The sequence below is a fragment of the Vicugna pacos genome, chromosome 21 (assembly GCF_048564905.1).
Source record: "Vicugna pacos chromosome 21, VicPac4, whole genome shotgun sequence".
NCBI classification, from domain to species: domain Eukaryota; kingdom Metazoa; phylum Chordata; class Mammalia; order Artiodactyla; family Camelidae; genus Vicugna; species Vicugna pacos.
In genome coordinates this window covers 19588715-19660803 of record NC_133007.1, presented here as the reverse complement: position 1 = coordinate 19660803, position 72089 = coordinate 19588715, and the positions used below count along the sequence as shown (strand labels likewise).

General features: G+C 39.2%; 1 protein-coding gene and 1 non-coding gene across 3 annotated transcripts; one reads left to right on the top strand and one right to left on the bottom strand.

The window, feature by feature from the left end:
* Window positions 1-26279: 26279 nt before the first annotated feature.
* LOC116284851 (U6atac minor spliceosomal RNA) lies at window positions 26280-26407 on the bottom strand. The gene has a single exon (XR_004194511.1). It is a non-coding gene; the product is annotated as a U6atac minor spliceosomal RNA (small nuclear RNA).
* A 1075-nt stretch (window positions 26408-27482) lies between these two features.
* On the top strand, window positions 27483-55368 carry NUF2 (NUF2 component of NDC80 kinetochore complex). 2 transcript variants are annotated; one of them, XM_006209034.4, is made up of 14 exons: window positions 27483-27613; window positions 30924-31066; window positions 32261-32335; window positions 33244-33320; window positions 33823-33884; window positions 39900-39997; window positions 41150-41223; window positions 42556-42652; window positions 43551-43613; window positions 46020-46157; window positions 48141-48281; window positions 49290-49465; window positions 50399-50534; window positions 55011-55368. In XM_006209034.4, the coding sequence occupies exons 2-14, from the start codon at window positions 30944-30946 to the stop codon at window positions 55143-55145; spliced, it is 1395 nt and encodes a 464-aa protein (XP_006209096.1). In that variant the 5' UTR covers window positions 27483-27613; window positions 30924-30943; the 3' UTR covers window positions 55146-55368. The 2 variants fall into 2 exon arrangements, with proteins under 2 accessions (XP_006209096.1, XP_015098859.1); XM_015243373.3 differs by having other exon boundaries at window positions 27490-27609.
* The last annotated feature ends 16721 nt before the right edge of the window (window positions 55369-72089 follow it).

Sequence of the window (72089 nt, the reverse complement as noted above, 5' to 3'; positions counted from 1 at the left end):
TACAGAATAATTTGATGTATGTGTGTTTCGTTTTGTTTTGTTTTTGAGATATTTACTGGAGACTATTGAAAGCAAACAGGAAGAATGCTTATTTCTGCCTGGGTAAGTGGGAAACACACAGGAAGGGGATTTGCGGTTTGGGAGGGTAAGATTAGAAAGGGCTTCGTTGGGATTATTTAGATCTAGAATTCCCCCTGGGGAATCTAAGAGCACCAGTTTTGTCCTCTCTGAGGTTTAGAACTGGTGAGTGTGGGGGTGGGGAATCTTCAAACTCCCAACCTCCCATCTATTGGCAAAAAGTTACCCTCTTTCTATTCTAATGTTATTGCTTTCCACACATTCAAAAGTAATACCATTCTACATTCTCTTTTGTATCTATTTTGCTTTCCAGCCAGGAGATTTACTTGAAAGCAGCAGCATAGATCTTAGGCTCTAGAAGGGATCTCACAGAATGTAACCGGAAGTGACATGTACAGTGAGGAAACTGAGGCCCAAAGAGAGACAGTGACACACACCCTGGGGTTTTCTAACCGTGTTGGGACTAAACTCTTAATCCAGCTTTATTTCTCCCCAACCCCTGCTATTTTCTCTCTTAGGCTATACTTACAACCTCCCTAGGGTGCTAGATAATACTTGTATATCCTGGCTGTGTTCATTTTCGCACAAGTTTCCCATGAAGATTTTGCTGTTTCCTCTTTCAGACATGACCCAAGACCTCAGGCTGGCCTCATTAACTGATCCCTGTGGCACCTTAAAAACAGCCCTCCCTAGGGAGACGCCTGGATCAGGATGGCTAGTCCCCAGTGACTGCATTCCCACCAGCCCTGGCCCTCTCCGCAGAACTCAGTGCAAGCAACATGCAGTCTATGTTGAAGAAAATATTTATGCGTGTAGCCCTTTTGGCTTCTTCCAAAGCCATTAAAAACCTTTGTGGTTTGAATCTGTTCACAGAAGAATTAATTGATGGTTTTGAATGTTATTAGAGAAGAAACTCAGTTAGTTTCTCAGGATATTCATCTGGGAATTTTCAGCTTGAGGAATAATATATTTCAGATGTTCCCTAAAAAAAAAAAAAAGTAAAAAAAAAAAAAAAGACTAATTAATGCCCTCTACAGAAGTTAGCTGTGGGTGGTTGGAAGATGGATATAAATCTGGTGTAAATAAAGATGGCTTAATCATGGCAAAACCCTTTCCCCTTCTGCATCTTTGTCTTTTGACAGTGACATTCAGAATCCTACAGCCAAAGCCTGCCTTACACAGAGGCAGAAAATTGCAGCTATGTTTAAAAGCGATGTGGGAAAGCTAAAAGCCCCCATCTATTAAACGGTTCTCTCTGCTGGCACTCCGTCTGGTTTGGCCTGACACGCTTCTCTTTTAGATGCACACACCTTGAATTATTTAACCCAAACTCACAGCCTCACCTTCAGAAAGAGAATACTAAAATGCACATTTTACTACATGTAAAATCGCTAGCATCAGGCGAGGCACGGAGCCAAAGTGGTCTGTGCATATTATATAGTGATGTTGGCTTATCCCTTCACATGCTGAATTAAATATCTGAACTCCCAGTTTACATCCAGCACTTAAAGAGCTTGCAGCCTCTGAGAAGAGAGAGATCTATAAACAGATGATTGCAATACAGTGCAGCAAGAAATTATAATGGAGGGAGCCTCAGGTACCTCAAGTATAACGGAAGAACGTTAGTCTAGCTGGAGACAGAGCAGGGCATGTGACACCTGACTCCTAAATGCCAGTGGGAGTTACTGTGGGATTCCTGGGAGCTGCAGAAGTTCTTCATCACTCTAGAAGTATAGGCTGGAAAGGGTGACAGAACATGGCATCAGCAAACCCAGAGTGGCCAGCAGGTGGGCAGAGGCTTGTTTCGGAAGTGTGCATGTGGGGCAGGAGCCCCGAGCACCGGGTACCTGGGTAACAGACTGACCAAATCCCCTGCCAGGAAGGGAAAACACCTAGATAAATGCTAGGCAATGGAGGTCAAGCGCAAGTTCCAAGAAAAGAACACCGAAGGCACCCTCTGGTTGCTTCAAAATATCCTTGTGTTCCATCCTGCTCATAAAGCAGTGATACGTTACCAGTACACATTATTTCCCTCCCCACTTCTGTGTGTCAACGTACATGTCTGTGAGGAGGCACCACATGGAAGGGAGCTAATATTTTTTTAAATAATTATCACTTGCTGGGTGATTACATTATCATAATATTTTTATCATAAAATTACATAATATTTAAAATTACAATTTATTAAATAGAATCTTCCCAACGGCAAATCAGTGAGTTTGGAATTACTAATCTCGTTTTATGTTATAAGAAGACTGAAGCTCAGGAAAGCTAAGAAAGGTTACGGAACTTGCTTGAAGGAATCTAACTGAAACAGGAATTCAGACCCAAAGTCTACTTTTTTGTTTCATGATGTTGTAACACTTCACAAGTTTTGGAATCAGGCGTATTTGGATTTAAGTTAATAAAAATGTATTTGTTCTTGTCTGTGTGATTTTTAAATTTTTATTTCCCTTTCCTTAATTTTATTAATAAGGTCTTTGGCTGGTTTGTTTTGTTTGTGAATCTTATGTAAGTATTTGCTCCTCTCATTTGCTTATTTTGGCTTTCTTGAGAAAATGAAATCATTGCCAGTGCTCCAAAAAGCATGAGTTCCAGTCAATTCAGTTTAACAGTTTCACTGAGTAAATACCATGTATTCAAAACCAGTGAATACTCAAGATACTCCTCTTGCCCTGATTTATAATTTTCCCTTCACTTATCACCACCTAAAATATATAGTTGTTCATTTGAATACTGTCCAACTCTCTCTTTTTTTTTCAGGTTGTGCAAACTGTTTTATATTCTACTTTAAAAATATTCCTACATTTTAATATGTGGTATTTAATACCTGGTTCAATTCCTTTATGTAATACGTGGAACACTGTCACATATTGACAGACCACATAGTGGCTGTTTTTAATGTTCGTGTGCTTCATTAGTTTCCATGTCATCAGAAGCAGAACATCCTAGGACAGAGGAGATAAAGCAGTCTAGTTCTGAGCCCTGACCCGGAGACCTTCTGTGACCTTGAGCCCCTAAATGAGGTGGATCTTAGTCTTCTGGGGGCCATCAGAATACTGTCCATCTCTTGTAATAGACTGTGAACTCCATGAAACCAGGAACATCCCCAGTTTTGCTCGAAGATGTACCCTCAGGAACTAAACAGTCCTGGAAACCCATGCATGATTTACAAGTATGTTAAATGACTGAAAAACCATTACATTCTGAAGGAAATATAAGGATGCATAAGACAGCTTTCGGTCTCGATATGTGCACCTGGGTGGAGACTCAAGACACAAATGCATGAAGCTGCCCAGCAGCATAAGTGGCTGTTCAGCTATTGTGAATCGGAGGCCTCAAATCCAGATGTGAAATAAATTTAACTTTCCTGTTTTATAACTCAGCCTAAACTGGATTTCAAGCTTCTATTCTGCTAGTCTAGCAGAAACTTTATGTGTTTCCTCTCCTTTCTTCAGTTTGTGTCTCAGATTTGATGAGAACTTACGCAGGTCAAACCCCAGCGGTGGGCGTGCTGCCTGGACTTTTCATCTATCCACACCAGCCATCACTGTGATGCCCTCTGGTCCTCCTTCTGCAGCTCCTCCAGGACTGGTAGCTCTCTCGGCCCCTTCTTCCCTATGCATAAAGGCTTAGGAATCTTTGTGCTGCTTTTCAGCCATCTCTTACAGACTGTCTTTGGACATCTCTGCATAAACACCCTCTCTGAGGTCTTGTCACCTTTCCTAGGTTCTGTCTACAACACGGGGTCACTTCTCTGCTCTTGAGGGTACCACAGACCTCAAATCACTTCCTGGACTATTTCAGAGAAGAAAGGTACGGAGCCTTTCTCCATCTCAGACCCACAGAATTCTGTTCTCATCCCCTGCATTGCTCCTTCCCTTCACAAGCCTGGAAGAGTATTTTACTAATTTAGGAAGAGGGAGGCTTCTCAGTTCATGTGTTTTCCAAACCCTTTGGCTCTCCTCTAATTCTTTCCTGCAAGTCTTTTGGAAAACAAAGCCAAGATCAAAGACTCACAAGATGTGTGCCCTTCCCTGGAATGATGAACACAGTTAACTAGTATCTTGAATAGAAAGACAGGAAATGGGGAAAGAGATTACTATTTCAAAGACATGATTTTACTACATTCTTCTCCTAGTAAACTTTTACATTCCTATGGGTGAAAAGGGGGGTATTTTCTTCCTGTTGTTTGTTTCTTTCCTTCCTCCCCAAAAGTTAGGGTCTGGGACTGTCCTAAATTGGGCTCTCCAGGGCAATAATATCATAATCAAAGCAATCCACATGAAAGCAAATAGCCTCGTCTGTATAATGGAGCTAACGATCCATAGTTCATGAGTCAGTAGCCAAACTGGCTGACATGTTTAACTCTGGAACTGAGAAACCAGTTCATGTCTGGGGCAAGAGCTGAGCACTCTGTGGGGCAAGAAGGAGGCCCCCTGCAAATAGGTAAGAGAGCTCTCAGCAGGAACTGAATCAGCCAGCATCTTGATCTGGGGCTTCCCAGACTCCAGAACAGTGGGAAATAAATGTGTGCTGTCTAAGCCACCCAGGGTCTATTTGTTACAGCATCCTGACTGGCTAAGACATGCCGCTATGGTTGACTTAGTCTGTAGGGGCTTCAGAAAGTGAAAAGATCTGTTGAAAAGAGAGATAAACAGAATTACTGGCAACCTGTCTTAAATTTTTTTTTAATTCTACAGTTTTCATCATTAATGAATTTTTTGCATCTGTTATTTGGATGTTTCTTCTTTGAGGATGACAGGAAAGTCAAAATTCCTCTAGGGAACTAAGCATTTAAATTTCCCATAAACTTTCTACTATTGAAAGCAGAGTTAATCAAGTCAGACAAGAAGGAAAAATAATCATTGTGCAATTCAGTCTTTTGCTAAATACACAAAGGCAGACTTGATCAGAGACTTTGGTCTTCACCATTCCTCATTGTTTTTTTTTTAACTTTTTTGAAATAGCTCTACTGAGGTATAATTTAAATGCTATGAAACTCGCTGACTTAGGTATACAATTCAATGATTTCTAGTAAATTTATAGAGATTTTCAACCATCACCACTCACCAGTATTAAAACTTCTTTTAAATCATCCCCATATTTTCCTGTAAGCTCATTTGCAGTCTGTTCTCTCATTACCATTCTCACTAGCCCCAGACCACCACTGCTTTCTGTCTTTTTGTTTTCTTTTCTGATCATTTTATATAAATGGGACCATAGAATATATGGTCTTTGTACATGGCTCCTTTCACATGTCATATTTTTAAGGTTAATCCATGTTGTATCACGTACTTTCCAATCCCAAATGGAAATGGTTTTGATGTTATACAACATTTAGGATTGGACACATTTCCATCTCCTCCTTTCTCATTATTCTGAAAAAATCTGGGATTGTCTATAGGCCCAATGCAGAATAACCATCTTATTTGTAGAACTGATAAACGGAGTCTTTGTGATGTGGACTAAATGGTATTAAGGAAAGAGAAAATACCATGTGTTCAGGTCCTGTCGGCCAGGTTACTCTGACAGAACAACATTTGAAATATATTGGTATCATCTATTTTTACCATTTAATCCTAGACTGGCAGTAAAATCACTGGCAGTATTAATCTGAGGGATATGCTCCAAGGGAAACCAGGCCCTTCTTTTTAGTTTTACTTCTCCGTTTATAATTTAGTCTGGATAACTTTCATTTTGGAGGGAACACAAACATTTAAACAATGCTTTAATTGCTTGTCAAAGTAATTCAAGGATATTACGGTAATTTAGAAAATATTCAAGAGTATAAAAAGGCAGTCAAAAGTTGTCCATAATCTTACTCTGGAGGCAACTATAATAAACAGTCAGAGTTAACCTGTACATATGGTATTATGTCCTGTGTTTTAAAAATTTGATAGTATATTGTAAGCATTTGCTTTACCGGCACTTTGAGTAAAAAAGAAAGCACAAGATTTTATGTAAAAAATATGTCTGAAAACTAAAAATAGAAAACTTGTTCCATTAGTGAACTTAGTTCAAGAAATAAATAATGTAGTTTTGAAAAATGGGGGGAGCTTGAACTAGTTCTTCAAAAAGATTGATAGAATCAGCAAAAAAAGGTGATAGTCTCCTGTTAATGGGAAAACTAAAGTCATCACTGTGCTATGTAGGGAATTTGGAAACCAAGCAAAATGGGGATTGTCACATAGTGACAAACCGAAATTTTTGTTAGCTGATCCAACACACATATGTGGTCCAGAAGAGGGGTCAAAATACTTGCATTCTTTCCCCATCAAAACACCTTCTAATTCAATACAGACTGACTCATATAATAATGGCTAACATTTATAAAATGATTACTTGTCACCTACTATTCTAAGGAATTTACATGAATAATTCATTTACCTCTTTAAATAACTCTTTGAATTCAGGTCTATTAACTCCCTCATTTAACAGGGTGACAGATTCAAAATTAGGCATCAGATTCCAGAGAATCTGACAATAACCACCATACCATACTGCCAGATCAGGACATGCAAGTTGCTCTGTCCCTCCAGTCTTCCTCCCATTTTTTTTTCTCTTCCTTTTCTGCCCATCCCCGCTCTAGTCCCAGGTACTGGAATCCACTTTGGAGGTGCACCATCAATGCATCAAGGATCAGGGCTTTAAGCAAATATCCTGGCTCCATCCTTGATGGATGACATCAGATTGACACTGTGAATCTTCAGGGGAGGCATTTCGACCCTTAAATTCTTCAGAGCATAGTATTTAGAAGACAAAAAAAAAAAAGAAAAAAAGAAAGCTTTCTCTTGATATACTGACTCTCACTTGTTATACTAGCCAAGTCTCAACCTTTTTAAATTTTTAATCCCATCTTCCTTTTCACAGAAATGGGCAGCACAGAGACAAAAGAATAAGGGAGAAAGAGAATTCCATCCTATTACAAGTGAAATCTGAACAAGAAGCAAAACGAAATATATTCCCAAGAGTTTCATAAAAACACAATTCAATCATAACTGACTTCATGATGAACAAATTATTCTGAAGACATTTTAACAACAGAGCTAATGTTGTGCTTTATCTCATTTTATTTTTTGAGCTGGGAGTTGTTGATTGCCAAGCCATCAAGGAACAGTGGTTTTTCTTGGAAACTGTTGCTCTGGTTTTTTTTTTTTTGAAAGAAAAATACTGCTACTACTGTTTACTATGGATAGGCATATAGATAGAAGTTTTTATTTCTTTCATTTCATTTCTGATTGATTTTGACAAATATTTATTGAGCACTAAAAATATACAAGGCCCAGTGCAAGGAACGAAGGGGATACAGGCCATAGACATATGCAATATATATTACATGCGGAGTAGCAGGGCGTGTACATACATCTACGTATGTAACAGTTAGTTAAATTCCAAATTACTCTACTGCCTGCTATTATGCAGGTTAGGTAGATCATTACCCACCTTGTGGCTGCTGGCAGGAAAAAAAAAATCCACAGTGCCCTTTAAAAGAACACTCAGATTTCTGTGATAGAAGCACAGAATTGAGAGACGGCCCGTTGTGTGTTTCCCTTGCCCCTACTCTGAAATTCAAACACTGTGTTTGTAAGAATTATTAAGTCAATAGTATATTCTCTGTTTTCTCGGGGTAGGCACTGGAAGGAGGCAAAAAGGAGCTGGATGGTATAAAGTCTTCACACCATACAACCTAGGTGGACAGTACACACATCAGCCTTGGAGAAATAAGTCACCCTCTTCTAGCAGAGGAGTGAATTCTTCTTGAGCAAACCCCAGTGTTTAAAATGCCAGTCTTCCTTCCTTATTATAGCTCTTAAATATTGGGAAGAAAAGGCTGAAGAGAAGCCAGTTGGAGAATAGCAACCAATGTTTCTCCCTTTTTTTTCTTTTTGCGTGTCTTTCCCAAATTTGGAGGTCTTCTGAAATAGTAATGCCATCACAGGGTTATTACTGTAATTAACAAAGAAGGAGCACATGTGAAAATGCCTTGAGGAGCTAGAAGCACATGGTAGGTACAAGGTAGAAGGTACAATTCTTTGCTGATGAGGAATCTAACATCAACACTGGGGTGTTTCCTCGTGGAGGGAAGCCCTCTACAGGTCACTGAGAAGAGAAATTCTGAAAAATGATGATTTGGACTCTGTTTCCCAGAGTCCAGTGTTACGGCTTCTGAGTAAACATCATTGCTCTCTGATTTTGATCTAATAAGTATCATTCTTTCCTAACTGAAAGAGTGGGAAGAACATCTTCTTCCACCAATGGTGTTTCCAGTGTTGTAAATGACAGTTTTACTCTGTCATTGTTTTGGGAATATAGGCTTATCTCATTTTAATGAGTTTCATTTCCTGGCACTTCAGATACTGTGTTTTTAATAAATTGAAGGTTTGTGGCAACCCTGCATTGTCAAATGATGGTTAGCATTTTTCAGCAATAAAGTATTTTTTATAAAGGTATGTATTTTTTTAGATAGAATGCTATTGCACCCTTAATAGACTACTGTATACTGCAAACATAACTTTTGTATGCACTGGGAAACTACAAAAAAAAAAAAACTGTGACACTTACTTTATTGCAGTGGTCTGGAGCTGAACCTGCAAAATCTTGAAATTACACCTGTATTTTGGAGAGGTGGCAGAAATTAACCTTTCTAAAATGACCCATACGTGTTTACTTTTAAAAGAGTACATGTTACTCCAGAATATCAAGTCCCACGTTCAATTTTATAGCATCCAATGCCGGTTTCATCCACCATTTCTAGTTATCATGTTTGACTTTCATGTTTCCCAAGGTAAGCTGTAAAATCGGCCCTCTTCTAGAGAGGCAGAAGGTCAAGTAGAAAGGAAGGGATCGCTCTGCTATCTCACTCCCAAAGCATGACTGACGGTCGTGAGTCCTAGGGGATTAATTCTTGGAGAATAGATGGGAAGCAGGCCAATGGTCTTGAAATCAGCCTTACCCACGTGACAGGCTGTTCTCCTAACGTGGAGGCCACCCAGAAAAATAAGAACGACGTTGTAAAGCAGCCTGACCTCAGTGTTCCCAGACGTTGAGCCCAAGAAGTTTCCATCCTGAATACGACTATTCCTAATTCTAGGCTCTGTGATTAAGCTCCTCTCAGTTTCTCCATCTAACTTCAAATTCAGTGTCTCTCAATGCTCCAGCGCTAACCAGGTTTTCAAATCCTAACCCAAATAATTTGATAAAAACTGTGGTGCGGTGTGCCTGACCATTCTGTTCTCCCTTCGTGTCGCAGTCTTATTTTTGTGTCAGCTATTTTCAGACTGAAGGTGCTCTAGCGGTTAACTAAGGACAGCTGTGTTGGGCCTCCACAGGATTCTCGGGTCTCATGGGACATTCCGCTTGGAGAAGGGGAAGGTCACCTTTATCTAATTGGAGATAAATTTGAGAGTCTCACAAACACAGACTCAGAACATTATTAAAGACCAAGGAAGAAGCACTGCCAAAAATGTTACCCAAGAAGATCACTCAAAGGCTAGCCTTCTGGGACTGATAACATCATGTCCGTGCGTTTAAAGTCTGTAGGAGTCCTACTGTGTCACAGCTGTGCACTTACCAAGTCTGCTGACCCCGAATACAAAGTGTGAGAATGAACCTAAGGCACAGCCCACGTTGTGCTGTGCACAGGAGGAAGCTTGCGCGCCAACGGCAGACCTGCTGGGGAGAGACAAGGGGAAGGGTGGTTTTTCTTGAGCTGCAAATTTATTTCAGAATCTCCACAATGGGGACAGGAATGAAGTCGAAGAGAAAGGATATGAGTAAAGGTAGCTACTGGATGATAATTCATTTTTGAAAGAAAAATGCCCAAATGGTTAGCACTGTCTGTAAACAATTTCAGCAACAGTGTTTATTTCAGACCATGCAGGGCACTTTGGGTCTCTCTTCCTCGAGGTGCTATTCTCTGAGAACAAATTTATCGTCAGTCTTTGTGGCCCATTTTACACTGAGACGGAATTCTAGGGGGAAAAACAGAAACCAGAAGAATCATCTAGGATGAATCTTTACAAGGGATAATCTCTCCTATTATTGCTCAAGTCTCCCCTTGCCTCTGGCTTATATAGGCCACATGAGCTGTTATTCCATCAAGCCCAGAGCATCCACGAGACTCCCTGGTTCATTAGCTGAGCTGTAACTTTCACATCATTTGGTCAGGCCATAGATAAATAAGTAGAAATGTCTGCTTTCACTTAATAATTACCCGGAGACACTCAAGCTCTTCCTAGGATATCCATTCTAATCCAATGATTTTTAAGTTAGGAAGGAACCTAGTTTTCTTTGGTTTTGAGGGAACCAATTTAAAACAAATATTTGGCCACAGAATTCCAAATATTGGCTTCTCGGTTCTTCCTGGTTTTTTTTCAGTTCAGATGGGTATGCTGTTCTTTATTTTAAAATATTTAACTTTTCTATACAGAGAAAAAAATAAATATTTTGAAAGGAAGTTTTCTATTTACTGATAGCATCTTCACCTATTACAATAAAATAAGAAACTCTGGAAGATAGAGGGGAATAAGTAGCAAGTAAAATAATAACTCTCTTGGTAATTCGTGTCTGGTGAACTCCTACCGTGTTCCAGGTACATGTTGCTACCTACTCAGAACCTCCAAGCATAACAAGTGCATGTGTTACAGATAAGGAAACCATGATTCAGAGACGAGAAATAACTTAAGGTCAGAGGGGGAATGCGGATTTGAACTTGGAACGCTTTCACACCAACACTTGTGGTTTTCCCACTTTAGCACATTTCCTCTCCACTTAATACATTTGTTAAGATGTGTGTTTCCTTTTGTGGACAAAGACAACGCTAATGGGCCACTCTTCCTTGGAGGTGACTGGCTTGGGATGATCCGTCATACTTCCCCTTCGTTGGTTTGGTGTGCAGTGTCACTCTGGATCAAAGTCCTTTAAGCATCAAATCCAACTCCTTGGCCTACTCAGACTTCTGGCCTCCATCTCTCCTGTCTCTGGCCAGGCTCCCATGGTATGGCCCAACCTCACCTTTCCAATTATTTCCCTTCACTCACCAGGTCAGTCAAACTAAGTGAGTAGCTGCTCTCTCTCACTCGGTGTTTTCCCTCCAAGACTTTACTCAAGCCATGGAGTCTGCCAGGAAGCCCCCCTACTCCCTTACCACATGCACATGCCTTAGTCCTGCCATCGGTTTCAGCCCAACTCAGATGTGTCCACTGAAGAAAAACACACAACCTAAACGTTGAGAATTATGTTTCAATCAGCCGAGATCCTGAGGACTTCAAGCCTGGGAGGCAGCCTCTCAGATAGTTCTAAGGGACTGCTCCAAAGAGGTAAGGGAGAAGCCAGGATATACAGGAGTTTTTGCAACAAAGCCAGGTCGTCGGAACATCAAAAGTTTACTGTTACTTAAAGAAAACCAGGTATCTCAAGTTAAGGAATTAAGTGTTTTTCTATGTATGGGAAGATGCAAGAGTCTGAGCTCATTGAAATCATTCCTTTGATATACACCTTAGCTTTCTAGGGCCAGTATCCCATGCTTCCTACCCTGAGTGCCCTCAGGGCGTGCCACTGGGGGTGGCTGCAGTGGCTGAGAACTGGACAGCGGACAGCTGCCTGCCTGTCTCTGCCCTGGCTTCCCTCCGGTTCACGGTCGGGGCGGTGGGTAGTGGCTGATGGCTGATGGCTGCAGCATCATTTGTTTACTGATATGGCAGGCAATATTTTTTAGCCACAGATGTTTTCCTTGCTTCTCAAGCCTGGAAGTGATTTTGCCCTCTTGTTAGCTTTTATAGGCTTCTGTTGTACGTTTCTTATAAACTTTAACTTTTCATTCTGTAATACAGTATTTATACTTAAGTCTCTTTCGATTCAAAGGCAGGATCTATACCTGATTCACAGTTTCATCTTCCCCAGAGCCTAGCTTTTGATAGTAAGAATGCCAGATTTAGGAAAAAAATATTTTAAAGGATACCTAGTAAAATCTGATACTCAATTAAAGACTAATTTTAAGTATATTATTTGAATATTCTGCATATTTAAATGTCACTTGGAGCATACTTATAACAAGTCATTGCTCCTTATCTGAAGTTCCAACTTGGTGCCCTGCATTTTATCTGGCAACCTTATGAATAGATACTCACAAAATAGTTTTTAAATGAATGAATTTCAGCAAGTGCTACAAATCTGACTATGGTATCATTAGCACTGATTGAGCTAACCTCAAATAATCATAAATTACAGATATCTTTGGAAAGGATCGTGGTGGCAATTTATTCCAACTTTCTAGTTTAAGGGTTATTTTAAAACATAGGCTCTCTCTGAAACTTGCTCCAAGTCACGCAATTAGCTGATGTTCTGGCATCACACGTCTTTGAAACTGGAAATTTTAAAAACATAGAGCAGATCATCAAAGCTGCAGAGGGCTCTAAGGATGCAGAGAACTTGGACTGTACTTCTGTATAAGCTCACCTTCTCATCCCGGGGTGAGAATTTACGGCTGGTTCAGCCCTTGTTTAATGCTCTATGTGTCTCTGTACGCGTCTGCACACACTGTTTCGAATGGAAAAGTCTTAAGAGTCAATGACTGTCCTCTCTGGTCACTGATTGGTCCTGCTAAATAAAGTATAATTGTAAAAAGAACCCCTGAAATATACCAACAGAACCAGAACAGACCTCAGTAAACTGATCTGGGCCACAGTTTTGGTCCCCCTCACTTCTGGCAGCGCTTTTCTTCCTGGTAACCCTGCTACTGCCCTTGGGACTCTCCGGGAATCCTGTCTTCCAGGCTTCCCTTCCTGCAGGGCCTTGTCTCTGTGGCACTCCTTCCTCCCATCAGAACTTCCCCGCCCTGCTGGCATCTAACTGCCAGGTGGGAAAACAACCTGATAAACTGACCCGAGCAAGGTGTGAAAGGCTGACGTGGTTTTCATGGGCTTCATGTGCACCTCCTCCAAGAACCAGCTTAAACGTCATGCTTTCTGTGAAACCTCTGTTGATTTCCCCAGGAAGTTAACGGCTTCCTCCTGGGAGCCACCCCACACTTCTACCCACTCTCTGCTATGTCTGGTAGCTCTCTGGTTGAGGTGTAATTATGCATTTATAAGTGCACATACACACAATGGCTTCTTCACCGACAGGGGCAATTCCTTCTTTATATTCATACTGCCAACACTTAATATGGCTTCTGTCTAATCAATATATATTAAATTATTAATATACTATTAAATATATATTAAATAATTATTAATATATTAAGTGTTTTTTAAAAAATACATTGAAACAGGGATTCTTAGATAATAATTAAATGGTGACCCTTAGATTAGAGGAGCAAACACTGAAAACAGCCCAAAAGGAAGACTTTTTAAAAAAGTTCTGTGGTCTAACATGTAGTCTTCAGCTATGTCTAGCATGTCAGCCCTGAAGATCCCTTCAGAGAACAGGACTATTGCTGATTCAAGAGTGTTTACGATGCAAACGCTATAAAACTTAACCTGCTCTGTTTCTTCTAATTATTACCTCCAACTAGGCTGTCTTAAATCTCTCTTCCATTTCTTGAATAGTGTCTTGGACAGAGTCCATAACTTTCTGGTCACTTTTAATTACTAAACACAGGCTTAACAGTTCAAGACAGGAGGGGGCCAATGAAGCGTGGCATGCCCTTCCACTGCTCCCCTTCCTTCTCGGGTCTGTTTCCTCTGAAGCTGGGGGCAGGGGTGGGACAGGAGAATCAGAGGTTACCTTACAAAACCATCCATTTAGCAGACCAAGGCGTAAGGCATTTCTGGAATCTCCTTGACTTGGAATGGCTCTGTCCTTTGATGGTGGCTTCAACGGATGTAGTGGTCTCTGTGAGGATGCAGTGCTTAGTTTCTTGAAGTGGTGCTTAGTTGTCACAATGTAACCAAGCAGGACCCTCCCCCCCGGGGCCTTCCCTAACAGACCACTTCCCCAACCCATGTCCTCCACCTGCTTCTTATCTGTAGAAAAACTTCAGCCTCCTAGGGCTTCCTCAAGTTCCAAAGAGTACATTTAATCAGAGAAGTGAGAAAACACAGAAAGAAAGGAAGACAGTTAAGTGAGACAAAATAGGAATAGTTTAGTCATTAAACAAAATCAAAGACCTTTAAGTTCCTCCTCAAAGGCTATAGACAAAATTCTGAGCCATATCCTTTGAGCTGTTTCGCTGACACTGAAACTGCCACCAGGTGGCAGAAGTTAACCATATGCTGACCACAAGCATGTAGACCCCAGACTGGTAGGAACCAGAAGGTTGATGATGTTCACTCCTGATTACCTCACCACCAGCCAATCAGAAAAATGTCCATGAGCAGATGGATACCCTGCAACCCCCCTCCCTTATCCTGTCTTTAAGAACCTTTCCCTGAAAGCCTTCTGGGGGTCCAGGTCTTTTAAGCACCAGCTACCTAGACTCCTTGCTTGGTGCCCTGCAATAAACGCTGCATTTCCCCTCACCGCAACCTGGTGTCAGGGATCGGTTTTACAGCACGTGGGCACAGGCACCTATGTTTGGTTTAGTAACACTGAGGCTATTCTCCCTCCACCCCTGCTGCAATATATTTTTTTCTGGGTGGTGGGGGGCCCCCTTTGGCCCTGTGGCTGTCTGAGCTGCTTTAGGAATCTTGCCCCCCACCTAACCACCACATTCTTTCCCATGAAGCCTCACAACTCATGGGTTCTCTTCCCAAAGATTCTTTACTTTGGGGCCTGTAAGCCCCACAGGAACAGGCTACACTATTTCAGAATATCTAAATAAGAAATAGGCACTTTCCTCCATGTTCACAAACATGCTCTTCTTCTGAATTCCTTGTCAAGCTTTCCAAGGAATTCTCTCACAACACTTCACTATGTTCCAACAGAAACTCTAAAGTGGGCCTGTAGATTCTACAGATCAGCAAGGAACAAGAGGACAAGCTCTCCCTTTTGTTGGCATCTCTGTCTCTACCCATGATTCTCTTTATGCCCTGCCCCTACTTTATCCTGTCAGCCAGCTTTTCTTAAGTCAGGTCACTAGCTCTCCACGGATCAGCTGTGAGTGATGCTACAGAATTGTGGTACAAGGATGCCCCCAACACTGGTACATAACTACCCTCAGAACTAAATTGACTTACGGATATCAGGGATACCCAGGGATCATTGAAAGCTGACTATATATTGTAAAAGGTACTTTCTCACTGTTAGCAAACTACCATGTTATCAGCACTTCAGAGTTTGGGGACATTTTTAATGGTGTTTCTAAACTGATACATGCTCACTCAGTTCTGTTTCTTTCAATTTTATCTTTGTGTTTTCACCAAGTGCATGGTTTTAGAATCCACAGTCAGGGAATGTCAGTCCTCAGTAAGTTAGGATAGTCCTCTGTGCTCTGTTGAATAAGACCTACTTTTCTCTATGATGAGACCCAAAGTGTCACCAATTCAGTTACCTTTGTTTGTTCCTTTTGAATATATTCAGAGAGGGCTTTGAAAGAGTTCTGTTTCTAAGAAAAATAAAATGAATCACATGTGCTGAGCACTCAAAGGGCATTAGCAAATATAAAAGTAATAAGTAATTAGTGCTCGATTTAAAAAGGAGGTACAAACTGAGGGACTGCATCGTGCTCTGAGGGGAATCTGGTGCATTCGTCCCGGCTTGAACCCTCAGGCTATTTATAGATCCTGTTCAGAAAGGCTGTTAGTTCATGATGTTGTGACTCTGTTTTATGGATTGAATTATTTCCTCCAAAACAGAAATGCTGGCGTCCTAACCCCCCCGAATCTCAGAATGTAACCTTATTTGGGAGCAGGGTTTTTATGGAGGTAATTAAGTTAAAACGAGGTCGTTAGGGTGACCCTTAATCCAATGTGACTGGTGTCCTTATGAGAAATTTGGACACAAGATACATAAATAGGGAGAATGTCATGTGACGATGAAGGCAGAGGTTGGGGTGGTACATCTACAAGCCAAGGATGCCAAAATTGCCAGCCAACCACCGGAAGCTGGGGGAGGGGCATGGAAGAGAGTCTAACCCCAGCCCTCAGAGGAACCAATGCTGCTGACACCTTAATCTGAAACAGAGTTCCCTCCAAAACCGAGCTCTTCTGCTGAGTTTACGATTAACCTCTCTATCCAAACTTCTATTCCCTTTCTTGTCCCGAACCTGCTCCCCTCAAGATTGAAGAATATCAAAGAAAAGGGGGGACTGAAGCCACATACAAGCCCCGGTGTCCCTGCCCTTTGAAGGCAAAAGCCTTTTGCTTTAGTCTCGCAGGCCTCTCCTGAGTCTCAAGAGGCTGGCTCAAGAGCTAATGACTAGGACATGGGAAGACGTAGAAACAAAGAATAGCTCTTGAGCCAGGAGACTGGTAACAATTTAGATTATGAACCACCACAGAGCAGAATCTCCGAACTCCCAGTTCCCTGAAGGATACAGATAAAGGCTTGACACACATTCCTGCGCTGTTTTTACAGGAAGCAGACCCCTAACAGATAAGAACTGCTGACCGCAAGCATGTAGAGCCCAGACAGACTGAAACCAGAAGACTGGTGAAACTTCGCCTTGATGCCAACCAATCTGAGACTTGTGCATAAGCTGCTCATGCGCCCTGCAGCCCCCTTCCTCACCCGGCCTTTAAAACCTTTGTCTCCTAACCTGCAACTTGGACGTGGCCTTGGGACGTTAGTCTACCACCTTTCCAGGTTGCCGGCCTCCTGAAAAAAGCAACTTTTCCTTTTCCACCAACACTTTTGTCTTGAGTACCGGCCTTTTTCTGAACAGCAAGCAGCCAGACTTGTGTTCAGTACCAGCCTTGTCCAGTTACAGATCCGGTCCTTCTAGTCTCCAGAACTGTGAGACGATGAATTTCTGGTTGTTAAAGCCACCTAGCTTGGGGAAGTTGTTACAGCAGACCTAGGAAACTAACACATGATGTCCTTCTGTCAAATCTCTTTATCTCTGAATTCATATACAAAGGCATTCATCTCACATTTGGGAGCAACTCCTGTAAGGCGTGAGGCTAAAACAGAGGGAGGAGCTCCTGGGGTTTTGATATGGCCAAGCTACTCAAGGTGTGGTCTCACACCTACCTCCCCAGCCCCTGCTATCTCTCCTTACCTCATCCCCTCTCTGAGCTGAAGAGATGTCACCATTCAGCGAAAATGAACTCTAGTATGTCCTTTACTTATTCTTTTCCCTAAAATAGTTTTCTCCAGTAAAAATTTAGGATTCTACATCGGCAGAGTGGAAAATATAGAACTTGAAAAAAAAATCTTGATTTTTATTTATGAAATAAAAATGAGAACCTTTTGCTTTTTGGTCTTTTTTTTTTTTTCCTTCAAGCAGGAAAGACATATCAAATTACCTAGAAAAAGTCCCTATTTTATTGAGAAGGAAATTGAAATAATAGAAACAATGTATTGGTCTCTGACCTTGCTTCCTGGAGTAGAGCTCTTAAACCTTTTGTAATTTAAGGGTTTCCTCAGGGATAAGAGCACGAGGAGCATCTTTTGTTTTAATAATTGGTCATTGACCCTAGTTTCTGACAGAGTTCCTAAATCCCTCTGGGTTTCCTGGGTAAGGAAGCATCTTTTGTTCTGAGGCAACTCTTAGTGGGCTCCTGGATAACTTTAGGATGGAGGCTGAACACCAGAAAGACCAAGCCATGATTAGAAGCTTGGAACTTTCAGCCCTACCCCCATTCTCTGGAGAGAGTGAGAGGGGCTGGAGATTGAGTTAATAGTCTATCATGTCTATGGGATGAAACCTCCATAAAAATCCCTAAAGTGTGGGATTCAGAAAGCTTCTGAGTTGGTGAACACATCCAGGTGCCAGGAGCATGGGGAGGGGCATCCCAGCTCCACAGGGACACAAGCTCCTGTGCTCAGGACCCTTCCAGACCTCACCCTATGTATCTCACATCTGGCTGTTCCTCCGTATCCTTTATCATATAACAGATCGGTAGACCTAAGGGTTTCTCTGAGTTCTGTGAATCATCCTAGCGAATTATGGAACCTGAGGAGGGGGTTGTGGGAACTCCAATTCCTAGTCTTTTAGTCAGAAGTACAGGTGACAGCCTGGGACTTGTGACTGGTCTCTGAAGTGGAGGAAGTCTTGTGGGACTGAGCCGTTAACTTGTGGGCTCTGACTCTAGCTCCAAGTAGATGGTATCAGCACTGACACTCGTGTTGCAGAACTGGCCATGTGGGAAAACCCCCACACATTTGAAATAGAGTGTGGAGAGGAGAAACAGAGTTTTTCCTTTTCACTCACCTAGAGAAGAACACAAAGTCAAAACATTATTTTGCCCTTGGAAGTCATTTGTCCTGATTACTGGGTGCTGAAAGTATAGTGTCTGATACCTAAATTTTCAGTGAATTCCTGTTGACAGCATCATGGCAGTTATATTTACAGTTGATACAAAATCTTTGCGATCTTGCCAATTCTGATTAATCCTGGGGTTGGAACCTTAGTTTAAATCTCTGCTCCCCAGCGGGGAGTAGGTAGAGCTCAGTGGTAGGGCACGTGCTTAGCATGCACAAGGTCCTAGGTTCCGAGCACCTCCGTTAAAGAAAAAAAAAAATCCCGTACATTTCTGTTCCCTACTAAGCCACCACCCTACATGGTTTGCCACTCTGCTTTCTGTCTCCAAGCCTAAAATGAAAACATAATAGGGTGAAATAAAATGGCCTCGTCTCCCCACACAACTGCACCCCATTCCCTGCCCTGGGGCAAGGGGAGAAACAGGGTGATTCTGAGATAATTCACTGTCACTCAGGGTAGGAAACAGGGTGATTCTGAGATAATTCATTGTCACTTAGCATAATATAGTCTGGTTTATTCCTAAGAAATAAGGCCAAAATTATATTACTCCTGTGACTGTGAATTTCTCACGTAGAGCAAACAGCGGTTTTCATAAGAAAATTAATTCTCAGGGTAGCAAATGATTTAAATGTGTTTTGCTTTAGCTAATATTAACTCCAAGAAAAAAACCTTTGGGAGGCGCCCACGTCCACAAGTGGAGCCAAACGTTAACTGACAACCGACAGATTTAGCTGCAGCTATGAAACTTCCTGTTATGACAAAGGGAGAAACTGAGAGAGTCTGGAACTTTATTCTTTCTCTTTGGAATGATCATAGGTCCTAGGGAAGTAGGAGCTTGGAGAGATTCTGGAATATGCCAAGCTGTGGGAAAAGACGGCTAGGAATGAGAGAACACCTGCGCCGGACACCTCTGAAGGCCCGGAACGCCCTTGAGGGGCCAGTTCACACCCACAAGCCTACAGAGGGGCATAGTCCCTGCGACAACACAAGGGGAAGTAGAGCCAAGAGTCCAGGCAACTACATCCTTCCTCAGAGAACCACCCAAGGCTCGGCAGGGCCCGCGTGAGTGCGCTGTGCCGCAGGGAGGTGACATAGGGGAGCCAGCATCCAGGGAGGTAGCCCTTCCCAGAAAGGCCCAGTGATACAGCCTGTGGAACACAGAAAGCAGCACTGCCCTTACCAGTTCTAAGGGTCCGAGATTAGGTAGCAGAGTAGAATATTGAAAGACACAGCTTTTCCCATCAGATTACGGGGGTTCAAATTTCGGCTCCCTGGTTTCCTAGGTGTATGACTATGAACAAATTGTTTTAATTTTTTCTTAAGTGATTTAAGTTTTGGGGTTTTCATCTGAAAAATGGGAATAGAAATTACCTCATGCCGTTGTGAGAATTAAGGAGGTAGTACATGGAGAGGACCTAGCACCTAGACTATCTTCTAGGAATGTGAATTATTATTCAAGTACCATATGCAAAAGGTATATAAACGGAACAACATTCAAGTATCAGTTTTGAATTTATATGGTCGCCCTGTGTTTATTCAGTTGTCTGCTTAATAGTGGGTGAAAACTTGACAGGTAATCTTTTTCAAGTAATAAGGATTAAATTAAACACTCCTACTTGGTGCTTATGTAGAAATGTTTTGATAAAACAGTCAGACAGAGCCTCCTTTTCTGAGAGAAAACAGGATTAAGGGCTATGAAAAGAAGATGCTGAGAACTCAGAAGGGACTTCCTTCTAAGGGTTCATTAAACAGAGTCCTGACTAGAAGTCTTACTCTGGATAATAGACATCATTAGCATAAAAGAATCCATAGGAATGAAAACATGACCCTAAAACTCCGACCAAAAAAGCTAGTTATTGCCAGAGTTTTCTGATTTGTGATACTCTGTCATTATTGATTCTGGTTTTTTAACTTCTTTTCCCAAAACTTGTTATAAATCATTAGTCTTAACATTAATGCTCATTAACATTTTTCCCCCAGAGAATCTTATAAACTCCCTTGAAATAACGGGCAACACCACAGGATACTATAATACCAAAATTGGAAATATCTAGAGAGTAAAAATTGTACTCAAAAAGTCACATTAGACAAATGCTTTTACCAATATCCAATTTGTTTGGGCTATTAATTCCTAAGATTCTCTATACTATGCTAAAATAATATAAGTTCATGTGAAAGTTGGGGAGAGAATACTAGGAGGTTAGAGTAAAATAAACCAAATTTTTGCTTCCTTGGATCTAGTTTAGAGCTCATTACAAATTAGCAAAGGACATGCATTTTATGGCTTCAAACTAAAAATTTCCTCTGAATCAAAAACAAAGATACTGTTTAAAGTAATGAAGATGCATAGCCTAGTTCCCAAATCCACTAATAAAGATGACACAGCTGAGGAATGAAGTAAATTAACAGGTCTGGGATGATTAAAAGGTAATAAAAAGCAGACAGCTACTTTGAATTCAATTGTTTATCTTCTTAAGGCTGAACTCTAATATATATCTTAAAGTCAATAAATTTAGAATCTAATTTTTTCCACCTAGAACATTGTGTTCTGTTTATCACTCTAATTCTGTTTACTTATGTAAAAAGAAAATGAAATAAAACTTGCAAATTGTGTAAGGTTAACATTAACACAACAGCACCACCTAGTGACTATGCTATGCAAACAAAAATGTTCCTAGAGTTAACACTTCGAATATTAGTGCATTTTCAGTATACCTATAACCCCAACCTTTTAAATAAAATTATATACTAAAATACTAATTCACAAGTATATAAAAGCATTGTGACTTCTTCATTCATAACTAACTACAGTTAATGATGTGCAAAGAATATCCCACCACTTGTAAATAAAGGGTTCTGCATATTAGATATTACTTGTAATGTCGGCAAGCTACAAATGTTAGCAGTCAGGTCAAAGGGACACACTGTTTCCTCTCATCTGAAATGTCAGGCAGATATAAAACTATGAAACTTCTTTGCTTTACTAGGTTTTATCTACACTTCACAATACATAGTTTCAAAGATTTTCTTCCTGATGCCCTTAATATACTAGTATGTGTTCATTATTTTACGTCAACCTGTATTTCCATTCATGGTTAGTGATCATTTTTAAGATATGAATAAATACTAACTGTCTGTGTAAGTGAGTTGAACAGTGGCATCAATGATACAACCATAAAGCCTGTAAACCAATCAATAATGTGATGTGGTCAAAAAATACTGGTGTGTTCTCAGATAGCATTAATCTTCTACTCTACGCCAATCAGATCATAGTTAAGAGTATTGTTTTCAGTTTAAAGTTAATGCAAATTGAATACTTCTTTTCTCATCTCTTTATTTTTTCACAGGAAATAGAAGCACATGGGAGAAAACTATAAAGAACCAAAGTATATCCAATAAAATCTTTTCCTTCTGACCCCCTGAGTCCCTCTTCAGAGACTACTACTATTACTAATTTCTCCTGTTAGATGGACCATGTTTTGAGAGTAGTTCAGTTTGATAACAAACACTGACTGGGTGCCCAGTTTGTGCCGGACAGTGTTAGGTGGTAGGAAATCAAGCCAATAAGAACTGGCCCTGTGTAGCAGTGAAGACAGACACAAAACAGATCATTTCGATAAAACATAAACTTTTATTTTTTTAAGTGTACTAAGAACGCACCTCATCTCTTCCAGCTGCGTTGTGTCTGTCATCTTCATGTCTCTCTCCCACAGGCATCTTCAGCTAGGCCTGTCCAAAACTCAATCACCAGTCGCCTCCCCAAACGAGGTCACCTCTGTATTGCCGAAATCGGAGACGGGCATCCACTTATCCAGGTGCTTAAGCCAGAGAACTCTCACTCAGCAGATGCTTACCAAGCATCTACAGTGTCTAAGGACTTGGAGGCTGTGGGCATATCATAGCCAACAGGGTCTTTCCTGACTTCACTAACATTTGCTTATGGAATTCTATCCTTGGCTTCTCTCACCTCTGCCCTCCCAATTCAGTCGTCAAGTCCTGCCACTTCTGGTTTCTGAATGCCTCTGGGATCTATTTCCAACTGCACTGGCAATACCCCAGTACGGGCTGCCAGCTTCTCTTCCCAGCATTACGACTGATGTTCTAACTGGTTTTCCTCCCACTAGTCTTGCCACTCTTCAATTCCACTTTCTGAAGGCAGCCAGAATCACCATCTAAAATACAAACCTAATCATGTTGAAACCCTTCAAACTTACAACTATGTTTAGGAAGAAGTCCAAACTCCTTAATATAACTAACTAGTAACGCTCTTCACGACGTGGTGCCTGTGTATCTCCCCAGCCCTGTGTCCGGACTGTGCTCTCCTCTCACGTCTGGGCTTCACAGGAACCATTCCCTCTACTTTGCCCTTCACCCTTTAACCTGGTCAATTCCTAGCTGTCCTCCAGCATGGAGCCACTCAGACTGAACAGCAGTTTTTTTTTAATTACTTTTCTCCCTTCCCTGTGAAAATATAAGCTCTATCAGGTCATTAGATAGATTTTTACCACATTTGTTTGTTCACTGTTATATTTCAGGGTCTGGCACAAAATAAGAGGCTCAATAAATATTTTTTTGAATGAATAAATCAATGTCTAGAAAGCCAGAAGGAAAGTCAACTAGTTCAGACCATGGAATAGAGAAAGGCATCTAAAAAAAAAAAAAAAACAGAGTCAAGCAAAGAAAATCAAGACAGTCCAGGCAGAGTCAACAAAAGTAAGAAAAGGTCTAAAAGTGTAAAACAGCCTCATGAATGGGAAGCGGGTGTGATGGGAGATGACAGTGGGAACGTAAGCAGTGCCAAGATCATGGAGGTCCTAGAATGCAGGCTACGAAGCTGGACTTTATCTAGGAGGTGATGGGGGAAGGGGTTGTAGAAGTTTAAGACCAGTGAAATGGTCAGATTTATATTAGGACTGATCATTCGAGCTGCTACTTAGAAGACAAATTGGGGGATGTAGGTAGGGGTCATAAGGCCGGAGATAGCAGTGAGATAGACTGGTAGTCAAATGAAAGCAAGGAACAAACTAGAATCTCGAAGGCTCGAGATTCCTTCCAAATGGATCTATCTAGTAGGCAAGGAAATTAAAGTCTGAATCTTAAGAAAGAGGTCAGGGATAGCAGTAATTTGAGGATCCTTGAGCAAACAGATTAATAAGACAATGAGAGAGGGTGGTATTCCAAAGGGGAAGATTCCTGCAGAGAGAAAAACCAAAAACCAAAACCAAACCCTAAGGTTGAAACATATTTATTTACAGGGCAGGAAGAGAAAGAGTTCCCTAAGAAGCATGAGACAGGCAGAAGAAACAGGAGAGAAGCAAAGGGAGTTGGGTTTAAGAAAGGTCTGATTAATGGTGTCAAGTGTAGCAGAGAGGTCTAGAAAGGGAAGCGCTGAGCAATAAAACAGGTGGAGAAGGCACTTTTCATCTTCTGAGATACATAAGAAAGAGGGTGATAAATGTGGTGGTAAGGGAAATGGGTAGGCAGGAGGTTAAGGTTTATGTTGTGTGATGGCTTGAATTTTCTCAATTACCAGGGAACATGGTTGCTGGGAATGTCTGTGGCCCCTAGGAAATCTCTGTATTCAAATGAGTGGGTGCTTGAGGGCACGGAGAGGGTAGTACCCAATCTCAGTACTTCACCCACTCCTACCCCACGAGACCAAGTGAATCAACTTTTCAGCCTTACTGACTCACTAAAAGCAAAGCAGAAACAACTATTTGGAAATCCTGTCACTTAAAAAAAGGCTTTTAAATTTTAACCAAAAGCACTTGCTACTACAGGAGCACCACTGGAATTAAAGTCCTAGTTGCAGGCTGCCATGGTCTCACTGAGCATCCCATCTCGTCACTCAAGGTCTGCTCAGTCCGTACAGGCCTGTCATCCAGCCTCTAAAGGGTAGTCTAGAAATGGAACATGGAGTTTAAATTAGGAAAGGAATGGGCATAAAAATTGCAGACGCATGTGCATGTTAAGTGTTTGAAAAATACCTTTCAGACTACTCTGGTCACCTGCTGATAAGGAGAGAAGCTGAGGTTGAGGAAGGAGATAGTTTTGAGAAATCACTGAAAGTTGTAAGACAGGGAAACGACAATTGGTAAAGGATTGTCAAGAACTGGGGTGAGCTGACGCTATAGGCCAAGACCTGTTGTACTGTCACCTTGTGTTACTTTCTTCAGGCTGTCCAGCTGGGGATTTATGGGTTTTGACAGGGACCTGGGTCAGAGGCAAGGGACACGGGGAGTTTTGATATTGATAAACCACGTAGTCTAGGCTGGAAAGGGAGGTAGTGGCAGGAGGGCTGACAGGGAAAATGAAATATAAGACCAGATACAGAGCAAGTGAGGGTTTATAGGTATAAGAAAAAAGATGCTACAGTTATGAGGAATGCTGGAGTCTTAACTTTCTGCTGCAGGTAATGTCTTTATGGATGATGACAAAACTCTAGAAAGTCTAGGCTGAGATTTCTGGATTCCTGACGCCCTGTCCTCTACCTCACAATGTCCAGTAACAGACACCTGAATTTTGAAAAATCAGATCTACCCTTGTAATGGAGATACGTTGAATAAATACCCATTAGTTTTTTTCCTTAATTTTAATTTTATTGTAACTATCAATTTGCCATATCTACAGTAAAATTATACCCTAAATAAGCAATTATTATATTGTAGATACAGTCATCCTGATCTTCCTTCACCTCATTTTTCTCTCTATATGTGGTCCATTCTATTCTTAGTTTACATATGGGTCACGCTTTTCTTATCTGGACTCTTAATAATGGTTCAGACATTTATTGAGCACTTACCACTTGCAAGATATATATTACCAGGAAAATGTATAAATAATAATCATCAAAATAACAGCTAACACTTAACCACGTGCTCACAATTCTGCCACTCTACATGAATGAATTCATTTAATCTTCATGACACCCTATAAATCAGATATTATCGCTATTTTAAAGATGCACAAACCAGTTTAGTTAGGTTAAACAACTTGCCTGAGTCCACATAGAGAGTAAGCAGTGTGATGAGGGATTTAAACTCAGCTCTTTCTGACTCAAGAGCTAAGCTCTCAACCATTATTTTCCCTGATTCTAAGAAGATACAGCCTAATGGAGTATGTGCATATACAAGTTATCAGTTTAATCTGGTAAGTGTCAAGGAAAAAGGTCTTTTTTCTCCCTTTCCTCACTGACTCAGTATTAAAAAAAGATTCTGACTTTGAGAATTACATCAGCGAATGGACATAGAAAAGGAAAAAGAAAGCCCTCAACTACTAGATACGAAACATATTTTTATTTTGAATCAGTATAAGTTTCTGTATCAGTAGGTATAGATTTCACTGCCCACAACAGAGAATTTATGTCTTTTAAAGTATAGTCATTATTTTTTTTCTGCGAAGATAGGAGTTATGTTTTATTCATGAATGTGTTGCACAGTACACAGTACTGTGTTTGATACAATAAATACTTTTGATTGATTGACTACATGAGTAAATGAGTGACGATTACAGTTCACAAGTGCTACAGATGGCTAGAAAGGAAATGGGCTAATATTGGCTGGAGTTACTGTAGAGGGCTTTGTGTAAGGGCTAACTTTTTATTTTTTTATTTTATTTATTTCATTTCATTTTTATTTTTATTTGAAGTGCTGTCAGTTACAATGTGTCAATTTCTGGTGCACAGCACAATGTCTCAGTCATACATATACATACATATAATTGTTTTCATATTCTTTTTTATTATAGGTTACCACAAGACACTGAATATAGTTTCCTGTGCTAAACAGAAGAAATCTGGTTTTTTCATCTATTTTATATATAGTAGTTAGTATCTGCACATCTCGAACTTCCAATTTATCCCTTCCCACCCTCTTTTCCCTGGTAACCATAAGTTTAAAAATGATGGTTAGATGCCACAAAGTAAGTGGCAATGCCTTAGCGTGGTATGCATGTTGTCAGGCCCAAGGGCCTCTTTCATCCTTCTCAAGGGGAGTGCAAACATTCTCTCCTTTCATACATGTGTCTACTTACAATACAATCTTCTTAGCATTATTCTTCACTTGATTCGGTCCAGACTTCCCACCCAATACATCAGCCTTACTAGATGATACTGTACCCTGTAATCCGATGCAAGTCCTATTATGGCCTCTAGTGCCCCCAAGCCATAATAAAACTAAATGGCTTTTCCCCCTGACAACTAGGTTAGTCTAATATTCTGCTGCAAGACCCTGATTTGTCATCATGCATGTATGAGGTGCCCCTCATTCATGCATTATCTGAGTTCAACTCACTTGGGGACAATTGCAAGTCTCGAGAACAGTTCAGTGTTAGGAAGGACTGGGAGTGCCTGGCTCCTGAGGAGGGATGAATGAAGGGAGGATGAAGCTAAGACCAGGAGACCTGGATCCTACCCTAGACAGTGCCATTACTGTACAGCTGGCAACATATCACTTCTGAGCCCGTTTCCTTGCCTGTAGAAGTGAAAGGATTTGACCAGATGAACCCTTAGGTTGCTCCCACCTCTTGGAGTTGTGCTTACCAACGCTGAATCAGATGATACGTCCAAATCCGCGTTATGCTACTTGCGAACTACTGTGCACAGGTTTGGCCCGGTTGCATAATCTCCCTGATTAAATCCTCCATTTGGTAATAGTATCTGTTAGTTTCCTTACCCTTTTTAATGAAGCTCAACTGAGATAATGCTTATAAGCATCTAACACAGATGCTCACGATCAGTGCTCAAAAAATATCTGCATTATTATTACTCTGAGACTCTGACTTACCCTGCTCCATCGAGAGCTCCCAGTCCTCTTTCCCTCGTCAACTTGAGCTTAGCTCGTCTCCAGAAACGCTCCATTTACTTTTGCACTTCAACACGGACCCGGAAAGTGCTCCAAGGTCTCAGGGAACTCCATAGCAACCCCGGGCTCCTCCCCAAAACTGCGGCGCCCCCACTTCCTGTGGAATCGAGGTCCGACTAGACGCCAAGTCCACGAAAAGTGGTTCCGCCTGGAGCAACTCCAGCAAAAGCCGCCTAGAGTCTATTGAGCCCAACCGGCATCCGGCGAGGCTGGAGCGGCAGGAAGTGGGCGGGGAGAGACGGGGCGGGACTTCCAGTTGGAGGCGGCAGGTTTGAAAACTGACAACGGTCGGTGTTCTCTGAGTCTTGACTTCGCTTGAAGCTGCTCGGCGGACTCGCCGCCCTCCCGTGGGCGGCTGCTGCGGTAGGTGAGCGCTGACAGACCCTGGCGGACGGAAGGAGGGAGACCGAGTGCGCCTTCTCGCTCCGCAGGGCCGGCCGGGGCCCGGGCGCCGGGCCCAGCAGGGTTTTCTTTGTGCGCATCGCCGGGGAGGAGACTGGGGACGCGAGCCCCTGGGAGGTGGGGGCGAGCTCAGAGGTTCTTTTCATTGGATTTTAGTCCCCAAAGCAACCTGAGCTCAGTTCCTACAAAACTAATGGGTGTTGTCCGGTACAGCGTAGATTGTGGGAGAAGAAATTTCAGCTGAAGCTGGCCAGTTAAAATTTGCATTTATATATACTTTAACTCACTTATTTGGTAGATAGTGGGGTTGCAGATGCTGGTCGGCTTTCTACAAATCTTCGTTGCTCAGACATCGCTTAACCAAAGCCAAAGCCAAGAATCAAAAGGCAAAAATGTCATACTAAGTCCAAAAGTCAGAGGAAGAGAGCGATGTATGTGTGGCGCTATGCGTGCGTGGCAGGATCATTTCCCCTGAACGAATTCAGGAAACTTTTTACTTAAGTTTTTGAAATTGGGCGTCTTTTCGATTTGTTTTTGTTTAACCTCTGCTTCCTAGGATTTTGATTTCCACTGTTTAGTTTATTGTAGCAAAACGAAGTGCCTACAGTTTAACAAGTGTTTTTTCGATACCTACTGTGTGCAGGATCCTGGTGGTGCAAATAAATGAGAAACCGAAGGGGTAATTAGCAGTAAATGACTGTTACTTGGTAGGCAGTCTGAGGGTCACTTTACATATATTAGTTCATTTATATACTCTATCCCGCCAAGGAGCTCGGACTGTGTATTGGAAGGCCTCTTTCCCCCTCCTTCCCACATATCCCCCTCTGTCCTTTACCCTCCGTCTCCTCTCAGTTCCACTCTCCCTTCCTCTCCACACACACGTGAATGAATTGGAACTGAGATTGTACTGTCAAAGAAAGAGAAACTGGATATGGGAGGTGATTCCAAAAGGGAAATTTGGGAAACGTCTTGGAGGAGACTAACTTGGAGCAGAAAATTTATTAAGTTATTAAACTGTGGAAGGTTTTAGAAACCGAGCAGAAAAAACTTGAATTTGATGTGACGGGAAGAGCAAGTAATTAAAGTATTTTGTATTTGGTGTTTTATACGGATTAATTTGATAGCAGAGCGTGCAAGATTTTAAGAAGAGAGGGATGTGCAATAATAACTTATGAAGATATTTTATGTGTCTTTATCATGATAGAGGTATCTGATCCAGATATAGCTTGTTTTGGAAATTTGACTTTTTCTGCAGCCTTTCTTTGGGCAAGTCTTTTTATCAAAGACTTTCAAATCTTTGACTTAGGTGAAAATATAGAATGCATATTTATGTTGCAAAAAACATATATAAGGTGTCAGAATCTGGATTCAAAAAGATTCTGGCTGTAGAATGAGAACTTAGAATTACAGAATTCAATAATAGGAAATGCAAATCCTTGCTAAAGGTTCATATCATCAATTATGAAAGAAGAACATGGAGAAATCCTGGCTTGATATCATATCACTGGGCTACGCTGAAGAAGTTCTGGGAGTTTCAGTCAATCACATATGTATATTTGTCAGTGTTACCGTAGCACGGGATCGACAATGACCATTGCCAACTGTATTAATATTCTGCCCTAGGTAGACCCTGTCTGGAGTGTTGTGTTCAATTTGAGCATTACATTTTAAGAATACATTGACAGAAAAGTTTTAGAAGAAAGTGGGTGGAATTGGGGGTAGACTATAACAAGGTCATATGAAGAGTGGCTATTAAATTGTACACACCTTAGACAAGAGAGGGCTAAATAAATGTGATGGTTTTTTCACGTTTTTGAAAGTGGAGTCATGCAAACAGGGATTAATATATTCTATGTAGTTGCCATGACTAGAAAAAGGTCGAGTAGGTAAGGGTTACAATAAATAGATTTCTACACAGTATGAGGAAGAGCTAACTGATTATTAGAGCCATACGAAGGTAGAAAAAAGTGTCGCCTTGAGACTTAGTGAATTCTGGGATGTTTGTAAGTGTTCAAGCAGAACTGGGAAGTTACTTGTTAATCATTTAGAATGGCTTCCAACATTTGTCAGAGTTTAGGCAAGTAGCTGAAGTTGCTTTTTAATCCTAACATATTAGGAGCCTAAAGAAATAGATCTCCAGAATTGTGGGTCATTTTGGTTTGTTTGCAAAATTGAATAAATTCACATTGGATTCCTGGGATCCCACTACTTCCCTAGAGAGTAGGGGACCCGTAGGTGATAAACCAAGTGTTGTTAGCTGAGTGGCTTCTACTGCTGCTGCTTCTACTGTTACTGCTGCTATTCTGCTGGGCACAGCTAAAGATAGGAAGAAAATGAAAGTGCCTTAACTCACCAGGAGCTCACAATGTAGTGCCAGAGTTCTGTAAACATTATCACAATGCACTGTGGCAAGTGCTAGTCTAGGGTGGGATTTCCTAACCTCAGCATTATTGACATTTTGAACTGAATAATTCTTTGGTGTTGGGTGTCCGGCATACCGGCGTACCGGCGTATGCATTGCAGGATGTTTAGCAGCATGTTGGGTCTGCTACCCACTGGGTTCCAGTAGCATCCGCCTCCAGTATGACAACCCAAGGGGTCTCCAATGTGAGAACTGCTGCTCCAGGGGAACGCAGGTGGGACTGTCTCACTGTCTGAGGATGTTAGGGGAAGTGGTTTCTTGTTTTATTTATTTATTTTTTAAGTTCTCTCTCTGGTGATTGGAATTCCTGCCAATTACAACTATTCTATTCTTACTCTTATTTTTTTTCTGTTCCTACTTACATCTGAAACCTTGCTCATCATCTCACTGTGTGTACATTGAGTAGAATGTCAGAGTACAGTTTTATTATTTGCCCTATATTGCTATTGTTTGTATATAGATTCTGCTGATAGTGTTGCTTATATATCTTGCTTTGAGGATTAATTCTCAGGATAGATCTTATTATTAAACTCTGTGTCTCCCAAATTTAAAAAAGAGAAGCATGGTTCATTTCTGTTCAACCTAAGTCCTCTCCCATGTTAAGGAAAACAGCATTAGGAAAATGCAAAGATGATTGTGTTGCTTTCGACTAAACGTTATTTCAGGAAATATGTGTGTATATTTGTTTTTAATGTTACCTTACTAGGATATTTGATTATTTGATGATAGTTAACTTTACTATGAATATAGTTCAACCTTGGCTTGTTAATTTTGTCCTTAAATTTGTCAGCTTCCAGATAATGAGAACTGCTGGTTGTGCCATGTTTCTGATCTTTGTTTTTAATTCCTTCAGACTAGCAGGAGACTCCGAAGATGGAAACTTTGTCTTTCCCCAGATATAATGCAGCTGAGATTGTGGTTCATATTCGAAACAAAATCTTAACAGGAGCTGATGGTAAAAACCTCTCCAAGAATGATCTTTCTCCAAATCCCAAGGTAACATGCCGTTGTGTTTGCCTGTGGTTGATGTTATTTGAAAAGAAATTAAACTACTAGGTCTATAGCATGTGGAGACGGGACTGTATTTTACTATTTGACATAGGCTAGCGATTTTAATCCAGAGAAAATCTCTCACCTAGTGTAATTTAAAAATAACATAAAGTTTTTATGTGGGGCAGCTTCTACATTCCCATTAGGAATTCAAATATTTAATATAGTTGTTTTCTTCAAAAAAAAAAAAGACTTCTAAACCATAGACATATTAAAATATATTAAATTTTTTTATTATTATTGGAGTAGTGGTCTGAGGGCACCATTTATTGGTACAGCATAAAGGAACTTACTCTAGGTGGTTTCCAATCACAAAAGTGCTTACAGTCGTCTTTGGAAGCTTACAGACTAATTTTCCTGCATTATGTCCCAAGGGAGAATTGACTTGTTTTGACAGACATTGTTCTTTGTATCTTTAGTTATTAAATGCAAAAATGAACTATTTATGTGTCACAGAAAATCCCAAAGTCTCCTTCCAGTTTCCTGTGTTCATTTTGAAGTGGTAACATAATAAAACATGTCTAGTGATGTAGAACTAAAACTTTTTGATCTTAGTGCCTCTTTAAGTTTTAAAATGGAATAACATCAGACTAAAGAAGCTTGTATACAAATCAGAAGAGGTTCTGTGGGCTAGTATTTGGGAATCACTGATTTAGAAGATAAAGCTTAAAAATCTCCTATTATCCTATTAAATTTAAACCTCCTGGGTCATAGTATTCACTTAAACTTTAACATCTAACTCATCTTAACCTTAACATCTGAGGCATTAAACAAGGTTTCCCAAGATCTTAAAAAAGTACACCTTCAGTGTGCCATTTTTGCCACATGCCTGACAACCTGTTTTGAAAGACTAACTCTTTTTCCATTTCCTAATGTGGATGGATTACCTGGATTGGGTTTGAACATACTTGCTATCATTCGTCTGTAAGCTTAAACAACTGATCTCATTGGCTATTTATTACATGTGATCAAGCTGATAAGTATATAAATTGCTTCAAAATTTGGAAAAATTGGGAAGCATTTCAAGGGAAATGGAGTAATTTTGTCACCCTTTTCTTCTTTGCATCCGTTGCCTGCAGTGCTGGACAGTAGTGGTGGTAGTGATGCAGCAAAGTGTTAAAAGTTATTTTTCTCTTGCAGCCTGAAGTCTTGCACATGATCTACATGAGAGCTTTACAAATAGTATATGGAATTCGACTGGAGCATTTTTACATGGTGGGTTTCAGACGAGGAAAAGAATGTTCTTTTGCTGCGTTTCTCCTGCGCACATTGTGTACTGTTTTCAGGACAGGAAGTTCTTGACTTCACTTTTCACAAAATCAAAGGCTTATATAAAATTAATGTCACTTATAAGAGAATCTTGGGCATAATAAAGGTATATGTTGATAGCTTTACTAAGAAGAAAACTGTAGTAAAAGAGACAAATTACTGATGCTGTGCCATTATTCGCAGATTTATAGGTTTGTCCACAGAGGCTGTAATAAGCAACAGCAAAGTTTTCACAGATACTGTTCTCTTCTCAGAATGGACCCCAAATTAGAGTAGGAGATGTGCACTGAGATTAAAACAGTTGAAATAAAGCAGTTGAGCTTTTAGCAAATTAAGTATTTCTAGGAGGAAGATCATTTTTCTTAATCTTTTTTTTGCTAAAATCAGGGCATCATCTGAAGATGCACTGGAAGTGTAATATCTGTGTAATCTCACCAATATTACATATTATTTAAAAATCAAAGGCTTTGCTACTTATTTGCTGTGAAACCTTGCTAAGTTAGTTTCTTGGTCTATAAAATAGGGGTAGTACTCTGTCCTAGCGTTGATATAAAAATGAAGAGAACGTATTTAAAACGCTTAGCATAGTACCTGATATTTAGTAAATGCTAACCATTATCCCTTTAGTTTTTCACTCATTTAAAAAGTCTTTATTAAGCACCCACTGTGAACCTAGCATTATTAATATTAATGACAACTCTAAAGTTTTGTGCTAGGATCTGTGTTGTTTGTTTTTATATTAATGATAAGTTAATACATTTTGATTTTAATCTATGACTAAGGTTTTTTGAGGTTGAAGATTTTCCTTTTTCTGATCAATGTCTAACTTGGATTTTGCGATCTATTACATGTAGATGCCAGTGAACTCTGAAGTCATGTACCCACATATAATGGAAGGCTTCTTACCAGTCAGCAATTTATTTATTCATCTGTGAGTAGAGTCATGATTTTCTTTGTTCACTTTCGTATTTACATTACATTAAGCTTAATAATGTGATTTTCTTTGGGAAGGAGTTTCTACCATTTTTCTTTCCACTCTATTCCATAAATATTCAAAATTATACGTTGTCAGCAAACATACCTGCCTTCACCTGTGGCACTTTCAGTTCTGCTTTCTATTGATATATTAACAAGTTGTGAGTCTAAAACTGTTGTAGGGTTTTACATTCTTAGAGTCCTAGTACCTCCAAGAGTGTATGTTGTTTATTAGAATCTGTAACTATACATTGGTATTAGATGAATACTTGTATAATACACAGAAAAACCAGATTTTAGTGATATAGGATTATGTATTGTCATAGACTTCTGACTTGGTCCTTTGACATTGAGAAATATATCCAGAAATGTTCTTGAAAATAAAACGTTTATGTCCTTTGGCTTCGTAGTAATTCACAATACACTTCTCAATATTCTTCCTCCGTTTCATCTTCAAGGGACTCGTTTCTGCCCATCTGCCGGGTGAATGACTTTGAGATTGCTGATATTCTGTATCCAAGTAAGTGAGAATTTAAAAGGAATTTTAATGTTTGGTTTCAATCTAACATTTTACCTTTCCATCAATAAATGTTTTAAAAAAAAAAAGACTTTAAAGAAATTGGATCTAGAAAGTGTATCTGATCCTCAAGGACGATTTTTTTTTATATCCTATTATTGGAACTTTTTTCCTTTGTAAAGCCGCAGAAAAGCTGTTTGGTTTTCCTGATTGGTTTTTCTTAACTCCTTACACTGGAAAAATTCCCTGTAAATCTGAGAATATGACTACAAGTAATACACAAGCTTGGTGTTTCATAGTTGGATAGTGGCTTCATCATACCACTTTTATCAAATGTAATAATTACTTTTTACGATGAAGAAAATACCTCTTAGCACTGATAATAGTCATATTATCTTAATATGTAAAATTCTCCTAATTTTGTGTCAATTAATTCGTTTGACTGATTCACTTGATATTTGTACATCAGGTTATTTCATGTTGCAAGATATTTGTTGTGCTATTTAAAAATTTGTTTTTTATCCTCTTTTGGATCTCCTGCTTTTGTTGTTGTTGTTGTTTATTGTCATATAATTTACTCAAAATGAAAGTTCACTGATTTTAAATGCATAGTTGAATAAATCTTAACAAGTGTATGTAGTTGTATAACCACGGCCACATCATGATCCCCGAACGTTCCCCCATAACTCTTCATGGTCACTTACCTTTGGTGATCTCCTTTTACCTGCAGCCACTGATCTGCTTTCTATCATGGTAATTTTTTGACTTCTCAGAACTTCATGTAAATGAAATCACACAGTCCTTAGTCTTTTGTGTCTGGCTTCTTAACTTAGCATAAGGCTTTTTGAGATTTGTCTGTTATTGCATTTATTAATACTTTATTTCTTTCACTTTGGAGTAGTAGTCTATTGGAAGTATATATCACAATTTGTTAATCCATTGTCCAGTTGAAAGACATTTGAATTGTTTCCATTTTTTGACCATGATGAACAAAGTTGTTGTGAACATTAACACACAAATCTTTCTATGTATACATGTTTTCATTTCTCTGGGTAAATATTGGAAATAGAAATGCTGGTTCATGTAGTAAGTACATGCTTAACTTTTTGAAAAACTGCCAAACTCTTTTTCAAAGTGGCTGTATCATAAAGTGCCTGCATTATCACCCGCAGTATGCGATAGTTTCAATTGCTTCACATCCTCCCTGGACTTGATATTGTAAGGTTTAAATTAAGACATGATAGAGGCTGTCTAGGTGCGTCTCACAATTTTAATTTACATTTCCCTGATGACTAGATAACAATGAGCATATTTTCATATGCTTATTTGCTATCTATATATCTTGGTGATGAAGAGTATATTTGAATCATTTGCCTACTTTTTAAAAATTGAATTGTCTTATTGAGTTGGAAGCCTTCTTCAGATATTTTGGACACAAGTAGTTTATCAGATACATGCTATGTAAATATTTTCTGTTGGTCTGTTACTTGCCTTTTCAATTTCATAACTGTCTTTTCAAAAACAAAATATATTTAATTTTAAAGATTCTAGTTGATCAACTTTTTTCTTCTATCATTCATGAAACTATTTTTTTGTTCTGTTTTACCAAGGAATCTTGTCCTGAAGGACAAGATTTACTCTTATATTTTGCTATACGCATATCGTAGTTTCAGCTTTTATTGTTTAGTGCTTGAATTTTTACATGTCATTTAAGGTTCTTTTTTTTTTAATGCATATGGTTATCAAATTATTCTAGGACCACTCCTTGAAAAGATTATCATCCATTCCCCGTTGAATTACCTTGGCACTTTTTGTCGAAAGTAATTAATCAACCACTACACATCTATTAGAATGGCAAAAATCCGAAACACGGACAGTACAGAATGCTAATAAGGATATGGAGCAACGGGAACTCTCATTCATTGCTGGAGGGAGTGCAGAATGATACAGCTACCTTAGAAGGCGGTTTGTCAGTTTCTTACAGAACTAAATGTTTTCTTACTGTACAGTCCAATAGTCATGCTCCTTGGTATTTACCCGAACATGTTGAAAGCTTATATCCACACAAAAACCTGCACACAGATCTTTATTGCAGCTTTACTCATAATTGGCAAAACTTAGAAACAACCAAGATATCCTTTCATAGATGAATGGATAAATAAACAAGTACATCAGGGCAGTGGAGTATTATTTAGTGCTATAAGGAAATGAACTATGAAGCAATGAAAAGACTTCCAGGAATCTTAAATGCGTATTGCTAAGTTTAAGAAGCCGATCTGCAAAAGCTATTTACATTACCATTCCAATTATATGACAATCTGGAAAAGGCAAAGCTTAGGGAGATAGTAAAAAGATCATTGTTTGCCAGGGGTTGGGGGGAGGGAAGAATGGAATGCCAGGGCCCAGAGGATTTTTAGGGCAGTGAATCTGTCTAAAATGGTGGATACGTATCATTATTCATTTGTCAAAACTCAGAAAATGCAACCTCAGGAGTGAACCCTAATGTGAACCGTGGACTTTGGGTGGTAATGATGTGTCAATGTAGGTTCATCTTTTGTAACAAATGTACCACTCAGGTGGGGGTTGTTAATAGTGGAGTAGGCTATGCATGTGTGGGGGACAGAGTATACGGAAACTCTACTTTCTGCTCAGTTTTTCTGTGAACCTAAATCTGCTCTAAAAGTTCTACTTTAAAAAGAGAAATATACTTATACTCATATGTATGTGTGTGTGTGTGTGTATGTATTTTTGGCTTCACTCTTCTGCTCCATTGATCCATATGTGTCTCTTCACACCAACCATACTACCTTGATTACTTTAGCTTTATAGTAAGTCTTGAAATCAGTCGGTATAAGTCCTATAACTTTGTTCTCTTTTTCAAAATGCTTTTAATTATCCTGATCCTTTGCATTTCCATAAAAATTTTAGAATCAACTTGTCACTTTCATACCTGCCCCCTCCTCACTCTGGAATTCTGACTGAGATTACTTTGAATGTATAGTTCACTTGAATAATTGACAGCTTGATAATATTGAGTCTTCTACTCCATGTGTATATCTCTCCATTTATTTAAGTTGTCTTTAATTTTTCACAATGTTTTATAATTTTCAGAGTACAAGTCTTATATACATTTTATTAAACTTATCCCTAAGTACTTCATATTTTTAATGATATCGTATATTTCTTTAGTTTGAATTTCTGATTGGTTAGTGCTAGTGCAGAGAAACAATTGATTTTTATATATTGATCTCATTTCTAGTAGATTTTTTTGGTAGATTCCTTAGGGTTTTCGACATTGACAGTCATTATTTGAGAACAAAGACTTTTCCAGTCTAGATGTATTTTGTCTTTTTCTTTCCTTCTGCAGGGGCTAGGACTTCTAGTGTAATGTTGAATTAAACTGGTGGGAGCAGGCATCATTATCTTGTTCCCGGTCTCAAGGGGAAAGCATTCTGGCTTTCATCAGTAAGTATAATGTTAGTTTATAGGGTTTCCTTGGATGGCCTTTATCAGGATAAGGAACTTCTATTCCTAGTTGTGTCATGAGTGGGTGTTGACTTCTGTTAAATTCTGTTTTTGCATTTAGTGGGAAAATCACGTGGTTTCTCTTTTTCGGTCTAGTGGATTATGTTTGATTTTTGAATGTTAAACCAATTTTGTTGTATTCAGTATGAACCCCATTTGGTTATGATACATTATGTTTTTTTAATAGATTAATGGATTTGATTTGCTAATGTTTTGTTGTGTGTTTTTTGTGATGATGTTCATGAGGAATATTGGTCTGTAATGTCACTGCAGTGACAGATTTGGATTATCAGGGTGTTGCTGACCTCTTAGGATGAGTTTAGAAAGATTCCCTCTTTCATTTCCAGGAACAGTTTTATAAAATTTGTATTTCTTAAATGTTTGGTAGAATTCACCAGTGAATCTATGTAGGATGGTAGTTTTTTCTGTGAGAAGGTTTTAAATTAATTCATTTTAATAAATGAAGGGCTACTCTGGTTGTTTATTGCCAGAGTTCCTGAGTGAGTCTTTGTAGTTTACCTTTTCAGCGAGTGTATCCATTTCATTTAAATGGGCAAATTTATTTACATAAAGTTGTTTATAATTTTCCTGTATCATTTTCATAGTCTTTGGGGTCAGTAGTGATGTCCCCTTCCTCATTTTGACATTAGTAATTTGTTTCTTTACCCTTTTATTTTCCCCTGATCAGTTTATTTTCTGTTTTATTGAGTTTGTGCTCATTGTTATTTCTTCTTTTTTCATGCTTGTTTTGGGTTTGTTCTTCCAAGTTTTTAAAGGTAAAAGCTGAGGTCGTCAATTTGAGACCTTCTTTCCTAATGTAAGTGTTTAGTGCTATGAATTTCCATTTTGCCCTGCTTCAGCTGCATCCCACATACTGATTATGGATGGTTTCTTGTGTGTGTGTGTGTGTGTGTGTGTGTGTTTGAGTGCACGTGTGCACATGCATTTTGGATTAAAATTTAAGCTCATCTTCAGCAGGTTAGTCTATGGTCTTCCTTTGCTTCTGGGATTGAGGCCACATCCCTCCTGAGGTATGTTTAGCTTTTGACAGTTATTCCAGGGTTAATATTGGCTAAAGATCACTTTTTAATCTTAATTCCTAATTTTAGTAGTTCTTGGATCACATAGATAGTTTAATTTAGACTAAAAATCCATATGGCGATAGGCCCAAGGTTCAGAATTCTCAGGGGAGGTTATTTCCTCACTAAAGACAAGGCTGAGACAGTAGTAGCTTTGCCATTTCCCTGTGGTGGTATGAGAGATTTTTCTTTCTCTGATCTACCATTTCACGAAGGATGTAGCCTCTCTAGAGTCCCACTTCTTGTAGGGATCTCAACTCCAATTACCTATGTCATGTGGGTCCAAGGCATCATCACCTGTTTGTAAATGGAAGTTAATCATCCAGACCATTTGCTTGCTCAGCCTGGAGTTACTGTCTCTTGGTTCTCTGCATGTCTGGCTATTTTTACTAAGACTCTCTTTATCACAAGCTTTCAGCGGTTTGATTATAATGTGCCTTTTGAGGACTTTCTGTTTGATTTTTTTCCCCTTACTTAGATTTGCTCACTTCCTTGCATATGTTCATAGTTTCTATCAAATTTGGGAAATACTCAGCTATTTTATTGAAGGTTTTTCATCCATTCCTTTTTGTAGGACTCCAATTACACATTTGTTGTGTTGCTTGATTTTGTCCCTCTGCTCTTGGGACCTCTATTCATTTTTTTCCCTCTGGCCTTCACTTTAGATGGCTTTTGTTGCTGTGTCTTCAACTTCACTAACTCTTTCATCTGTAGGTCTGATCTGCTATTAAGCCTATACAGTGTATTTTTCATTTTAGATGTTTTGTTTTTCAGTTGTAAAAGTTGGATTCAGGTCTTTGTAAAACATCCTTTCTCACCTTCTAATGCTGATGCTTTTTTTCTACCTTCTTGAACAAATGGAATATATTTATAGAATATATTTATAAAGGCTGAATCAGGAAGAGCTTTTATAAATTCTGGTTGCTTTGGTCTCTCTAAACTCTAAACTTTATCTTCATGACTCTGCAAAACCCATAAGTTCTGTTTGTGTTCTCCCTCCCTGCAGCACAGCCTGAAAATTCTCGTAAGTGGTGGGCTGGTACATTAATAGGGTTCACCTCGTTTATTTCTCTTGGGGACTGCTGTCGTATATTGCCTGTTGTTCAGTGTCCACAGTGTGTTGCTTTACATATTTTTTTCTGGTTTTCTGGTTGTCTAAGATGGGCTAGTAAATCTGGGCCCTATTGTTCTCATGGGCAAAAGTGGTTTCTATTTTTTTTTTGTTTTGATTATTGATGCTAAGATAATTCTGATCTTTAAGTTAGGGCAGATATCCTGCACTGTGGTTGACTGGCATACACACATTTTTATTCTATATACTATGAGCAGAATATATGGTGGGAGAAGATGAATTTTCATTTTTATGTTATATGGTTTTGAAGCTTTATTGAAAGAGCATCGCTTTCTATTTTAGAAGCAAAACGGACAAGTCGATTTTTAAGTGGCATCATCAACTTCATTCACTTCAGAGAAGCATGCCGTGAGACCTATATGGAGTTTCTTTGGCAATATGTAAGCTTCAAGTATATTGTGGGTCACATACCTGATCAGTAACATCATTTTGAACTACTAATCTGTTTCGAAATCGTTGTCCCAGATACCTAATTGTTTTGTGGACATTAGAATCAAATCTATATATTGTATGAGTTGCAGATTTTAGTAAGCTTATCTGAGGGTGAGATTTTCTTCTTTGTTTGGCATCATTAGGGAGAGGTTGGACTTTTTTGTTTTAATCTCGTAGCTGAGACTCCTTTCACTATGTTAGGAAATGCAGGAGAGGATCATAGTGATAACCATATTTTTTTCTTTGAAGTTGGATGGATAAAGCAGTGTTCTTCCAATTATTAAGGTATTCGAGGTTTATATTTGCTTTCTGAATAATGGCCTTGTTTATCATGCTTGCCCAGCATTACATTATAAGATTCAGTCCAGGTAAATCACTTTCACAGATAGAAACTCATTTTGTCAACAATTTAGAGAATTTGTAAGACTATGGGTCATCTGTGTGACTTGTTCCCGCCTGTCCTCAGTTTTGGGTACCATATTTTTAGAAAATCACCCAAGTAACACTAGAGTGCTAGGACTTAAGCAGCTGAGCTATATGGAGAACTACAGCCTTGCTCAAATTGCATTAAGCTTATACCTCCTAAACATCACATACTCTCCAAAACGTACACTTGTCTGTGCCGGCACATACAAACACACGATTTTGCTTCGCTAATTTCTCATTTTTTAAGACACAGCTCATACATCTGTCATTTCTGTGAAACCCTCTGTGACGCTCCTTTGCCCAAGTTGGATTGGATGTCATTGTTCAGTCCTGTAACAAGCTGTTTTGTAGTTTTATATTTGTTTTTCTGACTCTTCAAGGAGATTGAACTACTTAGGCCCAGGAATTATAAGTTAGTCCTTTCTTGGGAATTTTTCCTGGTACTTAGCATAATGCCTAACTGTGCTAAGAACTCTACATTTGTGTGTTGCGTACGTAAAGAAATTCCTAATTCACTTATGATGCCTGATTCTTTCTTAAATTTCTTAGTTCTGATGGTGAAAGTTGTAGAGTGAGCAAGCATTCTGCAGCCTGTACTGGTAGATATTTTAAAAAATACTTCACTGATTATATTGAAAAACACTAACATGGAATTATTAAAATTGCTTTAATAGAAATCTTCTGTGGACAAATTGCAGCAGTTAAATACTGCTCATCAGGAGGCGTTAATGAAATTGGAGAGACTTGAGTAAGTAGGAGGTTTACAAATAAAACAAATGCAGTTTCAAAATGCAAACTGAATGTAAGTAGTATTTTACAGCCTATAGTTTGCTGTTTTATCTTCCTTACTAACTAGCAGAGTGTTTAAGTTTACCTTTTCTGGAAAAGAAAAGCTAGTTTTTCTTCTTTCTCTTAATGCATAATGCATTCTTTGACCTTTCTTGTTGTTGTTGTTGTTGTTAGCGCATTAGCCAGCGATGTTGAAAGCCATTAACTGGCTCTCCCAAATTATATCTGGAGGTATTATCTTGTGTACCTGAGTAATAACTGACCGGATTCTCTTTCTTCCTTCAGATCGGTTAATTCTGTCAACATTTTTATTCCTTCAACAGAGGTTTTCTTTGTTTTGTTTTGACTCAAAGGAGAAAGAATCATTTGGGGGCTATGATTTCTTGGCCTTATATATATTGATTTTGAACAGAAGAACTTTTTATCCCTTCTAATTTGTTGATGTCTTTGGGTTTATCCATTTTAGGTGAGATTTTTTTTTCAGCCAGCCTTGGCATAAATTGCCTTTAGAGACAGCAGTAAGCTGAAAAGACTGGGAAAAGGAGTTAGATATTAAAATTTAACATGGTAAATTTACCATAAACCAAGTCAAAAGAGAAGTGACAGACTGGGAGAGAATATTTGCAACATATGCAGCAGAGCATTACCATCTCTAATAACAAAGCCTAGTATTCCTAATACACAGAGATCCCCTACAGACTGACGGGAAGGAAGATAACAGAAAAATGGGCAAAGGCTATAAGTAGGGACTTCACAGAGGAAGAAGTGCAGATAGCTCATTAAAAATATGTAAAGACTGTTAAGCTCGCTAGCAGTTAGGAAAATGAAAATTAAAAGAACAATTCTATACTATGTTTCAAAAACAAGTTGAGAACGTTCATAAGCAAGAGACTAGAATGCGTGTAAGTGCTCTTAGGAAGGATTAGCAGAGCACAAGAAATGGGTGGCGCGGGAGGGGGCTGTGGGGAGAGGAGGGCCCTGGCGGAGGTGGGGAAACCAGCACTGCAGGTAAGGGTGGACTTGGGAGGGTAGGTGTGCGCACAGATGAGTCCGTGCATAGGTTTGGTGGCAGGAAGTTGAAGGAACTCATCTGATGTTTATTTTCTCTGGGTACCAGAGGCCAGCCAGGTCATCAATTTAAAATCGCTGTCATGTGGAAGGATAGGAATTCAGAAACATGAGAGCAGATGGCTTTTTTCACTTAAGTTATTGGAGGGCAGAGACTCTTTTTTTGGCCATTCAAGGTTAAGAACCTGATGTGTGTTATTTTAATCTATTTTGCTGTATTTAGCTCTGTTCCGGTTGAAGAGCAAGCAGAGTTCAAGCAGCTTTCAGATGACATTCAGGAGCTGCAGCAGTCGCTGAATCAAGAGTTTCGTCAAAAAACGGTATCTGTTGTTAGACACCTTAAACTTTTTCGAAAAGGTTTCTTTGTAGATGTGGAGGGTCTAAGAGCACATTACTTTCAATTATTAAAGAAATAGAGAATATCACTGTGTCCATTTTTGCCCCTTATAATGGATATATACTTCTGTCATCCAGGTCAAACCATGATTATTTCTTTATGTTGTCGAAGTTATACGCTGTCTTGTTGACTAGAATTTTTTACGATTTTTCTGTGTCTAATCCTGATGTTTTCAAACTGTGCATTGAGGCACCCTGGATGCTGCAGCAAACCCTCAGGGGTGCTTCAGGAGATTTTAAATTTTAAAGGGAAACAAGGGCGTTCAGCATTATCAGACACTGCTTCAACTTCTAGCTCGAGGTAGTTCACAGTTTCAACGTTAACTCATGTTACCTTCCTTTCGTGTCTTTGTGAACCTGGGGCTTTGACATTTGCTATGATAAAAAGCAAATGTTATGTGAAAATTATCATGCAACAGGAAATGAGAATTGTCTGGGTCCAGTGATTCTAAGATTTGTGTATTTGTGCTGTGTCCAGTTTATGCAGTACATACATCCAATTGGAGGTAGTTGTGGCTGTTTAAAAATGAAATAAAAATGTTATTTTTCTTTCAATTTGTGTGTTTTACTTTTTCAAAGGGCTGCTAAGCTGTTAAGACATAAGTCCTTGCCCAGTTGTTTGGATTTAACTACTTAACAAAGGGGCTGTTAGGTGCTTCTTTTGGCCTTAGGGTCATCACGAACAGAGAAAGTTTGAGAGTATCTGGTCTAGTCCGTTTAAGTCCTCTCCTTTGTTACTTTTATTTTATGAGAAAGCATTGAATGGCTAAATTTAAATCTGTCTTGAACCATTCTAAAGCAGCTGTTTGTTTTTTTACTTAGATAGTGCTTCAAGAGGGAAATTCCCAGAAGAAGTCAGATATTTCAGAGAAAACCAGGCGTTTGGTAAGCATCTTTTCATTTAACTAGCATTTAAGGTTTGAATCTTTTTGTGGAGGAGTATTTTAACTCTGTGTTATTGTCAAATGTTTCTCTCTTTTTCCCTTAAAATGAAACTAATTCAACTTTTTAAAATTTTAATATAATGGGTGACTGTTATTTTAAAAAATATGTAAATGCAGACGTGTACGGTGGAAGTGAAAATCACCTGAAAGCTCATTGCACAATCAGCAATGTCATCGGTTACATTTCTCTTTGCAAATGTGCCAGTACATGTGTAATTTTACATAAGTGATACTATACTCTGCATGTCTCAAGCCTGCTTTTTTTTTTTCACTTTACAATATGGTATAAATAGTTACAATGTCATTATAGACCCTCATTTTCATAACTGCACGTGGTTGTGCGTTCTATGATGGACCTTAATGTAGATCCTTTTAGTGTCCTGACAGACAATCACATTGCTTCTAATTTCTTTTGCTGTTGAACAATAGTGTGTGTGTGCTGCACACCTACACATGTACCTATATATTTGTGCACCAGGATGATGTTTTATCTTCAGGTGGATTCCTAAATGTAGGATTTCTGGGTTAAAGGGAATCACACTTAAATTTGGCACACATTGTCAAGCTGACTTCTAAAAGATACCAATTTGCACTTCTACCAATAGAATGTGAGAGTATTCCTTTTACTACATCTTTGTGAAAATTGATGTTTTTATGTTTTTTTTCTTTTTTTCTTTGTTACTCTTATAGGAAAAAAACCTCTCATTTTAATTTTGATTTTTTTTTTCAAAGTGATTTTGACCACCTTATTCAGTGGCTTGTTACTATTTTTCACTTTGTTAACTACCTGTTTATGTTTCTTGTTTTTATTTTAAACTCCATGAATTAGGGTTATTAATTTTATTTGTCTTTCAAATTCATCTGTTTTTCCTGTTAGAAGGTTTATGTTTTTATTTAGTAAAATTTCTAAATATAGCCTTCATGGTTTTGGCTTTAATTCCATACATGGAAAAATCTGCCTTTATTCATTTCTCTCTGTTCCAATCTATATTAAAACAAAATCACTTTGTAGTTATAACATCAAATTTAGACTTTTTGTAAAGGAGAGGAAAATGATGAAAGTCAATGCTAATGTAAGGAAAATGATCTCTAATTTTGTAGGGCATTAAAAGAATAATGTCATGGTTTGCTAAATTTTAAGAGTAAAATAACAAATATATTGTTTTAGACATTCAGCTTTGGTCTCTGAGTTAGTTGATCGAAAAGTAAAAACTTTAAAAAATTTTTAGTTAAAAAAAATTTACACAAACTACACAAACCGTACAGTAATACACTCCTGTTATAAAATACTCAAATGACACACACACACTCACACAAACACATACATACCTATACATACATATATATATAGAGAGAGAGAGAGAGAGAGAGAGATGAAGGGCCCTCTCCCCTCTCTTCTCAGCCCACTACAGGTTACACCTTTCCAGTCCTTTTTCTGTGCTGCTACCTGCACATTTATAGGTGCATATAGTCATTTGTTGCTATTTTGTTGTGCTGTTTTTATAGGGACAGGTTTGTGTTATATGGAGATCAGTGAGTTTATTCTTATTCTTAAATTTTTTGCCAGTCTTTCCTTCATCAGTACATAGAGTTATAGGGTGTCCCAAAATAATGTAAATGCAATTTTATCAACTAATACTTGGGAAGGAATTTCTTTTTACATAATTTGAGACGTACAGAAAAGTTTTAACAGAATTCTTAGATACCCTTCACCTCAGCTCCTAAGTGGTCTGAAGTTGAGGAGCAGGAAATCTGTTTTAGTTTACTAACCATGGATTGAGTACCTTGCCAGTGCTATTACTTTCTCTGGGTTCTGGTGGAGCAAAGCTAACTGTTTACAACCCCAAGTTGCTCATTCAGTTCAGAAACATGTTACGTATATAATTATGGTAGTGCATGTACAATAACTATCCTGTTTATAGAAGGAATACAGAGGAAGCAGGAGCAGACTTTTCAAGGGTTAGTAGAAATTCACACACAGTACAAGAAGGGGATGATGATACTCAGGAGGACCGTGCTAAGAGGGAGAGATCCCTTGTAATTGTGCAAACATAAGACTGCCTAGTATTACTGGATTGTGGGGTATAATAGGAAACTGGGGGAAGATGACACTGGAAGGGAGACTCAGAGCTGCATATGAAGGATCTTGCGTGTTGCACTAAGGAGCTTGATCTTTGGCCTATGGACAGATGTGAGCAGTCAGGCAGGGGAGTGGTGTGGTCATAATTTAACTTTACCCCCCGCTACAGCAAGCATAGACCCGATTTCTTTGTTCTTTTCCATTATTATACTGGCAAATCAGCAGTTTTATTATTATGCCTTACATATAAAAATCTTTTCTCAACAGAATGAACTAAAATTGTCAGTGGTTTCTTTGAAAGAAATACAAGAGGGTTTGAAAACAAAAATTGTGGATTCTCCAGAGAAGCTAAAGAATTATAAAGAAAAAATGAAAGATACAGTCCAGAAGCTTAAAAATTCCAGAGTGAGTTTTCTTTTTATTTTAATGCTTTTCTATCTTTTATTTTCTTTTTAGCAACTCTTGTTTAATCATGTGTTAATTTTTTAATTTACAGATTACCTATACATCTCTTCCTCTTTAGCTTTTTGCCCTTGTCTTTAATTTTTAGCTCTTTTCTAAAGTGGATGTAGGGAAATGAAATATAATTTCAGGACATTTGTTAAATTATGCAACTAACTTTTGAGTCTTTGCCCTGGGTGATCAGAACAGAAATGACCTGTCCTCATGAGGCTTAGTTACTTTATTTTAAGGGAGAAAAGTATTAGACAATTTTATAATCAGTTATATAATTACAAATTATAATATGTATTAAGAAAAAGTATAGGATGTATGTGTGTAGGGGCCAGAAGTATAAAGGAATTCCTGGTACCGTCTATTGAATTTTGCTGTGTACCTAAAACTGCTCTAAAAAGTAAAGTCTATTAAAAACACCAAAAAGAGAAACAAACAAACAAATTAAAAAATAGTATAAGGTGCTTTGAAATAGCATAATGAGAGTAGCCTAATTTAGTATTGTGGAAATCAGAGGTGGGGGTGGGAAGGAAGTGGAAATTTATGCTGGCATCTGAAGGATGAACAGAGGTTATCATATAAACTTATACTTGGAAGAGCATTCAAGACAGAAGGAACAGCATACGCAAATTCTATGAGGTAATAGGAGTAAGTTATATTCAAGGAAGAAAGCATGAAGTATAAGGAGAGAGGCATGAAACAATGATGGAAAAATAGGCAACAGGCAGATTATTCAGGGTACTGGCTTTTATTTTAAGAGCAAGGATGTACCACTGGTTGGTTCAAAGAGGGATGTTGGAACATGGTATGATTTATGTTTAAAAAGATTATGAGTTACTATGGGAGATGGATTGTGGTAGGGTGGGATGGAAGAAGTGGGTAGACAATTTAGCATCCTTAAGAGGAGGTTTTTAAATCATTAATTAAAAAAAAACATTTCTGGTTTTTCTCTGGATTTGTTATTTAGGTCGTTCCTGATGATCAGGAATTATCGCAGAATAGACAAGGATTACTAGAACAGAAATGAGAGTTCCGAAATAATAAACAATTCTGGTTCAACTGGCTGTTTGTCTAGAAGAAAAGGGAGTTGAGTCTACACCTTGTAGCATTTACAAAAATGAATTTTAATTGGATTAAAAATGAAATGAGTTTAGAAATCTTAGGAGAACATTTATATTATCTTGGATGGGATAGAATTTTGAAATTAAGATTGGAAACCCAAAAGCTATAGAGAGAAGTAGACCTGTGCATGTAGTGCATATGACAGATAAAGGGATTATATCCATGGCGTGCAAAAATGCAAAATAGTCTTTACAAATTAATGAGAAAAAGACAACTCAATGGACAAATGAGCAATAATATGATTAAGCATTTCACTGAAGACAAAATCCAACTAGTTAATAAGGTGGGAGGAGGGGTAGGCTACTGGGGAAAGGAAAGAAACCTTTGTATTTTGCAGTGCTTATGGTTAACATATGTTCATTTCCTAATTTTAGAAGAATTCATCTCTTTGAAAGAATTAGTTGTAGTAATAGTGATATAATAATAGTTATTAGACAAATGAATAGGAAGATTATAATTGGTAATGTAATTGCCCAGGAGTGATCAGGAGTCGTTTCAGCATTAGGAGAAATGAACTCCTTTAAAATCGTCATGAATAACCTTCGGAGGGTACTTCAGTGAATGGTTTAGAAAAATTATGGCAGTTCTTCTTCTTTGTTCAAGGATATTTGGCAATTAGGAAGCATAGTTAAATGTGCTCGGACACACGGCAGTAATACTGCTTTGTTACTGACCTAGAAACTTAATTGTTCTCTGCTCTTAAGCTTTCAGTATTAGTACAGAAATTGTTTAAGAGCAAACAAGTTGACATACTACAGTTTCATAAAGGAGAGTGTCAAAGTGGTTTCTGTGTTTTTTTTTTTTCTTTCAAAGCAAGAAGTGATGGAAAAGTATGAAATCTATCGAGACTCTGTTGACTGCCTGCCTTCTTGTCAGCTGGAGGTGCAGTTATATCAAAAGAAAATACAGGACCTTGCAGACAACAGGGAAAAATTAACCAGTATCTTGAAGGAGGTTTGTACTATGTGGAATTTTTATGTCTTTACTGTGTAACAGTTTGCTGTAGTCCCTTGGGTTTGCTTTTACTTTCTGTTGCTGTTTTCCTACAGAAAAGCAGAATCTGTAGCATAATAGATGTGGCAACGTGTATGCTCAGAATAAAGCACTGCTCTTTTTAAACATTGCAGTAGCAGACCCATTTTAACTTTCAGATGGACAGAGTAATAAATTAATTAACATAGCATATTGCCATGTAAATTGTGGGGAAAAGTCATGAAATTTTAAACTTGTTCTAACAGTTGGCAGTGATCTTCTAGTCAGTGAGCAGCAAGTCCCAACGTACTGCCTCGCACTGTCGCTGGGATCTCTAAAGAGACGTAAAGTTTCTGGCACCGATCTGCCCTGAATGATGCTGGAGAGCTAATGCCGACGGCTTTGAGTCTGTCAGGCTAGAGACTTGGAAATCCTTTTCACTTCTTAACTCTATCATCCTAACCCAGACTGTCCCCGGGATCACTAACATAGCATTTGGTAAAATTTCTTTTTTGAGGGAAGAGAGGGTTAGAAGGTGAGATTGCCTGAGCTATTCGTCCCCACCTACATACTCCCCTCAACTGCCATCAAGAGTCAGCAAAAAAAGACTGAGATCCACTGCTTTTAATTGCATCTAGGGTCTACCCTTTTCTCTTCATTGCTACTGCCTTAGCTCAGACCCACACCCCTTCAATGTAGCCTGTTGGCTGATCTTACTAACAAGTGCCTCTATTCCAATCCTTGCTGGTAAAATGCCATGGTAGAAACACCTCTCCAGGTGTCAGGTTCTTTCTCAGGACCCCTGATGCCTTCCTGACGTCTCTTCTGTTCAGTCTGCTTTCTTGTGCTGGGCTTTCGGTGTTTAAACAGTTGTATCGCGTTTTAAAATTGTGTTTTATTATATATAGCTCACCTTCAAAAATCGTCCTTCATTTTGTTTGTAAATCCTAATTGGTTGTATTGACTTTAAATACGTCTCTTAAAATATAGAGCCTGAACCTGGAGGACCAAATTGAGAGTGATGAGTCAGAACTGAAGAAATTGAAGACTGAAGAAAACTCCTTTAAAAGACTGATGATTGTGAAGAAGGAGAAACTTGCCACAGCGCAGTTCAGAATAAACAAGAAGCATGAGGATGTCAAGCAGTACAAACGCACAGTGATCGAGTATGAACTTGTTTTCAACTTGATGCATTGGAAAGTAATTAGGAAAACCTAATACATTTTTTCCCCTAAGATTCCAAATCTCCTATAACGTTAAAAAGCTATTCCGCCTTTAGGTGCCTAAAACAGATGAGTTAACCATGAATCTTATCATGCTGCTACGTCTAGGCTTAGAGGTGTTTTAGGTATCAGTTTTGTTTCTTTTTCAGATACCACTCTAATTCCTTCGCATAATTCTTCAGAAGGGTTCTGGCGCTACTGCGTATTTCAGTGTACTGTAGAGACAGCGGCCTGAGCTGTATCCTTAGAATGAATCAGCTGGTTCTTCTTACTGTCTAGCTCTGTAACATTATAGGATAGTCTGAGAAAAAGGTCTTATTTTTTTATTAAGGTAGGAAGTCATACTTTGCTAAGCATTTTGTTGTTGTTGTTGTCATTTTTGGCCACTATGTTGGGGCGTTTCATTGGCAGAGTCTTCTTCCCATCATTTCTAAGAATGTGTTTTTAGAATAAATGCCCCAGGTGGGTCTATGAGATGTCACTGTTTCAGCCTGGGGAATTGCCTGAAGGTTTTCTTTGCTCTTCCTCGTGCAGATAAAGAAAAAGGGCAGAACCGAGGGTTTTAATTTGTTGCCAAGCTGCCTTGCAGAAAAGTTGTGCTGATTCACACTACCAGCAGTACATGGGTGAGCACAACTGGGGAGATGTGACTTAAGACCTTCATTTTAAATAGCAGCTTTTGTGTGTAAGAGCGCACTGCGTGCCGTGGCATGAGTATAGGGCCACCCTGGGGTTTTCATATGTTTGCTTTCATATCTTGAGAAGAATTTTAGGTGTGTCAATCAAATATACAGAGTCACACTCAAAATTAGAGTTAATGTTTGGCTTTTTAGATGCTTAAGAGGAATTACAATTTAGCTGTCTATTTTCCTTTAGAGACTGCAATAAAGTTCAAGAAAAAAGAGGTGCTGTCTATGAGCGAGTAACCACAATTAATCAAGAAATCCAAAAAATTAAATTTGGAATTCAGCAACTGAAAGATGCGGCTGAAAGGGAGAAACTGAAGTCCCAGGTGAGTATATGTTCTTAAGAACTTAATTTCAGATAATCTCATGAGTTTAAAATGTAAATTATATCGCCCTCGTTTTGAAGATTTTTGTCAGTTCTCTGCGGAGTAGAAATTGGCCCCTTGGGTCTGTTGCTTTTATTTCCATTTGTAGCATCTTTTCCATTACCCTGAAATAGTTTGCATGTATGTCTCCTTCATACCTTTTTTTCTTTCTTGCCTTTTTTCCCTGTTAGCACCTAGAATTGTGCTTTGCAATAAGAGTAAGTGCTCCATAAAAGTTCTGAACTTTTAGTTACTTTAGGATGGTGATTTTAAGTAATATCTTCTAAAAAATTTCTGCATCTTTTTTTCCTGATAAAGCGATCTCAAAAGTATTTACTGTAACATCAGTGTTAAGTGTATTTGCTTTGTTACCTGAAATAAAATAGCTTAGATCTATCTCTGTATTTTGAGACTTTAATGATAACTTTATCATAATTACCTAAAGTTACTTTGCTTGTTTCAAGTGTATTTATATTGTCTCATATTGTCTGAAGTTTAATGAGGACAGGCATCTTGTCTTCTACATTTTTATCTTCCAAAATGTCCAGTGCGAACATAAAATGTTTACCTGTTTTCTTTTTTTTTTTTGACTGCCAGTGACCCAAAGAAATAGTCTATTCCTGGTACTTTTATTACATCTCATTCTTTTTTTTAACTTTTTAAGTTTGTCCAATATCCTTAAGATTGTCCCAAGCTGCTCTACCTGAAGTCACTAAAAACAACCCTTTATCATGTAAAATCCTTTGGCCTCTTTTTTTTCCCCTCATTCTTCTTCACCTTGCCTACATTGATATCTTAGTCAAGGTTACCTAGACCTCTGATATCTGAAAAATATTTAAACACTGCTGTTACTACCTTCTACCATCCACACCTAATTTGCAAGGATTCCTGATACTAAAAGAACCACAGTAGGCAACCCCTGTACCTGTTCTCAGGAACTATTATCTCCTGAAAGATTAGGTTGTTAGCACGCGTATGTGTAAGTGTGTGCATGCATACCGAAGACTGTCTCAAGGCTACTTTAAAAGGTAGGACAGAAGGAAGGAATGGAAGAAAGAAAAATGAAAAGAAAATTATCGGATTTCCCTCCCATGGTCTGCCCAGTATACTGTCCTGATTTTTGCTATTCCTTCTTTTCTTTCTACATTCCAACTACTTTTCTTTTTTCTGCCCTTTCACTGTATATAGACTCAGCCCTTGGCCCTCAGTTTCTCTCTAGAGTGGGGGTTAGAAAGACCTTAGGAGATATTTAATCCTACTTCTTAACCAAATCAAATGGACAAACATTTGTTATCACATGGTCAGATACAGTTAATGAACCCATAAGGTTCCCATGCCTGCTTGAAATTCCTTTTAGTTTTGTGCATATGTGTCTCACCAGTAACATTTTAAATTTCTCAACTACAGCAGTCATGTACTTTTTACCTTAGTATATCATGTCAAACCAGGCCTGGAATGGGGCCTTATCTGTAGTACACTTTCTGTAAATATCTGTAAAGTTGGGAAGCCATGTAGCATTTGCGTTTCTTCAAGCTAGCTGTGTGTTAGACTTCAACAGGGAATTTGAAAGTGAAGAACCCCCCACCCAAATGTATTGAGTTAGAATCCCCAGCAGTGGGGCCAGTGAGCCTCAGTGTCTCACGCGGCTGTTGAGAACCACCGATGTGTTCTGCTCCGTTGTCTTTAGTGTTACAGAGCTCATCACTGCTCAAGCTGACCTCCTGGGGCAGCATTAGTTACTAAAATGTCACTTCTTATACTGAGTTTAAAACTGTCCACTGCTGCGCTCTAGTGAGCCAGGGTCTTCTCTCTGGGACAAATCCGTGCCCTCTTCTACCTAAGAACACTTCTGCTTAAGACATTTGAGGATAAAGATCATAGATTCTTCCAATCTTCTCATTCAGGTTAATTGGCCCTCGTTTTCCAGCCATTCTTTGTAATATCACTTTTATTAATACACTTTCCTGTTTAAAACAGGAGCTCCCTGTTTTCCTGCAGTTATTAATTTTATTACTTCATTTGGCCAGTCATTCAACAAATGGTCTGTGCACCTACTAGGTGCCAACCGTTGTGTCTGACTCAGGGAGTACGTGTGAACAAGGGAGTCCTGATCCCTGCCTTCTAGGATCTGTACAGTTTTGTGTCTGAGGTTGAATGGAAGGTGTATTCTCCACATAACTTTCTCTGGCTCCTTTCAGGTCTCCTTGGTTTCTCTCCTTCTCGAATACTATCGCATTGTAGTCTGTTCTGATTGGTGCTGTCCAGTGGGGTAGCTTCTAGCAGCATGTGACTATTTACATTTCCATTTAGATTAATGAAAACTGAAATACACTTTAAAATTTAGTTCCTTGTTAGTACTAGTCACATTTCAGGGGCTCAATATCCACTCTTGTATCAGTCGTATGTCTCCTTAGGGTAGGAAGCGTAATTGCATGTCCATTGTGCTGTTGCACTGTTTACAGCGCTACTTGCAGAAGGTACTCGGTAATATACTGGTTGATGAATCAATACATACTTGGGGGACAGATGGATACACTGGCCATAAAACTCCGAGGATATTATGTAATCCTAAATTTCTCTGATTTGAAAAGTGAGGTAATTACTAGACCAGTGCTGTCCAGCGGGACTTACTGCTGGGAGTGCCCTGTGCTGCTCGGGGCAGTGGCCAGTAGGGGCATGGAGCCGCTGCGCACTTGAAGTATGACTGGCACACCTGAGGAACACGTGGCTACGTAAACATAGGTTTAAATAATCACACGTTCCTAGTGGTTGTCATATTAGACACCACAGAAGTAGAGTTTGAGTTTAAAAATACTTAACTTCTGTGAAGCCGTCACAGTAAAACTTACTTATTATGTGAATTAATATTATAAAGTTCCACTTGGAGGCAGAGTTTAGTTGGAAAGTGAAGTGTGTAGCTTTTGTGAGGGCTGCGACCTATCGCTACTAACGTCCTGCGAGGTTGGCTTAGAACTCCACGCGTTTGCCTCTGTGGCTGCGCCACTGGGACTGGACTCCAGTGTTGCCTTCATTCGTCACGGTTCTGTCTGCAGGATCGGGTCCCTCCTTGAGAATGTGGCTGTTCTCAGGAGAAGGCTGTTCCTCTGAGTATGTTGAAATGGTTGACTCAGATATTTACAGATCGTATATCTTTATTTAGCCACACTTCGTTTTAATAGTTTGTCACAAGTAATGTCTTTCTAACAAATTTATTCAGCTTTCTTTTTTAGTATAAATAAATATAGATCCCCATAGACCTAGGAAATTAAATTGATCTGTAGCTGCTGAATGTGCTGATTTTTTTTAGAAAATGGTGTTTATATAAGCTAACAACCAGTTCACCTTACTTTTCCTACAAGATTTAAGAAATAAAATATCAAAAACTTTTGGTTTATTTTCCTAATGATTCATGTTCCATCATAGCTGTAGTAATCTGATGCCTGATTAGATCTTCTGTTTCTGTATTAGGGTTTAATAATGATCTGTGTTTGGATTTGGGGAAAGTGTTTATCCTTATAGGTGGCAGTCTCTGCAAATAGCATTCTTTTGGGGAACATTTTGAATTCATACCATATTAAATTATAATCTGTGTAATTTGCTCCAAATCAGAAGTATCTACATTAGAATTTAAACTAAGATAAGTAGTAGCCAAACTATAGGTTTAAGAAAAATTTAATGGGAGCAACACTTAAGATTGAGAACATTTGTGCCCATTATACCCATTTACTGCTTTCTCCTCCTATTGGAAAAGGCCTGCTGTTTTATTTCAGTGGTGAAACACTTCTTATAATCTTTCCAAATACCACTTTTTCTTGCACCAAGGTTTGAGAATTATTTAAGGAAAAAATAATAAACAGATCAAAATTTGTATTTGATAAATATGAAATAGAAGACAATGTACGTAGACTAATTGGTTTCTTTTATTATTTTATTCAATCTATAAATATTGTTCTGTATTTTTTACTCATTCATAACACATCCATTAAGTTTATGTGAAAACTTATTGCTTACAGTAGAACTGCCTTATCAGTTTATTAAAACAGCTTTAAAAGGTATTAGTATATTTTTCAGTCCTATAGATTACTTATTAAATCTGTTTACGTATCATTTAAATGACAATCAGGGTCAAATACAGAGGTGATAGCTGCTCATTTGCCTGGTAAACATTAAAAGCTCCAAAGTAAAAATTTGTCTCTGATAATTACAAATATGTTCTTAACGTCTTGGAATCCAAATCATTGTTAATGTCTCTGCTTTGTTCTTTCTAAGCAGCTGACTTTTTGATGCATCCATACAGCTTACAGAATGAATATTTAATAAGAGTAAGCACACATGTGTGTGCACATATGCATAAAATTGTCTAGGTTTTAAAATATTAGTAATAAATATGAATGAGACTATTGGAATACTTGCAACTCTATTTCATTTTCCACTTAGGAAATATTTCTCAGCTTGAAAGCTGCTTTGGAGAAGTACCATGAAGGCATTGAAAAGGCAACAGAGGACTGTTGTGCTAAAATAGATGAGAAAACAGCTGAGCTGAAGAAGAAGATGTTCAGAATGTCAACCTGATTAACAGAATTGCACATCTTTTTGTAAATAGCTTGCCGATTGTTAATTTTATATTTGGAAAGGGAATAGTTAAGTTGAAGTTACTGGAAGTATCAAAAGTACCACATAGTGTTGGCTCAGTCAATTTTATATACTCTCGTAGGTAATCGTTTTGTAGGATGATGCATGTAATGTACTTCTGTGTACTTTTATGAACTTGAAATTAAAATACCTTGTGCAGCTATTCACGTCTCTGCTCTGCTCCTCGTTGTCAGTAGTGGTTGGAGTGAGACAGAAACAATTACAGTTGAATTACGTAATTCTTCGGTCGTTGTCATGGCCGTTGCTGCTTTCTTTGCTGACGTGCCAAGGTGCAGCATTACTGAGCCCTGACCGTGCACTAAGCATCGAGGTTGGGATCTCATTTGATCTTCACTCAAGCAAATCTAGGCAGACATGTTTATAACTGCTTTATAGGTGATGGAACAGTGCAGGTCCTGACTGAGTAAGCAGTAGAGCCACAATTTGAACTGAGCTCTGTAGGATCCTGAGATCGGGACTCCTTCTCCGGTACCGCGCTGTCTAACGTGACTGTTTGGAGGAGAGCGTGCGCGTGGTAGTCCAGTTCTTCACTGCTGCCGTGCATTTTTATGAGGGAAATTAGTTAAAGCGTGCAGACCTCTTAGAACCGTGCCATGGTAGACAATACATACTAAGAATTAGTGCTTAGAGTTCCAGGTGCTTTTCTCTTGGTCAGAAATAAACTAAACTATTACTGCAGGTGGAGACCAGGCTTTCAGGGAGAGGAAAGGTCCTGGGGTGGGGGGAGCGGGAAGGTCTAGGTGTCCAGGGAGGACTAGTCAGGGCACAAGTTCCAGCCGTTGCCCTGTCTCTTTCTTGCTTTTTGAAGAAATACTCAGAATTTTAATTCACAGAAAGGTCTGTTTATGAGGTTAGGTAACAGGTGTAAGGATGACCACATCTCCCTCATTTTTTATTTAAAAACATTGTAACTCTTCCTGCACCTATCTCCGCCTTTAGCTCCAGCTCTTTTCTCCCCCACAACCAGAGTTCTAGAAAACCTAATCTATACTTCATTCCTGGCCCATCATGTCATTGTTGTTTCTGGCCATACTAGTCACTGAACTTTGTAAGATCACACTGCTAGTTACCAGAATTCCCTGGACACATTTTAATCTTTATCTTCCTTACAGTCTCCTGTTCAGGAGTTTTTCCCCTTTGTCTCAGTAGCACCACTGTCTTGGTTCTCTTAATTCTCTGTCTATTCCTTTTAATGTTTTCCCACAAGGGCCTTGTTTTCCCTTCTTCTCTGAGGTGTCTGTGTTCTCTAGGCTTCTGCCTTTGACCCTACTCCTCTTTTGAACTTCTGTGACCCTCAGAAACCTTTCTCTACACCCATCACTTCAATCACAAATTAAACATCCATGCCTCTTTTACTGCATCATATACGTTTAATTTTATTCGTCATGTATCTCCTGAATTTCAGACCTTGGGTACCCAATAGCCAGTACAGTTTACCTTTGAACAACACTGCTTTGAACTGCGCGGGTTCACTTAGACACAGATTTGTTTCAGTGGTCCTCCGTGGTCCACAGCTGGTTGAATCTGGATGTGGACTGCAGCTTCAGAGGACCATCTATGGCACTAAGCAGACAAAATCTGGGCTGGGCCCTAGAACCAATCCCCTGCAGATACGAGGGATGACTAGATGTTTTTAAACTTTTTGGCATTCTGGTGCAGCCTAATGGATCTTTTCAGAATGATATTTTTCATGCATGAAATAAAATACAGGATTGCAAGCGAAACCAATTAGATTCCAATATGATAACAAAGTACTTAAAAACCTGTTATGCTAAAGAGGATCACTAGCTACACTGTTGCTCATGTTGGAAAAGGAACTCATTCTCTTCCCTCTTACGCCACCACAACTCACTCCTTTATATCCATTTACTTAGGAAGAACTGCATTGATGTACCCAGATCTTCCTCCTCTCCTGCCTTTGCCCTTGTTGCAATTTACATCATTGTCATTTCTCACCTGCTGACCTTGCAATAATCTTTTACCAGGCTTCCAGTCTCTAACCCATCTACAAAGGCATCAGGGTATTCTAAACATGCAAATTAGATTATGTCAGTAATTTATACAAAGATTTTTAGATTTTCAAATTGTACTGCTTGGGTACCATATTGAACTCACAGGGAAACCATGGGATATTTTAAATTTGAAAAGGAGACAGTGGAAGTTGCTCTGTACTGGGCACTGCTGCAACCTGTAGCTCAAGGTAGTTCACAATTTCAGTGTTACATCATGCGACATCCCTTTCAATGACATGTCTTCATGAAGCTGGGTTTTTGATGTTTGCTGTGATACTAAACAGGTATCATGAAGATCGTGATGGAAGAGGAAATGAGGGTGGTGATGTCCAATCCGATTCCAAGGTTTGAGAATTTGTACAGTGCCCGATAGGCATACACACATTCAATTAATAGTTGGCTATTTAAAAGCAGACAAAAAATATTCTTTGTTATTTTTCTTTAGTACACATAATTAGGGCATAAGTGCCCATTAAGTTGTTCGAACCTAACTACTTGATGATGGAACTGCTAAGTGTTTTGAGTTTGGATTTTTTTTTTCCTTTTTAGGCCAAGGGGCATGGTAAAAGAATTTCTGATACACTAAGGGCTTTGTGAACTGGGAGAGTCTTGGGACCTGTCACTTACAGGATAAATTTGTGTGAGTTTCAAGACCCTGTATACCCAAGACTCTGAAGCCTTTTCTCTTGCCAGTTCCCACTTTATCCTCGAGCAATACTGAACTATTTCAGTTTCTGTTACACCTCACACTTCCATGTGTTGGCACGTTTCTTCCCTTACTTTATGTTTTTTTTTTTTTGTGTGTTCAACTAGAAAATACTCATTTTTCAAGTCTCCACCCAAATTATAGCTGTAATACCTTTCTAAACATCAGGTTTTCCTTTTTTTATGTTACTACTTTCACTATAATTTCACTGCAGTTTGTATCATTATATTGTCTTTTTTTTTTTTTTTTTTTACACATCCTCCACTCTGCTAGACTTAATGTCTCTTAAAGCCAGTGACTGTATCTCTTTTTTGGTACTAATAGTACAGCACAGGGCCAGGCACCTGGCAGCCACTTACAGTGTTTATTTAAGGAATAGCCATTTTTCCCCCCTTAGCCAAGTTGATCTTAATCCGGGAAGAAACACTTACCTTTCATGATTTTTTTTTTCACAGCAAACATCAACAGATGTTTAGTATCTAGTCATTCAGTATTTTCGTTCTCATCTTTTTTCCCCCCAAATCAAAAGCCTTCATCAAGCCCTCAGTATAATCCCCATTAAAACCTATATTTGCTGTTTTGATTGGAGGGCAAATGGCAAAATTTAGAATTTTTTTCTAACGCCTTCTTGAAAATAACTCTTTGGGCTATGAAACTTTTAAAAGTTTATTAATAGAGGGAAGTTAATGCTCTGAAAGGAGACAGTAACATCTTGTATGTGTGACAGTTCCCAAGGCCTGATCTTGAAGGAAATTCTGTGTACCTGCAGACTTTTTTTTTTTAATTTTTTTTTAAATTATCTTTTTAAAAAAATTATCTTCTCTGAGTCCAGCTACTTACTTATTAGCTATATGTAGAGCAAATATTTAATTTCAGGTTCAACTGACATATTTCAAGGAGCTAATCCATTTTATGACAAAGCAAGGGAAATTGAAATATGCACCTTGCAGGGTGAAGTTAATACGTCTGATTTTCGTTTAACAGGATGTTTCCTATTTTTAGTAAGACCAGAAAACTTTTATATGAAATTCCATTTCAAATTCAGGGCCTGCCACCTATTTCAATTAAGTCGGCGCTCTCCCTCTGATTGAAGTACACTTTTCATCTTCCTCTCCATGTTGCCACCAGGGGGCATAACACAACTTGCATAACCAATGTCAGAATAACTAGTCTAAGATCTGAAACATCAAAGCCGAACATTAGTAAAGTGATAGAAACAATTCCAAAAAAGTGTCAGAAAGAACTTAGAGACAGTCTATTTAGACTCTAAATAGTTTCTAAATACTACTTTTAAATTATTGTTTAAAGTTAGCTGAAGAATGACTCATGCCAAAGCTCCAATTCTGACACCACTTTATTCTCCTTTTGAGATTATTTTATCCTCATTCTCCTAGTTCTTGGTTCAGGATTTCCAGCTCAGATTCCACGCAACTCTTAAAACTGACCTTTCCTGGGGCAAGAATTTGAGGTACCCATACAACAATGAGCAAGTCGCTTAGGAAATGAATCTAGACCATCACCCAGCATTGATATCTCGGTGTGACATTTTTTCCCTTCCGATAAGATGACAAAGTCAGTAATGTCACCGTCCTCTAATCCATTCATACTGCCACTACATAGAAATCCCTAGAATGCAAATTGAATCATCTCTCTGCCACTGCTTTACAAATCTTTGATGCTAACCCATTTTGGGGTAAGAGCCACAACGCTCTGAAGGACAATATTTTGAGGGAGGCAACGCAGGGTGGTACCACAGTTCTCAATCTGCAGTGCGTGTAAGATTTGCCTGGGGCACTGGTTAAACATGCCTTGATTTGGTGCATCTCTGGGAATCTACACTTGAGACAAGCACACCAAGTGCCTCCAAGGACAATAATCCTTGGAGATCACTTTAAGGAGCTCTGTTGTGTGATTAAGAGCATAAACTTTAGGATCAACATTTACATTTCTTCTTATAAAATGGGAATAATAAATACATCTTTAGCTCACATAAGGACTGAGTGAGTTTTGGAAAACAGCACGGTTCCCACCACACAGCAAATACCCGAATGGTAGCTGGTGCTGTTACAAATGCAGCTGTTAACAGACTGCCCCAGGGACCAATCTGATCTACTTTCTGTTTCCTGCACTACGTCTATTTGCAGTCCTTTACACCTACTTGGTGATGAATGAATAAATGTTTGCTGAATCAAAGAGTCTAGTCTGCTTGACCAAAATGAGCACAGGATTGTAAAGCAAATAGCTTACAGGGAAAGAAATCAGCTTTGTATTTTTAGTGCAAAGAACATAGATCATGATGGTTTTATCTTACCAAGCTGGGGGGTAGAGAAAAAGCAGATACTCAGAGAAAACGTGCAAGCTTCCCTTTGGCTCCACAGGGTGTCACTGCTGACTCCTCTTTCCAGGCTGAGCATAGGTGTAAGGGCTGTTCTGCGTTCAAAGAAGGGTTCTTAAACGTCAGGGCTGGTCAGCATCACATGGAGGGTTAAGGCAGATTCCTGCCAGAGTTTTGCATCCAGAATGTTCATTTCAATCAAGTTCCCAGGTGAGGCAGATGCTGCTGGTTCAGGGATCCCACTTAGAGAACCACTCAGAACCATCCCCGTGGAGAAGTCCACCCAGACCAGGGACGAGGCTTTTCTGCAGGTCTCGTACAGCAGTGAAGCACGCGGGTGTGCTTACCAGTCACCTAGAGATCTTGTCAAAATACAGAGTCTCATTCGGCTGCTCTGGGTGGGACCTGAGACCCGACACTCCTACAAAGTTCCTCGGGGATACGGATGCTGCTGGACCGCGACCACACTTTGAATACCAAAGTGGATAGCCCTCCCCGCCTCTTATCGATTCCACCTTCACATTACTGAGTTCTTCACGTTTCAAGGCAGAGATGGTTCATGTAAAGTGCTCGGCACAGCATGCAGTGCGGGGTCAAGCACTTTACCTTGCGTTAGCCACGGTTAGGATGATGCATTGAGTGCAGTGGCGAAGAATGTGTGTTTTGGAGAAACTTTCAAACTCCGTGTTTGCAACTTACCAGCTGTGTGAACTGGGGCATCTTACAGAATGGCCCTGAGCCTTGGGTTCCTCGTTTTTAAATTAGGGATTATAGTCGTCTTTACGTCACAAAGTTGTAAGGATTAAATCCGAAAATAAATGTCAGTTACTTAGCACTGTTTGTAGATGGCTATTATTATCGGTAAAACCCAAGAAATAGAGGTGACAAAAATGGCTGCAGCAGGTGCTAGGGTGAGCTATTACAATTTGAAAGAAATATAATCTAACCAGAAAAAAAAATACTATATTCATGATTGTGACCTACTTACTACTAACATTTATCTCTCCCAGGTATGTCACTAAGGAAGGGAAAAAGGCTTTGGAAAATACTGAGATGCTTAAAGCCATCTTTTAGGCTAGATTTGGAGAAAAAAAAAGTTATGGAAATATTAATATTTTTTCAAAGTTTCTCAGAAATCAGTTGCATTTTGTCTGGGAAAGTAAATTTGTCCTGATGCAATCAAGGCAACTTTGTACCAGTGTTCTTTCAAGCCAGAGACCATAATTTATTTTTCAATCTACAGAATTTAGCATATAATAGAAGCAAAATGATACTTGGTGAAAAATGAATAAAGAAACCCTCCTGTATTCAAAGGTACAATAGGCTGGCCCCTGTTAGGTTCTCCTGTTAATTTTCTATTTTTCTTAGAAGGGTTCCTTTAGTTCTCTCACTGCCTCAGTTTTAGCACTGAATGTCCCACATTCCAGCAAACCCCTCAGCTCTGCGCAAACCAGGATGGATCGTACATGTGCTAAACATGCGTATTACATGAAGCCCTATTTGGCCCCATATTCATATCCATGGTTGGCCTTCCCTTACTTTCACAGAATTTAGGTCTCTTCTTTAATCAATAACTCAACAGGTATTTGGACTAAAATTCCACTTTACATCAGGTGCTATGTAAGTATGTACATTGGAAAAAGTCAAGAAGTCAAGTGAGAGAGACAATGCCTGCTCTCAAGAGCAGGAAAAAGTTGACTTTCCTCCCAAAGATGACTGCAGAGTAAACAGTCCCTTCAGTGCAGCCCTGCTCCCATCAGTCTCAGGAAACATGTCCCCACAAAGTCTTTTAAGTAGGTAGGTCATTGGCATGAGAGGTTAGGTGGCCCTGCTATGGTGGAAGAGGACCAGGAGTCATGATCAGACTCATAGGTGCCCACTGAGAACTTTTCCCTGTTCTCCTGGATAAAATTATTTTTCATTTTCTATTTTCCCTAAGGTCGCCATCTATCTTTTTTCCTGGTTAAAAGTGAATTTCTACTAAGAAATTATTAACATCCGACATGGGGCCCTAGCCCAGAAACCCTGACACAATAAGTGAAATGCTGTGTTTTCATTGATTCTCCACCAAATCACAGTAACCAGCACTGTTTTCAACGTGATGAAAACTCTCTAATGTGCTTAATTTGTCATCAGCTAGTTGTGTCTATTCTGGACATTCACAATGTCAGACAGACCCTAGTTTGTTTTTTTCAGAAATGTGGTTGTAACATCTCATCATCAAAATCTTTACACAGCGATTGAGTGTAAAGACATTCTTGTTTTCGTTTAAGAAAGGTATCACATTTCAGACGTAGATAAGGTTGCTACACTGTGAATAAGAATGAACATCCATGTACCATCACCTAACTGAAAAAAGAAGACGTTCAGCAATACGATCGAAGCCCTTTGCAGGATGACAAGCCCCTTCACGGCCCTCAGGTAACTATTATCCTGAAGCTGAAATTTATTATTTCCATGAATTTCCTTATGCTGCCTGGATGAAGCGTCCCTAACCATGCACAGGCATGCTGTTGAACGGCATACTGTATGTTCTTCTGCAACTTACTCTTTTCACTTAATGGGAACAACTTGAGCGACGACTTCGCTTTATTCAGTTCTGTCCAGACCCATAGCGCCTAGAACAGTGCCTGTCACATGGGAGGCACTCACACAGTCCTTGAACGAGTAGGCCTTCTAGTTCTGAGCTATGTCTGTATCTATCTAAACAAAATTCGTTTTGTTTCATTTTCACTTTCGCCTCATATTTCATTTCATGGCTCTAGCACATACTCCTGCTGAAGGACATTTTGAAGGCTTCCTACATTTAATTTTTCATGTGATTATTATACATGTGCTATGCACTGAGAAACCCTGTTTACATATTTCTTTATGCACTCGTGGTGAAATTTCTCTGGCATAGAGAACGCCAAAGAACAGAATTACAGGTCTCCAAAGTGGTTTTCCATTTTACCTTAGCACCAGCAGCTTCTCTGTGTTCCAGAGGTTTCATGTCATCGTCACCACGCAGTGTAATCAGACTTCTTGAAGTGTGCGGATGCCAGGAATGTGAAATGACGTCTTGCCTCAGTTTCCACTTTCCATCTCCCTGTTTACCAGTGAGGATAAACATACTTCCATGTATTTATTGACCATTTAGGTTTTCTCTTTGGTAAATGACTTGTTCATGTATTTAGGTCATTTTTCTATTTGGTTATTTATTTATTTGTTTTCCTCATTGCCTTCAATACGTGTTTTTCCATTCTGGATACTACTGGTTGTCAGCTGTATGCTTTGCAAATGTCTTCTTCCATTTGTGGTTTGCCTTTCACTTTCTCCTCCCCACAGCATTTAAAAAAAACTTTTGGGTTGGGCTGCTTGTTTGTTTTTGTTGTTGTTATTAAGTTGTATGAGCTGTTTGTATATTCTGGAAATTAAACCCTTGTCAGCCGCATCATTTGCAGATGTTTTCTCCCAGCCCATAGGCTGTCTTTTTGTTTTTTATAAACTTTCATTGGAGCACTTGTTCCACTGAATTGTAATTTTTAAATCCACTGCATCCACCAAGCCCATTAAAAAGTTTAACCCACGAGACTGTGAGGTCCTTGAAGGCAAACATGTGTCATTTGCGACTGAGGGCCCAGCACTGTGCCTTGTTCTTATAGGGACCCAATCAACACTTTTTGATTTTGAGTTTTAATTTTTGAAATGGATAAGGCTCATTTCCCTCGGACAAGGTGAAAAGCAGCTGGCAGAGGGAGTGCAGGGGTTGGAAAGCCAGAGCCCATGGGCCAGTCCAGCCTATGCTCTGCTTTTGTAAATAAAGGTTTATTGGAACATGGGTAGGCTCACTGCTTACATATTGTCTGTGGCTGCTCTCCTGCTGTGATGGCGGAGTTCAGGAGTTGTGACAAAGACCATATGACCCACAGGTCCAAATACATTTTACTATTTGGCCCATCAGGAATCCGGAAGGTTGTGACCCTGGTCTAGTAGGTAAAGGCGGATGCCCTGGGAAGCGTGCTTATATCACATATTTATGGCTTCAAAAGAAAGAGTGCACCTAATCTCTTTTCTGTTATTTTCCTTACAAGGTCAGCCTATGTATTTTGCAACTCTTTACGTCTGAGACAGGAGGGAAGTGGGCAGGGCACAGCCATTCAAGGAATGACACAGCAAGTAACACTAAGATGGCGGGATTTTCAATTCCCAAAGAACTTGTGGCCCGAGATGGTGGGAGATTTGACTTCCACTAGACCTTGAGCTTCATTATACACTCATTGTAACACGTAGCATGCTAACTGGCTCTCCCACAGGTGCCATGACAGTTCCAAGGCTGACCATAAAAGGTCAAGAAGTGGGCGGTGGCCCAGTTCCTGGGAATCCCCGCCGCTTCCCCAAGTAGATGGAATGATCCTCAGACTTGTTAGCATGTGAAGTTATGAGCCCGTAAAAACTAGCAACCCCTAGTCCTGGGGGACGCTCTCCCTCCTGAATGAGATGGCCCGCGCTCTGTGGAGGGTGTAACTACTTTCACTTTGAGCACTCACTCCCGTGCCTTGTGGCCTCTCAGCCCCTCGCCTTCTGATACGGACAGCACCATGTCTACAGAATGCGCATCTACTTTTACTTTCAGCCGAGCACCCAACCCCACACCTCATGGCCTTTCTCTGGCCTTCTGAGACAGCCTGCGCTCTGCCTATGGAGTATGTGTCTCTATAAATAAATCTACCTTTACTCAACTGTGGCTTGCTCTTGAATTCTTTCCTGCTTGAAGCCAAGGACCCACACGTAGCAGGCTGTGATCCCAGGGACTCAGCCGAGACTGGGACACAGCCATCCTCTCTCCCCACATCCTTTTTCCTCTATCACCTCATCTTATCTTCAAAGAATGAGTAACAGAATGTATGGAATATTTTTAAATAATCTGAATTAAAATGTAGTCCCCGAACAATGCCATCATTCTATCTTTAATCCATCAATACAGGAATGGATCTGACTTCATAAAAATATTCATGAAAAATTGCCCCCTGGACCGTCAACCACTCAAGGACAGAGCGAATGTCTTTGGATTCCTTTATAATCCACCTTCCCCTCCTGCCTCCCCTGGTACCTCATTCGTGTTCTGCTCACAGAGGTTGCCCCATAAATGTGGACTTGTGGCTCGTGATATTTTAGTGCATTATTTACCTGGTTGTGCTTTATAAGAAATAATTGCAGCAGATAGAGAAGGTGTAGGTTGGATGTGGGCTGGGGTGGGCTGGGGCGGGGTTGGGGGTTGAGGCACAGGGACAAAGGGATGCTATGGAGAAAGTTGATCCTAAAAGCATTTGCTAATTTACAACTCCTGGGACCGCTTAAACCACTTTCAAATTTTGCAGCCTTTGGCATTTTTGCGGTTTTTCCATATCTTTGCTGCTGTTCAAGGACCACAGATAAGAAAGCCTCAGACCTTGCTCTGTTCTGGAATAATGAAATTGGAAAGAAAAGATCTTTTTCATCTTTTTAACATTAAAAAAAAAATCTAGTCAAAGCGCAGCAGTTCAACAAATATTACTCATGTCGCGGCAAGAAGAAAAGGGGACTTTTGAATTAAAAATAAAAGGAAAAGACGAACACAAGAGGCATTGTTTGCATATCAGAAAAATTAATCTACACAGGAAAGTGTAAGAGCCTGCAATTCAGAAAGCAAAGAATTAGGACAGCCCAGCTGAGAATAATTTTCTAGCCAGTTAATTTAATTGCATAAATCATTCCTTTGTTAGCAATAAAGAGATATAATTAAAATGAGATTGCCTCTAGTTTCTATTCTCTAGAAACTAAAGGAATTGATTTTGGGCAAAGCATCCTTCCAAATACCAGATCGGCAAATTACATTTACCTTTTTAGAAAAGCTAAATTATTTTGCCGTAATATCATGGTGGGTTTAATTAATTATAGATCTGCCATACGATCTTAAAGAAATAATTTATTTAATGTCCTTAGAACAGAAGTTTGCAATCATCTGTGTATCCCTTTGGTAGATGGCATGCAGAATTTTACAAACAGGTCAGAAGTTTAACAGGCAGCTGTCAGGAGGAATTTGAGGCAGTGCAACGACTGTTTGGGGTTTTGGTTTGCTGTCCTTGTTTAAGATGAAAAACGCCACTGCTTAGTATTGCATAATTTAACTGCACTCATTTAGACTGGCTTTATTCTAAAATTGCTACTGGTAATTATTTGCTGTCTCTGAACTTTTGGGATTTAAAGAGCCTATAATTGTCCATTAAATAGGGGGAAATCAGATCAAAGAGGAATGCAAAAAGTCTCCCACTGTAGAGCCCAGGTCTGCTGATCAGTCAATTGCATGTCAGAGAGAATTACAAGCTGTGACAGAGAAGAGGCTCATTTTTATGGTAATGCATTTGAATTTTTAAAAATGTACTACACTACACTTGCTTGCTCCAGATTTTTGAAATTCATTGGCATTATTTGGCAACAGGGATTTACACAGTGGTGGGAGGTAATCCCACTGGCCTTCAGAGAGCCTGGGCTCAGGGAAAACCATGCCTCTGCTCTGTGGCAGCCTTCGAAGTTCTCACACCACATCCTCGCTCCACAGAGGCTGGTGGCCCTCTCCCTGTTTTAAACTGCACAGTATTGTTTACCTGAGAGCAGTGGGGGAGCTTGTCATCATGCAGGGCCGCAGAAAGGGTTTTGATTGTGTTGATAATGTTTTCTCTTTGAAGTTAGGCAGTGGAACAGGAACGTTCATTATTATTCACAGTGTGGTAGGTCGCCTGGCATATTTCTGAAAGAGAATCCATTTCTTCACGGAAAACAGAAATACTGTAAAGTGCTTCATTTTTGTACTCGATGCAATGCTTGGTTTTGCTGTTGGAGGCTTACCTTATTGACCTGTTAGAACAAGAAATACATACCATCATTTATCTGGATTCCAGTGGCTCATAAGGAGGCAGCCGGAGGAGAAACTTAGCCCAGGACTCAGGAGAGATGAGATCTCCCTGCATGATTTCCACTGCTCAGTGAAAGCAGCTGGACAGTGAGCAAGACCGTTCTGACACTTGACTCCCCGTTCACTCCATAGAGCAGTACAAATGGACCTGAGCTCCCTCTGCTTAAAAATTTGCTGAAGACTCTTTTCTCTGCTGGGACAATCTCTGTGGTGGACATCTTCTACGTAGGTGCTGCTAGAGCAGGTCCAGACCTCGGGTCCCAAATGCTTTCTAGACTTTTCACCTAATGCCACAACTTTCAGTCTCACATTCCTTGTCTTGGCTCACTGCCTGACACCTGGACTGACTGGCTGGTCCCTCGTCAACCCTTTCAGTGCACTCAAAGCTGGCGTTATCTCATTCCCTTTGCGAGTGAGACTGTTGACTTTAGCACAGGCCATAAGTGTAACAAAAATACCTAAAAATTCATGTTGAGGTTAATCAACAAATGCTGATTTATTTGGACAATCTGGACTGGAAAACTAACATGGAGGGCATATTTAGTGTTAAAAATGCAATGGCGTCAGCTGGAATTGTCATGGAATTGACATAATATTACATTGTTAGGATTAGAAACAGCTCTTTATCCTTGAGTAGTTTCAAACTTATCACTTGATTCTGGATAAACTCTGCTAATTAATCTCAACATTAGGCAATTTGGTTCCTGCTACAATATATTGTTTTTCTTAATCCACATCAGTCAGACGGGGTTTCGGACCTGCTCCACCAGTAATGTGGTTTGGTTATACTTTCTGTTTGGGAAGTTTATTCATGGGTGGTACAGATAATGTTGTTAATTAATTGGGTGTATTAAGGGGTATTTCACGTATATGTGAAATCTAAAAGACAAAACAAATGAGCAAACAAAACAGAAACAGAGCTGTAGATACAGAGAAAGAGGAGGAGGTTGCAGTGGGTGGGGGTGGAAAGGGAGATTAAGAGGCACATGCTTCCAGGTGCAAAAATAAATGAGTCACGGACATGAACTGTACAGTGTGGGGACCATAAGTGCAGTATCTTTGTATGCTGACTTATAACTAGACTTATTGTAGTGATCATTTTGAAATGTTTAGAAATATCAAATCAGTATGTTGTATAACAGGAACTAACAGTGTTATAGGTCAATTATCCCTCAAAAACAAACAAATTCATAGAAAAAGAAATCAGATTTGTGGTGACCAGAGGCAGAGGCTGGGTGGAGGGGAAACCAGATGAAGACAGTCAAAATTTACAAACTTCTAGCTATAAGATAAATAAGTACTCCAGATATAATGTCCAACATGATAAATCTAATTAACTCCACTGTATATTATATATAAAAGTTGTTTAAGAGAGAAAATCCTAAGAGTTTTCATCACAAGGAAATTTTTTTTCTATTTAATTTTATATCTATATGAGATGATGGATGTTCACTAAACATCTTGTGATAACCACTTCATCATGTATGTAAGTCAAATTGCTAGACTGTACACCTTAAGCTTTTACAGTGTTGTATGTCAATTACATCTTAATAAAACTGGAAGAAGGAAAATAAAGTAAAAAAAAAATCATTTTCTCCAAGAACTTTTTCCAAACCTAGGTAAGGCCCCCTGGAGCATCCTCACATATATTATCCTTTTTCTATTAAAGACACTTAACACTATTGAAACTACTGAATAAATAACTGCCTTCCACACTAGATATAAGGAGCATATGTGTGTCGTTCACAGTTATATTCCCAGGGCCTAACACAGTGCCTGGCACATAATAGATGCTCAGTAATAATCCAGGTGGGAGAGTGCATGAGTGAAATCAATGTTTCTGCTCTGGTTTTTCGATCAGATCCCAAAGAGAAAAATGCCACATTCTCCCAAGAGGGGGGGTAAACATTCTCCTGCCACCCCAGCATGTAGACAATCCAGTGGGCAGAATGCTGACTGCAGGCGAAACTCAGATTAGAAAGCCGAGGCACCAAGCAGACAGAGGAGCTATTCCTAGGGTGGGAAGTAATTAGCACACATTTGGCAGAGTGTGTTGGAAGGAGCAAACATCCTTAGCAGTACTCTTGGAAAACGTTCAGAACTTAAAGCTGAGAACAAAACAGTGACCAACTGCAGACTAGATACTAAGAAAAATCTTCACGTAGTAATGAGGGCTGTACTGTTTGGAGGCATCAGTCCAGAGAGACCGGGGTACGACAAGAGCGGAGTGTAATATATGGCAGAATCACCAAAATTAGAACTAGACAGAAGAGGAGGAATCTGGCTGTCTCTAGAACAGACATTTTTTTTCTCTTGGCCAAAATCAAGCTAAAGAATCTTTTTCTAACTTTTCTTTTTTTTTAATGGAGGTACTGGGGATTAAACCCAGGACCTCGTGCATGCTAAGCATGCGCGCTACCACTGAGCCATACCCTCCTCCTTCTAATTTCTTAACGAGGAAGGAATTGAAGAGGAGTGTCCAAACCCTATTTTATGGTTGCTCTAGTTGATATAAAAAGAGTTCTTCCTAAATTAGTCAGATTCCTTAAAGTGAGTAATTTCACTTGCAGTTTGTACTTTTGTGTTTTCATAACATCTTAATGTTTTTTTTTTTAAGTTCAATACTATTGCACACTTAGACTAGGTAGCTGCTACTGTGACTCTCACAGTCAACACGCTGGCCCTCAAGTGAGCAAATTAGGTAATTTGTAGCTTTGCTTCAACAAGCTTATTTCCTCTCTGGATAAGCTACATAAAATTCAATGGAATCATTTGGTAGATGATGAAATCCATCAAATGACTTGACCAACCAAAGTGTACGACGGTGTTCTGATGAAAGAAAGAGGGTCCGACTGGGGCTCAGGAGAACAGGAATTCTGCCATAACCGTGCATAATTTAGACACATCACCTCACCTCCATGCTCTCCCATATCTATTAATAGTCCTACAGTTTCTCTAAGGAAGATATTTTGCCATTCTAGCAAAACCTTTTTTTTTAACGTAAGTATAGTTGATTTACAATGCTGTATTAGTTCCTGGTGTACATACAGCATAGTGATTCTGTACACACACACACACACACTATATATAATACATATATATCAGAATATAAATAAAATGGAATTTATATATATAAAGAATAATTTGTATATATATTCTTTTTCATTAGAGGTTACTACAAGCCATTGAATATAGTTCCCTGTGCTATACAGTAGGAGCAAAATCTTAAAACTAGAGTTAGCAGGTAAAATACAGTATGCCCAGTTAAATTTGAATTTCAGATAAAAGAGGAGTAATTTTTTACGTATAAATATGTCCCATGTTTATATTTATTGTTTCTCTGGAATCCAAATTTAACTGGACAGCCTGTCATTTTTATTGGCTAAATCTAGGAATCCTAATTAAAATCTATTCATTATTAAAAGAGAAATACTGTTTTTTTCCCTCAGTTCTTTCTAACCATAATCACATAAAGCCACGGAAGGTTAGAGAAGGAGTGAATGAAGGTTCCTGGAGCTCTTACTGAATGTCAATTGCTGTCACATTCAACATAAACTTGGAGTTTGTAAGAAGGGGAAAGAGTTAAGAGTCTGCTGAGGGACGTGGCCTTGGTGAAGCTGGTGACTGGATTTCTACCTGTGCTCTTAGGTTGTTCATATCTCTGTTAACACAGCAGGTTGGTGTGTTTTGCAGTATTTATCTCCTTTGATAAAAGCCAGATACTGATGAGGCTGTGAACTCAATTTTCAGGAGGTTCCACTCTCTTAGTTTAGGGGACCTCAGTTACATTACACTGGGGAAAGAGGGGCCCTTTGATAAATCACACACAACCAGCTGATTGATTGATTCTAAGAATTCAAATATTGAGGCATTCATTTTAATTAAGTACTTCATTGGAAAACACATAACACAGACTCTAGTCTCTAAGACCGTGACTATATAATTTTATAGCCCAAAATTTAATCAGCAGGTGCTGATGAATCCTGCTCTAAGAATCATCCATAGCAAGACAGTTGCCTGGATTCTCTGTGCTTCAGAAAGGGAAGGGAGGTGGCTGGTGCTGCTGAAAACATAGATGGTCATCTTTCTAGTTTTGTTCCCTTGTTCCCTGGGAATTTTGTGAGCTCAGCTGAAAGCTAATTCCCCTTTTTAGCACCAGTGTTCATACAACCATCATTTAATATTTGTAAGAATTTACAAAATAATCCCCTTTTAAACGTATCCAGCTTGGAGTTGTTAAGACTGGGTTCAAACTTCCATGGTTCACTTTCAATCAGTTGAATACAAGGCCCTTCCTGATACCACCTTCCCATCTGGGCCCCCTTCTTCATTTTGGTCCTCTTCCCCCAAACTGCACAGTGTTTCTCTCCCTGACCCACTCTCCTGCCTAGAATGCCCTCACTTTACTTTGTTTAGCCAGATGGTTTTAATACTCCCTTCAACCTCCAGCTCAAAGGCCAGCCCCACCCCAGCAGTCAGTTCCACCTTCCCCCTCAGACTGCATTGGGTGCTCTTCCTCTGGGATCCCACACGTGCCTCGATGTGTCTCTACCACTAGGTGCAAGCACACCAGATACACATTTAAAAATATTTGTTTTTATCTGTTTCTAAAAGTAAAGTCTGCATGTAGAAAATGAAAAATGAAAAAGTATAAAAAATTAAAAATCACCAGTAATTCTATCATTCAGAAATACAGTGTTAATATTTGGATGTATTGCCTTTCAGACTTCTTTCTATGTGCATTGTGATGGGTTAACTACAAAATTTCCCCATTTCTCCACCCCTGCCTATAATTTTGTCATTGTGATGTGACTCTGAGGCTCCTTCTCTCAAGAAGTGAGGTCTGTTTTCCCTCCCTTTGATTTGGGTTGACCTT

Excerpts from the sequence above, each read along its gene's own strand:
- NUF2 (XM_006209034.4), top strand. The coding sequence starts at position 30,944 with ATGGAAACTTTGTCTTTCCCCAGATATAATGCAGCTGAGATTGTGGTT. Across the intron at positions 33,321-33,822 it reads AGCAATTTATTTATTCATCT|GGACTCGTTTCTGCCCATCT; the intron begins GTGAGTAGAGTC and ends TTCATCTTCAAG. Across the intron at positions 41,224-42,555 it reads ATGAAATTGGAGAGACTTGA|CTCTGTTCCGGTTGAAGAGC; the intron begins GTAAGTAGGAGG and ends TGCTGTATTTAG.